This window comes from Centruroides vittatus, unplaced genomic scaffold (genome assembly GCF_030686945.1).
Source record: "Centruroides vittatus isolate TY-2023 unplaced genomic scaffold, ASM3068694v2 contig_3120, whole genome shotgun sequence".
Classification (NCBI taxonomy): Eukaryota; Metazoa; Arthropoda; class Arachnida; order Scorpiones; family Buthidae; genus Centruroides; species Centruroides vittatus.
Window position 1 is genome coordinate 5,097 of NW_027122011.1, and position 72,089 is coordinate 77,185.

The window sequence follows — 72,089 nt, forward strand, 5'->3', positions numbered from 1 at the left end:
TTTCTGCAATAAACGCTCTGTATGTTTTCGCATATCCTCTAAAAGCTTTCTTTCTTAATATAAAATTAAACATTTTCGTCTAAATGTTCGCCCATTGCATCGAAAGCCTTCTTATATAATTTAAAATCCTTAACATTAATATTGTATTTGTTAGACGGATAGTTTCCTTTCGTTCTTGTCAGAGAAACATATGCAGTAGACTGAAATTCTGTAACCTCCATTACTTGATTTTCACATATTTTAATTTTAAATGGCCGAATTTTCAAAGTTTTACTATTATGCACGCTTAGATCTAAGTCAAATTTTTGCTTTTTCGACTCCTGTTCTTCGGTAATTTTAGGTTTCGGACCCCTCTTTTTACCGACGCTCTGTTTCACGGTAAAATCAAATTCATTTTCTAAATTTAAAATTACATACTATTTAATAAAAATATTTTTAAAATAATAAAAAATAATAAATTCTTACCAGCATCTGACGACATGTTTTCTTAGTTGTATTGGAGATACTTGTAGTAGACAAGATGTGTCGGACAGTCTCTTGGTCCTAGTATATATAGCAGTTAATCTAACCGGATTGTACCGGTTAGAACTGGAAAGTCGACTGCTGTCTATCAGGAAACTGTGTCGCAGAACTAATTTCGTAAGGCTTTTGTCCTAAAAAAAATCTAATTTAGTAAACCCTTTAGCCCCGGAAAAAGTGAAACTGTGTCGACAAACTAATTTCGTAAGGCTTTTGGCGAATTTTTGTCCTAGAAAAATCTATTTCTGATCGGGAAAAGTGTCGACAAACTAATTTCGTAATTTATTTTTGACCAGGAAACTGCGTCGTGTTAGCATTTTTGATAGGAAAAATAATCTAACCGGGTCATTCATAACCCCTTCAACAAATTTCTGCGACTTAACTGTGTTGTGTTAGCACAGGTTATAACCCTTTAATTTATTTTTGAGCGGGAAACTGCGTCGTGTCGACAGCGAAAATAATCTAACTGTGCCATTCATAACCCCTTCAGCAACCCGTCGACACAGATTATAAACCTCTAATTTATTTTCGACGTCTCTAGAAAGTTTAAGAGAAAGTTTAAGGAAAACGATCTCGGTTGCTAGAAAGTTTTTTATACCCTCGAATTTTGTATAAATACCGCTCGGAACCCAGAAGTTTCCATCAAACTTAAAGCATCTTAGCTAGAAGATGGCTTGTAAGTATATTTTTTATATATATCTACATTTAATTAATATATTTTTTTAAAAAAAGAAATATTTTAGATAATGTAAATTCTGCTATACCTGCAGTCCGCGATGGATCTTGCGATTTTAAATGTGAGTACTAAAATAAAAACAAGGTTTTCTTTATTCTTTATATAATATATATTTATATAAATTAGATTACGACTGGATAGATTCACATCCTGCGTGGATGACTATGCATCCACACCGTTTCTATACGAGGGAGGAGGAGAAATGTAATATAGGAGTAATTATAGATTTTGAGGTATTTACAATCAAGGATATGGGTCTTGCGTTCGATACATTATGTCGTCAGGTTGGGTATGTGGCTTGCAATTGGAACGAATTCGATATAATTAATTTTTATAATGAAAATATTATTTTCGAGTGGTTAAATTTTTCTAATCAAAAAAATGTAAGATTCGGCAACCATTTACACGGTCTTTATTTAGCATACGAAGAAGGGCCTTTTGGTGAGTGGGAGAAAAGTGAAAATGTTTGTCGAATTTTATATGATTTATTTTTAAAATATAAAATTTTTTATTATAAGGGAGGGAAAATTGAAAAAAATTTTTTAGATTTAACGAGTGAAATTTATAACGTGTATATACCATACTTCGATCTAGAAGATTTCGGCGTGCCGAAATCTTCCGACATAAGGGTTCCATGCCCAAACCACCTAAAAAAATACCCTCACAACTGCCCTCCTCCCAAAAAACGGACGAAGGAAACGGTGTGTAGTATTCACAGGATGGGTTATCCGCATGAATGTCGTCGGCCGCAGGATGGTGCCTCACTATTAAACATCTGTACGGACCATACCCGTTTTATCGCCCACTGTCCTCTGTGCGATGTTTTTTCGTATAAGACATACATGTTTAAACACAGTAAATATATTTTATTCTTATATAAAAATCGGTAAATAATATTATATTTATTTTTTAATTTCGGGTTTTTTTATTTACAGATATATGGCAATACCCCCACCTGTAATTTATTTTTGAAAAAATAAAGCAATTTTTTTACACTTTAAATGCTTTTATTATTTTTCATTGAATTACAGCATTGGTTATACGTTACAGTAAGTGGGCGCGCTAAATACAAACGGTGTTTAACAAAGTTTTGTACAAATTCGTCGTTATAGACTTTATCCGTTTTACTTAATTCGTTTAAACATTGGTTTCTATTCATTTTATATAGAAAATACAAACAAAAATAGCCGCAATTCGTCGAATATAAACTCTGATGAACGTTATTATTCCAGCAACAAGTTTTAGAATTGCGTGTTATAAAATTTATTATATTCTGTTTCGATGGCTTAATCCCATAACTATCGTAGTAAAAACAGATTTTTCCGTCAAAGAATACCGATATCCAGTGAGTTCCGGGTTTATTTCTTTCGTCTAAGTTAATTATATACGATTTATACTTAGCGATGCAAACAGGTAAATCATCCGATGCAAAAACTCCTCCAAAAGTTTCTTTTATTTTCGGATCGCTGGATGCGAGCCTCCACAGCGTGATGGTGTTCATTAGTAATCGACAAAAACAGTCCTCGAAGCATCGATTTCTAGAGTATTATTGTATTCGAGTAAACAAATAACGTTTACAGTTTCTAGTAATGCCGTTGCGAACTTAAATTCGATTGAGATGTTTCCTATTTGATTTATACTCTTATGTGATTCGGAGGCGGCTCGATCCTGTGTTAAGTCGAAACTGTAGAGAGTATATCCGTCTTTATACTCTTTGTAAGATATGTTAGTATATTTATGGTGATTAATACATCCTATATCTTCGAATAATGATATAAAATTCCTTCCATAGGCGTCTGCCTCCATAATTCGGAGAATATGGTTGAGGCGGCAACATTTGGTTGTCTTTTAATAAACATATATAATTTAAATTGTAATTTTTAAAATTGAAAGGATTATATTTTACATTTCCATTAAATGCAGTATTAGAAACTAGTCCGATAGTCATTCTGTAAGGCAGCTGGCCGATTACGGCGTTTGAGATATTAGTAGATTGTATTCCGCTACTTAGGGTAAAAACTTTTACATCCGTTCTTCGAAACGGCATTTTTATGATGCCTGTTTGCAGCGCTTTTTCTATTCCAATTTGAACAGACGAACTAACGTCTACTTTATTAATTTTTAAAGACGCGTTTTTTATAATTATTTTATAATTATTGCTGGTAGACATTAGAGCAAAATCGTCTTTAGATCTTTCTAATTTAATTCTTAAATCAACGTTATTAATTAACAATTTAGGTTGATTAGACAAATCGATATGAAGCCTTCCGATTAAATCTATTAATTTACTTTGTTTAGCAATATTAAATCTTTTAGCCAATCCTTCATTATTATCGTCTAACGAGTCCATATATTGCGCAGTATCTTTATAAAATAATGCGCTCGTTAAAAAAGTTTCCTGCGCATCTTTTGAATAAAATAATAATGCTTCTAAAATAGATCGGTAGCAGTAATTAGTCTGCGAAATTATTTGTTTATCATTTAAAAACACGCTGCATTGAGAAAATAAACTATTTAAAAAATAATTAACAGGTGCGACCTTTTCTTCGGCAGAAACGTCCGTTCCGTCGTTTTTAATAATTTTTGCTTGAACGTGGAGATAAATCGAATGCAAGTCGATATAATTTTCGCCAGAACCGGATATGTAAAATTCTATCGGGGCACGGCTATCCGATATTGTTGCTACGGGATGAACAATAACTTCTGTAGTATTGTCGATGGCCAGTTGCGTCGAAACGGTGCTAAATAAGTCGAGCTCGCTTTTGGTGCAGGGGCAGGAATTCGGGTCCATTTTTCTTATTCCGAAAATATATCGTGTACTTTCCGTCTTTTATTCTGCGTCTGCTTCAGTCTCTTCGGTCGCTTTCGTTTTATACCCGATCCGCCTTGCACTTTTTTAACTACATCATCTTTAATTTCAGAGCCAATATCCTTTAGATGCGATTTTGCCGATTCTTTAAATGATTTCCCCGCAATTACGTCCGATCCAACACCCGACGCAAAATTTAATGCTTTGCGCCCCAGATACGATCCGATTCGGCCCAGAATCGGTACTGATTTTCTAAAAAGATCGGCGAAGAATCCATACCCTCGCTGAATTTGAGGCCCCGCAAAATAACCTCGTCCCGTCAAATGTTGCCTCAAATATAAATCGGGAGTCCATAACGTACCTCCTGCTTGATTACAGTAGTAATTTATACAAGCTTTTGGATCGAGCTTCATTTTGCACTTCTTAAAGACAAACTAATGCTAGATATTAAACTAACAGGTATTTATAACTGTTTAAAAGATAAAATTAATATTGTTTTTCCTCCGAAAAAGACTATCTCTTTTCCGCTCGCAGATCTCAGTTCGATTTCGATTGTTTCGATAAAATTTTTCCTAATAGGAAAATACAAAGGTTTGGAATAAACTTTGACTATCTGATCTTCTTTCGTGCCCATAACGGGTATAACTCTTAATAACGGTGCTGTTATATCTCCTACGTGATGAGAAGAAATAATATTCGAGTAAATAAAAATTTCCGAAATTCCTGCCGACATTTCGATGGGATAGCGACTTATATATTCGCCGGGTGGAAATTTTGTAGCCGTAAATCCGAGAAAATCTTTCAATTCATCTCCAAATTCTACAGAAATATTCCACGGAACTTTTAAAATAATTTTATTATTAGGCAGCAATGCCAGTTTTATATACTTAAAAATGCTAAGAAATTTTTCGGGAGACGAGTATAATCCGATAGGAATAAAGATTTTTTCGTCTTTATAAACTTTCTTAATTACTTCTCTCTTTCTATTTTTCTCCACTAAATTAAAATATTCGTTAGAGTAGTCCTGAGTCGACAGTCGAAAATTATGAGTCGAATTACCCCTTAATACAGTATCTTCGTTAGGTAAGTTTAGCATATAAAGTAATTTCGACGAATCCTTTACGGTGATAAATAACTCGTGCTCGTCTTTTATATTTATATCCACAGTTTGATTATTTTTATCGAAAATAAATTCTGCCAAATTAGAATTTGTTAGACTAACTATGTTCGAATTTATTATATCAAACAATTCAGTTTTATCGCCTTTAATAGAAATTAATGGAATCAAATATGATTTATCCGGCAAAGGCTCGTCTTCTTCTTTCACGCTTTCTTCGATCGTCACAATATACTGATTATTATGATTAGATATATTAAACCAGTTTCTCGGAATAATAGCTTCGGCAAGACCGACGGTCCAATTTCCGTGTAAATTAATAGGAGGACTCATTTTCACCGTGAAATGCGACTGCGTATTCCCCGGAAACAGGTCCATACTTGCATTACTTATCAGCGTCACGAAAAAATCTGATTGCATCATTTTGTTACCTTTTGTAATTCTTCGGTATAAAACCTTCCTTCTAGAATCTCGTTATTCGCATCTTTTAATACGTAAGTCGGAGGATGTGATAGAAATCGGTCGTGAATAACAAATATTTCCTTCGTCCAGCCCGGCAGATATCCGCGACTAAATGTTTTACGTATTTTCGAAATTCGAACTAAATCACCAATATTAAATTTAAATTTACTTTTCCTTTTTATACCGTACAGCCTATCAAAAATCGAACCGTAATGCAAAAGACTAACTTCAGATGGAGCCATCCCGATACTTCTATGAAAACTATTATTATATCCTTTTACAATATCGTTTAATTTATCGATATATTGATAAGAATTACGATAAGTAATTAATCTATATATTTTATTTCGTAAAGTTTTATTTAATCTCTCGACCACCGAAGCCTTAGTATCCGAATGGGTCGAATAGTGATTAATTTTATATTTTTTAAACAAATTTTTTACTAATCTATTATAAAATTCGGTTCCCTTATCGGTTTGCATATTTTTAGGAACATTGCGTTTAAAAATAATTTGAAACGCTTCGGCAACAGACTTAGGTTTTTTATCCTTTATTGGCACAACGTAACAATATTTACTAAATACATCAATTACTGTTAATAAATATTTTATACCGTTATTATATCTAGAAAATTGCTTTAACACAATTAAATCGGCTTGCCATAGGTCGTTAGGATAAAAAGCTTTAGTTTTTCTTCGCGAATATTTAACCCTTACAGGTTTATGCAACGAATAAACAGGTTGAGAAGACAGCCATTTTTCGACAGTAGATCTCGGAAATTTAGAAGCTTTAACTAGTTTACTCACTCCTCCAAACGATGCCGAAGATTTGGGGTTATAATATAACCGTCTCAGTAGTTTCTCCATTCCGGACTCTTCTTCCTCTTTTTCGACGACTTTTTCCACTGGTAAAATACTCTCGGAGAAATTGTAGAAAAAATTTCTTCGGGACTTTCGACTTGTATCGGTTGATATCGCGGCTTTTCGCCGATTTCGGGTAGAGTCGACAAACTTTTATTTCCTATCCACTCTCTAGGAAAATTTAATTTTCTTACAGCTTCCCAAAACACGTTAAAACCGATAGGCGCAATAGATGTTTTTCGATTGCGAAACAAATGAGATAACAGATCAATTATGTGGCTTCGTGGTACTGGAGTGCCGCTAACTGTTAATTCACCTTTTGTATTCCATCCGTAGTCGTTTTGTCTCAGTTTATCGATTAAATGAGGAATGTATTTTTGATATAGCTGGGGTACAGATATAGTTATTTGTTTAATAAACGCATCCTCACCGTTATCGGAGGTAGGTGGTTTTTCTTCGGGTAGCTCCGGCGGTTTTTCATCGGGCACAACGGATACTCTGACAGGCTCCTTCGGCTTATGGACGGTTCTCTGATATCTCGAAATCAACTGACTTAATAATTTAACTTTACTATCGTCGGATAAATCGGTACTCTCGAGTAATTCTTCGATATTACTTCCAATTCTTATTTCGGGTTTAATTTGATATCCTGCCAGCAACTCGGGAGGGACCAGAGCCATTTGCTTCGCCATTAGATTCTTTTTCCTATTACTTTACCGATTAATCCTCCTGCCATAGACAATAACGGCGCCAGTAGAAGAGGAAGGAATCCACCCGATTGATTAATCAAAATTTTTTTCTTGATATTTAAAGGAACACGTTTTTCACTTAATTTCCTGATTACTTTTTTATATTTTCGTAATTTATGAACGTCAGCAGGTATATTTCCTCTCAGAAAATTATCGCATATTTCGCACAAAACTTTAACTTGGTCGGAAGTAGCCTCTTTCAATATCGCTCTTCGTTGAGAGGGAGTAGTTTTGGCTAAATGCGCCAACATGTGATAATTTTTCTTTACGTTCTTCATTTTATCGGTAAGTATACCCAATAAATACCTTGTTCGTCCGGAAAACACGAATCCCGCACCGAAAGTTTCTTGTCTGTTTTAGGATGAAAATCCAGCAGCAAATAACCAAAATCCTTTTCTGTCGCTTTTTTATATGCGTCCATAAAAAAATTACATTTTCCTGCGAAAGCTTGACGTCCCAAACAGCTTACTTGACTTTCGTCTCGATTATTTTTAAACAAAATCAAATAATGCGTATTTAAAGTAATATCTCTCATAATTCTATTTTTCGGAAACAGATTTTGCATTATCAGGATCACGCTTACATTATAATGGTGAGACTCTGTTGTGAACAGAAACGCAGTTTTTGAACTGAGTTCGTGCATCAAATCATCGATTACTACTAAATCCCATCCTTGCACAGATTCAGGTAGGCCGTACATAAATGTAATACCTTTTTCATCTCGAAAAAACGGTAAGTATACAGAATAACACCATAAAACTTTCTTTAACTGTTTTTCATAAATTTTACAACGAATAATTTTTCTTACTAACGTAGTCTTTCCACATTGCGACGGTCCGGCGATTATGCAGTTACTCGGGTGCTTAAAATACATGTCAATCGATTTTACTGACTTTAGCAAATTTATAATGTTTCAATCCGCAATTTATCTCTCTAAATATTAATATATTCTTTTTATTCTTTTCAACGTAAACTTCTCTCATAACATCCGAACAATCTTCGAACGAATAATATAATTTATTACTAACGTCGTTAATTCTTCCGTCTTCATCAACAATTACAAAACCGAACTTTCCATCTTCCTTCCATATATCTCCGTTAACTTTAAAATAACGCAAAACAACGGGAAAATTATCGGGAATATCGAGTGAAAAATTATTTACCGCAGCTATACAGCCGTCCAGAGACTTGTACAACCGAGGAGAAACAGAATAATTTCTGTCGCTGTCGTAGGTAAAAATAAAGCCGTATGCTTCCATGTTCGATCCTGGCATTAAAATAAATTCTAACGTATGTTAAAAATTTATATATGTCGACAATCAACCAATCACATTTTATAGTAAGTATGTCAAAAGGTATTTGTTATTAGAACGCGCGCAGAAATTTTATCGAACGGTAAGTTACTCTGCGATCTAAAAATTATATCGACGTCGAATGGTAGTTACTCCGAAAAATTATTATCAACTAACTTATAAATGTATTTACTCAAAAATTTTGTGATTCGTGCCACTCATACATGTTATCGTACGAGAAAATTTTGTGATTCGTGCCACTCATACATGTTATCGTACGAGATTTAAAATTTTTGTGATTAGTGCCACTCATACATGTTATCCTATGGAAATTTTGTGATTAGTGCCACTCATTTGACTACTACTCATTCTTTGTTTAATAATTTCAGGTAACTTTACTACATTAATTGCCGAATTTAAGTTTACACGACGTCTTACTGGAAACCTAATGAATGTCTACATCCCTAGTACATTAGTGGTCATGCTGTCATGGCTCTCATTTTGGATCGACGTACATGCAGCACCTGCACGCATCACTTTGGGTGTGACTTCAATCCTGACTTTAGTCACTCATTTGGTGCAGTCCAGAAGCTTCGTGCCTCCAGTGGATTATTTGAAGGCTCTGGATGTCTGGTTTATATTTTGCATCGTTCTGATATTTTTATCTTTAGTGGAATATGCTTTAGCATATAATTTCGTCATAAGAAAGCGAACGGTATGTTCACAATTAACTGCTTTTTAACATTTTAAAAATATATTTCTGTTATTTTATTTTATACGGAGTAGAAATCACTGCTCATAAATGTATTTAGCATAAAATCTAAAATATTAGACTTAAAAATAATTAATTATTCGGTGACAGATGCACTCCTTGTGTGCATTACAGTGTTATTCCACTGTCGTGCATACAAAGAGTGCATCTATCACCTAATAATTATTTACATACAGACAAAACATTTACAGTGCACAACTTCTTGAAAAGTACATTTTATTAACTAATATTTTTGCAAATTTTATGATTAGTAAAATATTTTTGAAGACATTGTCTGTCTTTTAACAGCAGGATATATTAAAAATGCCGATTATAGTAACATTTCATAGTAGATTGGCATTCTCGATATATGGAAATAGCAATTAATCGCAAATATATTTGCTTTTAAGGCAATTTTGAAAATAGAAACATCACAATTTGATAAATAATTATTTTCTACACTATAATTTAAATTTTATTAAATTAATGAGCAAAAGTTGCGCCAATGTTGGATGGTTTTGATCCTATTGAATGCCCTCCGACATTCAATAAGATCAACAATAGCTTTTAAAATAATTTTGTACACATTTTTACTTTAAAAAAATCGCTTTATTTGCAGTAAAATGCTAGCACAAAAAGTGTATCCATTAACTATTTTATCTGATTTAAAAGTGATAAAGGTTTAGTATAAACAGTAAAGTTGTTTGCTTTACTACTCATTCATGATGTTGGCTACTGATTTTAAAACGGTATAAATCGTTTTTTAAAATAGATGATATTTTATAACAAAATATTTGTATAATCTGTATATATATATATATATATATATATATTATTTATTTATTTTTTTGTGTTAGGCGAAAGAAACTCGTGTTCGTGCATTCCGTCCAGATTCCAAAGAGAAAGAATCTCGATTAGTCAAAGTGTGGATATCGTACTTGAAAGACAAAACTTCTACTCTAATTGAAGCGAAGGATTTAAATGTTTACGATAAAGTGTCAAGATACTTGTTTCCCTTTGTGTTTGTTAATTTTGCAAGCTTTTATTGTGTACATTATCTATCGAATAGAGATGTATAACATGAAAGAACTACAAGAAAGGTGAATGGTTGATTACTAAGATTTTTAAAGCTCTCTACAACGATATTTATCAGTTCAAATATAAAAATTTGGTATGGTGGCATTTTAGGTCACGAGGAAGATATTTTCGTAATAGTTCCAAAACCCATCACTACGGCCCTTTTGACGCTGCAAGTAACAGACATTTCATTTGATAAGACATTACAAGACACTTTATACATGACCATGGCGATGCAGGAAATAGTTCTGTGTAGTTCCTAATTTGAATATGTAAAGCACGAGCCGGCTGTTGACTAATGTGTTTACTGGTCCTATGTGACGTTTTTCACATGCAGTGTGATGGTGCCTTCCTAAGCTGCCAAATTTGCAACATATCCTGAGTGTCTCCACAAATGAAATTATCTTCTCGTTACTTGCAATGCTGTAAGTACCATAACCTAAATTTTAGTACTAATTTTTATTATGAAAATATCTTCCGCATGTCTTCAAATGTCACCATGCCAAACTTGTATTGCTAGTCATTTATACAATATTTATCAGCAAAAAAAAAACTACAAATACTTGTCTTCACTTAAAATTTAGTGTTGACTGAGACTAAAAAATATAGAAATTAAAACAAAATTATTCAGATAAGAAATCTGAGTACAAAATATACTTATTAACTGATGCTAACATTTATAACCTAATTATTATTAAATTGAAGATCCGCCCAACGTCAAATTCTTACAATTTTCAATGGATTTTGGTGGTACTTAAGATATTCTTATAAGGAATCTGCCTCGTTCAATTTATCAACATTGAAAAATTTGCTTGAAATAGGAATTATTCTTATGTATTCACTTAGTGCTAACATGACTCAACCCATTACATGTACAGTACAGTCTATTACTATGTATATACTAGATATACATAAATAAAACTTCTTTATTACAGTGATAAAAGCTATTTTTTAATAATAAGTGGCTAGGAAATCAACTGTTTAAAAATAAATTCAATTTTTCTGAAAATATCAATAAGTAACAAAATTATCAATAAAAATAATTAGAAATGGAAGGATATCATAAAGATGAAATATTATAATTTATATTTCAATTCAATTCACCTGAAAGGTCTCAATGGTTTGGTTTGCAGGAGTTTGTTGAGATTTGCCTTAAATAATGATTTTGTAATTCCCAACTATTTAACATTCGAATGACTAAATAGTTTTGATTGCTGAATAATAGGACAAAAATTGAGTATTATTAAAGAAGTAAAATGAATAATCATCTTCAAAGTTATGTAATCTCAGAACCTGAACCTGATAAAATAATAATAAAATAATACGAAATAAAAATGCAATTAAAATGTGTATTATGTATATAAGTTTGTCAACATTTATCTTATTTTGTAACGGTGAAAGATTCAAAATAATTTTGTAATTAAATTTTATAAATAAATATTTTTTATGAAAAGCCTACTTTTTGTATTTATATATGAAAAATTAACGAGCAATTATTTATTTTGACATTGTCACAATGTTGGGCTGCAATTTTTCATCACAATGCTCTCAATTTTAATATTGTCTCAAGCTATTTTTTCACAATGCTCTCAATTTTAGCAGTTTCTTGCCCCCGTACATCATACTTTTTCTATTAACAATGGAACAACATAGGTCATCTATCTAACTTCTTTTATGAGAAAATATTTGAATTTAAATAACGTGAATTCCGGTCTAACCAGAAAGTTCATATATAGTGAATCAGTGCTCATGCCCCTAAGCTTTTCAGATCTGGTCTCGCATTTGTACTATCTAACAACATTCCCTAGATTAAGGAAAAACAGACAGAGACAACAGTGGGAATTTATAGATCTATAATTTTTTTCAAATTGCAGCCCGATAATCGTTTTCCAAATTTTTCAAAATAATCTTTAATCTGTGTAACTTCCATACCAAGTAGTCACATTGAATTGCTCTGCTGGGTGCTCTATCTGGGCCAGATCAAATGACACCAGCCTAAATAATCTAAATAAGAGTTATAGAGATACAAATGCTCTATAAAAACCTATAACAAACACAAAATGATTCAGTATTTCTATAATCTTTTGTGGCAAAATTACAATATGAATTTGTGATTTTAATTTTAATATAAATATAACTTCTTATAAAACTCGACATTCCCCCAGCTGTTAGGATTTATATAACAAAACGAAAGTAGGACAATCGGTAAAAAAAGTGACCGCCCAAGAGGTTTACATTTTAGCACTTACGGGACCTTGAAACATCAAAAAATGCAAAAAATCAGCGACTTTTTCAGTACATATGGATGTTAGTGGGTGGGGAGATACGATTTTGTTCACCCTCGTTGAAGCTTAATAACTTCTGTATTTTTTGTTGAAAATTTCTGAAATTTTGCAGGGAGGTTCATGTATTAGGCTCATTCAAACTATTAAATTTTGGTGGTAAGATCTAGGAGGTGGGGAGACTGAGAGGATCATGTCTCATATTTCGAGTGGAGACAGACTTAACGAAGAATTTACACGTTATTAATATTTACAATTTTTTAAAATAAAACTCATCCCTACCCTGAGAATTAACCTTTCTGCCATTTTATAATTAATTAATTATATAAAAACATTTGAAACAAATCGTAAAAATAAAAAATTATTAAAAGCAATGGAGTCAGAATTTTTCAATCTTCATGTAATTGTACTATCAAAGAGTACACGAAAATTTAAATTTTCTTTCTTTTCTGACTCATAGAGGGCTAAAAAATAATTTAACTCTAAACCATTTGTTAAAAAATGAAATAGAATTTTAAAAGGTTAAAAAGTCAAACAAGTTTTTTCGTAGAAAGAAAATACTTTTTTTTATTACATGATATTTATCCCTAAATACATTTCGCCAGTTTTTCCGGCCTCCTCAGCAGGGCTTGAGGCCAGAAAAAGTATTTATTCCGGCCTCAAACTTCTTTCCAGTTCAAACTTTTATACCCAACAATGTTTACATTGTTGGGTATAAAAGTTGTAAACACGAGATAGGAGATGGTAATGGAAATTTGTCATTGTTGGTAATTTTTGAATTATATTTTGTATTTGCAAGCCCTGCTGAGGAGGCCGGAAAAACTGGCAAAATGCATTTAGGGATAAATATCATGTAATAAAAAAAAGTATTTTCTCTCTACGAAAAAACTTGTTTGACTTTTTAACCTTTAAAAATTCTATTTCATTTTTTAACAAATGGTTTAGAGTTAAATTATTTTTTAGCCCTCTATGAGTCAGAAAAGAAAGAAAATTTAAATTTTCGTGTACTCTTTGATAGTACAATTAAGTAAGATTTAAAACAAAATATCATAAAAGATGGTGCAACACACAATTTTAATTTTCTTGTCAGAAAAGTTACGCAACACGTTGCTGATGTTTTACTTAATCCTGTATATTCTTTGCAATACACAATAACTCACTCATACTTTTATAAAGAGTATTGTATAACACTGAATATTACTGTAAAATACAGGTACATGTATAGTGAATGCACGTTGTTGAGCAGAAGGGTTTATTCAAGTGCTCTCTCAGTATGAAACGCAGGTGCACCAGGAGCGAAGTTTTTAAGACTCTCTCTCTCATACATGCGCTAGTACTGGCAGACAATATGAAGTTGTAAGCCATGCTTCCACTGCTATCGTAACGTGTTTTACGAAGTTCTACTCTAAATTGCAATAGAACTTCATTCTTTTTTTTATTTTTTTCCTATACATACAATGATTCATTTCTGTTTTGGTACGTTTGAAAACTGCTAATTTCGTTAGTGCTTCGTGCTTTACAAATAAGAAAGGAAGTTTCGTGTTTTGTATCATGTGGGAAAGTTACCTTATACTTTTGATGACTCAAATACACACAAAACTTCTGTTGCATATTTTTGATCTGTTAGGAACTAATTTTTGCATGGATTCAGCAAAAACAGTATGAAGATTATACAAAATTTATCACGTCGGCAATTTGGTATGAATAATCAGATAGTCACGGTGAAATTTAATTGTTAAGTTACGAGATCGAAATCATTGCGTATTTCAGATATCATAAGGGGGTTCAGAGATTTTATGTGGTTTCTAAGCTGTTATCTGCAGAACCCTAGCATTTGTAGACCATGGGTAAGTAGGCATTGGAAAAGATTCACAAACAATTAAAACTGTTTCGATGTTCACATTTTAATGGCTTAATCTAAAATATACATTTTTCAAACTCATACCCACTTGTTATGATTAAACAATCGCTACTGTATATTTACACGAGAGAGAGAGAGAGAAGAAAACAATTTTGTACTTTTAAATTATTTGTACTTTTAAATCATTTGTACTTTTAAATTATTCTACAACAAAATTTTAAGTAATGTTATAAAAGAAAGTTTAAAAATAAAAAGTCTAGCAACTAGTTGCTTAACTTTCCCGGCAACATTTTGTGGCACCATCTTGATTCTTTACATGAGATTAAAAGAGTGGACAATGTATTGGGCGTACCTGTACTCTGATGCTGTGTTGTATACTACTGTGCAGTGTAGCACAACCGTATCCACAGAAATAAATATGTTTACGAAATGGTAGTAAAAGCTAATTGATATTTTTCTTCTATTTATATTATAAAAGATGTAGTCAGTACGCAGGGTCGTTTTTCTTCTTACTAAGTTCTACAGACATTTACTGCCATTTATCGAATGAAAATAAATATTTATTTTGATCATCATCTGCCTGAAGGATCCAAACAAACTCCATTTAGAGCTCTAAACAGTACATTCAGTTAGGAATGCGCGATTTTTCTGTTCTATTGGCCACGTAAAGGAGGATAAATGTCACTCACTACTTCCCCTTCCTCGAAACCCGATAAACATAACCAAATTTAAAATTCAACACATGTTTGTGTGTATATGCACTATAGTAATGTTAAACAAGAAGGGGCTCCACACTACCTATTATCCTTGTACGAAAAACTACTAATAAAAGCGTTTTAACGTTTTAAAAATAAAAATTATTTAATTATATAAGAAACCATTTCAGAAGACCTAGAATAATACTGTATATGAAGAATTTAGAATTCAATAGAATCAACCTGTATGTTATAGTAGATAGCACTATTTGGAAGAAGACACAGGGGCCTACATTATATACTATACATAATCACGTATGGCCTATCTGTAGATAATATACAAATACTATTAGATCTGATGTTTACAAACTAAATCCAGCAAACTAAAATCTGATAGGCTGCGTGCCTATCAGCTACTTATGAATTTACAAATTAAATTATGTATATATACTTTCTTCATTGTAAACATCAACATGTTCTAAATACACGTCACGCTTCCATAAATTATTTTTTTTATTTTTTCAAAATATATAAATCGAATTTCAATTCGAATTAATGGATACAATAATTATAATCAAAAATTTTTAAAATACAACGAGCAATTATTTTATTGTACATCGTCACAATGTCGGGCTGCAATTTTTATCATATTTTTTAAATTTATTTAATTTAAAATATATGTTTTCCACCTCAAATTAGTAGTGGCTTGCTCCTGTATATCATACGTTTCCTTTAGCAATAGAGTCGTGCCGGTCATCTAAGTATTTTCGGGGAAAAACTTTGAATTGAAATAACGTGACTTCTGGATTGTGCCGGAAGTTCGTATAAATTTAATCGCGACCCGCTACTCTTACGATTTCCATACTTAGTCTCAACTTTCACGTACCGAACATCCTTCTCAAGATTAATGGAAGGACAGTGCGACAAACAGAGGAACAACAATGGCAGTTTAAAGATTTACAATTTTTTCAAATTGCATGTAATTAAATGTAGGCTAACTCTATACACAATGTATTGATAATTATGAAATTTCATCTATTGTCCTTATTTTAATTAAGTGAGAGTCATAAAATTAAATTTAAAAAACAACAAATTGGATAGCTTTCGGGTTTCTCATTTCAATTGCGTGTTTATAACAATCAATATGCAGCATGTTTTCTACTAACTATACTTTATCGAATAAACACACAGCAAGGTTACTATCCTTGTGCTTGTTTTCATCATGGCATACACAATGATACTGCTTCCTTTCGTCAGCGTTGTTCTCCTCTTCATCACATGCTTGTGGTAAGTAAGTTATTCTTTACTAGTGTTATTTACAATAAATAGTACAATTTCTACAATTTATTTTATAAAGTAAGAACACAGAGGAATATGAATTAGTAGTACAATTTTTACTCTAAATAAGCGACTAAATAGCACGATAACTCTTCCTAAAAAGCGGTTGTGTACAATGATGATACTCTGTTATAATTCGGTTGATCTATTGTTTGCTGATTTTCTAAGCTAATGTTTTCCCATATATACAGGTATAAATTACTTTTTGCCTGTAATTAAATAAAATATTATTTTAATTAATTTATTTATCTAATTACTTTGTATTTTTACACGCATTATTGATTTTTAGATCGTTCATTTTACGGAATGAAAAGTTTGTTTAATTTTTCTTTATCCCCTTTCTTTTAATTGACAAATTGGTTAGAAAAAACACTTAACTGAATAAATTGTTACTTCTGATTGTTTCCTCTTGTTTTCGCTTCCTGAAAGTTATGAATTATTCTTCCTCATTACAAATAACTTATATCAATATTGATATTTAATGCCTGTTAATCCAGCAAGCATATGTAAATTAGTAGCCTATATCCTAAGTTATTAGTAATATTAATATTAATTTCATCATTATTCCATCAAAATATGTTCGTTAAGGTCAAAAAATTATTTCTAAAATGCTATAAACTGATTTCAATTTTATTAATTTAGCATTAGTATACATTATTCTGCAAAGAGATAAAAAATCAATGGGATCGATATTATATCCACAAATCTTTTTAATTTAAAACTCTAAAAATTAAAATAGTCAATTTAATTGCTGATAACAATTTATTGATCAAATTAAAATAAAATTTTATTAGTAAATTTGCTATATGATACATTATTCGAAATTATTAATTGTTGATCCTTTCTTTTAAAGTGGAACAGAAGATATTGAAATTATTCCCAAAGACTACAATCCTGACCTTCCACCAATGATTAATAGTAAGTTCAATAAATGAACATTTATTTATCGTGGCATTGTCACTAAGGTGGGCTGCAATTTTTCGTCACAATGCCCTCAATTTTAGTAGTGTCTTGCCCCTGTACATCATACTTTTCCTGTTAACAATGGAGTCATGCCGGCCATCTATGTAACACCGTTTAGGAGAAATTTTTAAAATTTAAATATAGTTAATCGGGGCATCCTATCCATGAGTTTTCGCATCTGGTCTCGACATTCATTTAACTCTGTCCTCGAGATTAAGAACAGACACACAGACAGACAGACGACAATGGGAATTTATAGGTCTACAATTTTTGAAAATTGCAGCCCAACGAAGGTCAACGTATAATTGAACCAATAAATTTTGTTTATCTTTTAAGGACGAGTAAATATAATACAATACTTAAACGTAGGTCATAATTGTCTTAATATAGTTTATATACATATGCTGTGTATTATGAATTTAATTAGTTTGTAAAAATTTAGATTAAAAATTAATTTGAAATATATTTATTTCATATTTTAAAAATGTTATTTTTCGATATTAAAATATATTTTATTTAATATACTGTATTTCTTATATTAACCATGGTATCAGCGTTATAGCTTATTGTGACTACTCAGTATTACGAATACATCCATTATATTAACAAATCGTTCATGCAGGGTGGCACGAAATCCCGTCATCCTATAGAAAATTAATCGTATGTTCCAGTTGTTGTTTCATTCAGGTAAAAGATCCTGAAATATTGCTGATTCAATTAATTACACTATTGAATGACCGTGTAATTGTTATTGTTGGATTTATGAAAGGGATACAATAGGGAAAACAACGGAAGGGGTGGTTTTCTTTTTATTTATTTATGGAGGAGACTTTGGTACAAATCTCTGCTGGAAGTATACACACACCTCTTCCATCGTTTACCTTGTTGTTACCCTTTTATAAACACAACAACTAGCGGTTAACCTACACGTTCTACAATTGTACAGTTATTTGAATCAGCCATTTTTATTTTTTATCTAAAACAAATAACAAATAGAATATACGATTAATTTTCTGTACGATTGACAGGAGTTTGTTTCATCATTTACACACACAAATATTTTTATTAATTCCGCAGATCAATTCCAGAGGGTCCACAAAACGTCCAAGTGTCTAGTAATTTGTACTTATTTATTCTTTGAATAAGTCTTTATAGAACATTATTTGCTTCGCAGTCAGCATGTGTACAGGTCATGTCTCTCTTAACGTGCGTTCAATCTGCACCACTTAATTCGTGTCTATACGGATGCGTGTTTGAATCGTTTATACCACGGGTCGGTAACCTGTCGCTTCGAAGCTGTATCCAAATATATGATAATGTTTATACAGCTTCCAACGTCTCTCGCTCTTTCTATTCACAATGTCTCACTGATATAATAGGTAAATATTCCATAAATTTTTAAATCTTAACGACATGTTTTTCACGGGATATCCCCACTTTTTAGGCTACAAATAAACAATGTAGTACAATACGTTTTTTATGTATGACGCCGAAAAATGGATTGGATACAAGTTTTGTATCCAGGAGTAAAAATTTTGAGAAGGTAAATTATCCAGGTGGCAACTGAAATTGAAGCTGGGAACATACAGTATAGGATGCAGTTTAGTATCGATGAAAAGTGGAGATCCACGAGATAAACTCAGAGAAAACGGAGATTACGTAGACATACATCATACATAATTTTCTACAGCTTACCTCAAAGCTCTTCATGTTGGAGGAAGATGTTGGTTTTTCACAATGCTTATAGTTTTAATGCATTAAGCACGTCAAGAACCCAAATTGTATTGGAAGATCGTCAAATTATCTGGAATCAGAGGGACAAAGATCTGCGTGACAATGTTTTCATAAAAATTTAAAATGTTTTTACACTGTATTAATTTGAAACGGTATAAGAAACTATAAAAGTTAATTAAGAACCAGCTAGAATTGATCGAACAACACAGCTAAATACAGTATCTATTTATTACCAAATATCAAACTTAGCCTTTTTAAACACTTTTTATCGCTGAGAAATGTTTATTAAACGAAACACTAGCGAGGTTGAGGCCGAAGTTTTAAACGCGAAAACGTGTACGTCGGACGTTCGGCGCCGCTTTCCTGTAAGCCTAGAAGTTTGACAATGGCGTTTGGAATGTCGAACATGATTCCACTGACTTTCCAAACGCCATTGTCAGACTTCTAGGCTTACAGGAAAGCGGCGCCGAACGTCCGACGTACACGTTTTCGCGTTTAAAACTTCGGCCTCAACCTCGCTACTAACGTTTTCAACCTAATAGAGTTACACCTGAAGATGACCTACAAAAAATTTAGGTTGAAAACTTTAGTGTTTCGTTTAATAAACATTTCTCAGCGATAGAAGGCGTGTGATGTTTCATTAAGTATCTATTTATATTCTATAATTGAAAAAAAATCTGGCAACGGGTTGCGTAACTTTCCCGGCAAGAACATTTAAAATTGCAACCATTAGTTGGAGCTCATTGAAAGAGTTTTCTAATTTGTTGCACGATAATTTGTTTTCAAGTAAAAGCCAATTACCTGTGTTTACTTACCTTACTTTCTTTTCTACTATTTAATTAAATTCAAGTAATTACTTTACATTTACTTTACTGGACAAAAATATTTATATATAATTTTTCCCCTTTGTATATCGGCTGTATAAAATCAGCTATTTCCGTGACAGAGTGATTATTTTCGAACCGTTACACCCCATCAGATTACCCTGAACGTACAGAACTCGGGCACAATGTAAACAAAGCTACGTGCAAACGAAGAACTATGTTATTGATGATGGAAGTTAATAGTAATTACTCATATTTTTGCCAGGAAAATATAATTACACCAAGAAATATAAAATACACAAAAGAATTAGAACGCTTAGTATATAAATAACTTCGTTGGCCAATCAAATATTACCTACTTTTCGACCCATAATCACACAAAACAATTTTAGCCAATCTCAAAACAGATTATACAATTGTTGGGTAAGTTTTGTTTGTTTTATTTGTCAGTAAAGAGGTTATGCATGCAACCTCCAACAGATGGCGTTTATTAACACCCTCGCGTGCTTTTTCGCTTTATTAAATTAATGCTTCTTCTTGCAGAAAAAGCACTAATTTTCTACGTAGAAAAAGCACTAATTCTAGAAATTTCCAGGCCTGTGTGTTTATGAATTATACAGTGAAAACAATTAATAAATATAACATTATAATGTTAATAAAATAAAAATTATTACAAAATACTGTATTAATTATAATTATTAAATTTAGCAAGAGATAGCGCCTAACACCTGCCTCTATTGACAAATTACTCAGTATTTAATTAATAATAGTAGCTCAAACATAGCGCAATATAAACCGGCTATCGTTTGGCTTTATTTTTATAAAATTTTTAATAAACAAAATATTAAATTGTGATATTTTTATAAGCTTAAACTTTTCAAAAATATAAAAAAAATTTTCCAGATTCACCAGCATCTGTTTACGTTTCGTGCCAAATACTGGGAGTCGATAAAATAAATGAAGCGACTATGGCAAGTTTTATATTAAATTTTATATTATTGATTATAACTTAAAATATGTTATAAAATTTAAAATATATCATTATTTACTCTAATTTTTAAACAAAATATCTTACAATTGCATGTGAAGCAACAAGCACAGTAATGTGTCAAATTTTATAAATTTTTTTTTTTCAGAATTAATATATAAAGTTTAGTACAGTAAAAACTGCTTAGGCGACCACCTGCATTCGACGGGCACCTGTCAAAACGGGCAAAAATTTCTGGCACGGAATAGTTTATACATAGAGTCTTCGTTTAAGTTACCTGTATTAAAACGACCACTTGTATAACGCGACCGCGAGCATCGATTTTTGGCCCGAAACAACATACAACAACTGTAATAACGGACCACTTCCACGAATATATCTGGTCTAAACTCTTGTTCGAACCCACTTCGGACACTTCTCCCACCCTTGAAATTAAGTGCAGGTGTTAATGAATTAGTCTAGCAACAAAGGAAATTCATTTCAGTTTGTTCGAAATTGTCCGAAAAACGAAAGAAATGCAAAGTGCTGTCATTAGAAGATCGGGTTAAAGTTATCAGAAAAAGTGAAAATGGTTTATCATAACGGAAATTAGCCGCGAAGTTTAACTGTGGGAAAACGAAATTTATTTTACCGTAGACCTATAGTATTTTCCTTAGGGGTATAAAATATTGTATATGATACAATTAATCGGCTGGTCACATCGTTTGATAAAATTTATCTTATTTTTTTTTTGAAGCTCATATACAGTATAGTAGACCCCCTTATAACACGGGTTCATATAACACGGATTCGTATAACACGGCGAAAAAATTGCGATCGTATTCGTATAAGACGGTAAAAGAAACTCGCATAACACGGTAAAACGTCATCGCCGACTCCTGTCGCGACAGGATTGGTCGAATCTGGTCCAATAGCGGATATTGTACAAACCGTTGAGTTTAAACGAGCACTGGACCTACTAAAAAACATTTATTACTCAACGGCCATAAAAATTATATTTTTATTAATGATGTCTCCAACGTTAAGTTATTTTTCTGCGAAAAATTCGCTGATCAGGAAACACGCGTCCGCCGTTCGATGAGCCGCTCCCGACGAAAACAAGCGTAAGCAATGGCGTTGTCGAACGGTGCACACTCGGTGAGTAAACCTACAATTTTTCGTTTATAGCATAGTTTATATGGATTATTTCCAAAAAATTATACGAGATTTGGAAATGTTGAGTCAAATTAGTGTAGAATCGATTAATTTTAGTTAAGAAAACCTTACAAACAGCCGTAGCCCCTAAACTGCACACGTGCCGGGCTGTGATTGGCTCATGTATTTAAGTGACTCGTACAACACGGATTGATATAACACGGAACGTATCTACCGTGTTATAGGAGGTCTACTGTACTGTACATGTGTAATAAATAGTTTCTGTATCAACCTACCTTATTTCCGCGATATTTTTATAAAAACAATATTCAAGTAATTTTCGCAGGCAAACAATAAACGCATTAACACAAAATCAGTTTTATAGGCCTTTCGATTCCGCGATTGTCATCGATGTCATGAAATCGTATTAGGAGAAGAAATAATAAAATCGTTTTATTATTAATTAATAATTTTTATTGTACTTAAGAAAATATTAAATATTTAAAAATACAGTATTTTTAAAGTTGAAATAAGATTAAACTAACGAAAACTAAAACCGAAGTGGTGGAGAGATACCACGCGCTTTTATATCGATGACTTAATACACGTAACTGAGGAGCAAACGAAGAGAACCAACTTGAATTAATTATCTCGAAAAAAAGAAAGTGTGCATTTTAATCAAGAAAATGCAATTCTGTATTAATCTTTAAAATACTGGTATTAAATCTGTCTTATAAAATCACGACGACTTTTGTTAATCGAGTTATCCGATAAGAATAAAATAGTCCCAACGTAGCTTTATCGTTGAAAAAATTCTCTTATTTTTGCTCACCTCGAGTTTTGCTTAGTAGATATGGATAAAAGCCATATCTGTGCGTAAAATACGTGCGGAAATACGGTATTATCGTACCACCTGTCTAAAGGACCACTTTTTGAAGGAACCGTGAGTAGTCGCCATAAACAGGTTTTACTGTATATTACTTTTTCTTTGATAATTTTGAGTTTTATATAACTTATAAATTGAGATGATATGGAAGGTTATAAAAATTTGCTTACAATAATTCATTTTTAAAATTATTTTTAGGATTTTCACCTGATTTTGGCAATAGTGGCTGTTTGGAAGGATGGGAGACTGAACTTAAAGCACTTAGTTTCCCAATATCCTGTAGTCTTTCCTACTGAAAAAACAAGTAAAATTTGGCTACCAAAATTTGGATATCCTAATACCAAAACCATGGAAAAATTCTATGATTCTGCAGATATATTTAATATAAAAATTCTTCCAGACGAATCGCTGTTTGCAAGTATCAGGTATTTAAATAATTGAAGATTTATATGAAAATTTGATATTTTTACAATAATTGCTCTCGTCGAATTTACTCGATTTTGATGCAGTAAAATATATTTTCAGAATAAATTTTTTAGTGGACTGTCCAATGGAATTGCATGATTACCCGATAGACATTCAAATTTGTCAATTTTTAATTTCATCGGGTAAGTTATTCATTATTACTTCCGAACGATCAAAAACATAAATTATTGAATAATTAAATATCGAGTACAATACTTCTGAATCTATTAAAAGTCGTAATTATTCGAATTTATTCGTACTGCATTTATTCTAATAGCTATAAATTAAAAAAATTAAAATATTGCTTTTTTTCGGATTGTAATGCAGTTAATTTATACGAGCGACGTTTTGCGCCTAAAAATCACTTTGTAACACGTGGTAAAGCAATGGTGTCGCACGTGGCAGATCGCTTTGTAATTGGTAATTAGGTAACGGAACACGTGGAAAATCACTTTGAAACACGTGGTTTCCAGGTGTTGCACTGTTTTTTCCCTGTCAATCCAATCTAACGCGAATTACAGTAGAGCATCGATTATCCGACTCAATTAGAGATTGGGGTTGGTCGGATAACTGAAAAGTCGGATAACCGAAAAGTATGAAAAAATACATTATTAGTATAGTGTATTAGGTCTGGTTTAAATACTAGCCTCCCTTTCATGGTCGAGCCAGTGCTGCCAGCTAAAACATGCAAAAATTTAACAAAAATAATATTAAAGTAGCCAAGACATAACCAAATATTGTAGCGCCACATCACTAGCGGACATTTGAATTTGCCGACTAGAACGCGGTCGGTTAATCGGGGGTCGGATAATCGATGCTCTACTGTATTAGAACAATAGGAGGATGCTTCTGTGTAGTTATTTCGTCATCTAAACACAAATAAATATAATTTAAAAATGGCAGAAAGTTACTTTTTATAAAATTCATGTCGTTTTTACATCTAAAAATGCACATTATTCATTATTTTATTCTTGATTTCAAAACAAACGGATTTCCATAATTTTCAATATATTTCAATTCATATTTTAGCTGTAGACAGAGATAAAGATGTCATTCTGAGTTGGATGGGAGAATCAAATAGTCCTTACAAAAATCTAGGCAAAAGCATACACATCCGAAATATGAATTTATTAACATACGAGATGAATGAAGTTAAAGCTAAAAAGGTTACGGATGTATGGATTACTGGTAAGCATGCAGTACTTATTTTTTTGGAAAAATATTGTATATCATCAATACTTTGTATTATGTAACATATATCCAAATTATTTGTTAATTTTGTGGGCATTAAGGAAACTTTTTCAATAAAAACCGTAGGTTCGCGACAGAGCCGTAACTAGCCATTCCTGTGTCCTGTGCAAGAATTTAAATTTAGGCTCCTTAATTTATTTGGTTTGGGAAAATAAAACAACTACATTACAATAGATTTTTAATAAGATTTATTTTAATTGAACTTTTCTGGCTTTCATTTCAGCAAATTCATTAATTACATTAATTTAGCAATTTAAAAAAAATCCCCGGGTAAATTTACTTTTGTTACAAAATTTTATTTTTACAGATTTTTAGCTCTGCACACTGTAGAAAAATCTAAAAGTACGGTTTTGTATATCTTAATAACAACATTCGTTGCCAGAGAAAAATTTATAAATTTGAGAATTTCTATACAGAAAAATTTGTAAATTATAAACATAAATTTAAATTTCTCAAAAAATAAATAAAAATATTTCAAAAGTCGCTACTTTTGGCTGATTTGTCTGCGGTTGCCGCAACGTCACTACGTCCTTCTAAAAGTCGCACTGGTGAGCAGACATCTAGGGTCTAAGTAAGGCAAAATGTAATCGCCAAACCGCGCTGTAGAAAGGCGGAAAATTTTAAGATTTAAGAATATAATTTCTTGTGAACAGCAATTTGGGCTCTCTTCCAAGTGGGCCCTGTGCGGGTGCACCTGCCTAGTTACGGCTCTGGTTTGCGACAAAGCCCACAATGGAGGTGGCTGGATTTCATATAAATTCTCCCAAGACAAATTAAAAATATAGAACAGTTAACAATAAAATTTATTTAGTTTTTAAAAAATAATATTAAATTTTACGAAATACTATATTTCATCTTAACTTTTATGCACTTTTTTCGAATAAAGCAGAAATTATTAGCCTGAGCTGGAAGAGTCTGTCAGATGAAAGAGAAGAAATGACATTTGATTAATGTAAGTAATAAAATTTGTAAAAAATATAAAATCGTAAAATTATGTATAATAAAGATGGTATAAAAAAACGTTTTAGAAATATAAGAAACAAAACAGCTGAAAGACATCAAATCCATCATGTTTCGTTCCATCCCTTTCATCTGACATAGATCCTTCCTGGTCAGGCTGACTCACGTATACTCTTTTGCTGCGCGGACTATAGTAACACTTATCAGCCTACTGACAATACATCTACTGAAGAATTAGCAATCTTCAGCTTAAAATTTAGATGAATAACGCCGAATTTAATGCTTTACTTCTGTTCTGGAAAGCAATAAAAACGAACCTACACTCTACAATAGAATGGTGCTTGAGTTCAAAGTCACACGTGATACGAGTAGTCTCTTATTTTGATAACTGTAAAATAATTATGTAAAAATTCGGGGTATACTACCATCACGAATATTAACTGTACACATCCGATGTTGCGAGGTTAATATATATTTATTTTTAGAATATTTTAACTGAAGATTTTCTTTGCTAAACTCGTGATTACATGTGTTTCAGGAAATGTCACTATATTAATTGCCGAATTTAAGTTTATGCGACGTTTGACCGGTAACCTGATGAATGTCTACATCCCGAGTACACTAGTGGTCATGCTGTCATGGCTCTCATTTTGGATCGATGTCCACGCAACACCCGCACGCGTCACTTTGGGTGTGACTTCAATCCTGACTTTAGTCACTCATTTGGTCCAGTCTAGAAATTTTGTACCTCCAGTGGATTATTTAAAGGCTCTGGATATTTGGTTTATATTCTGCATCGTTCTGATATTTTTATCCTTACTGGAATTTTCATTAGCTTATAATTTTGTTATAAAGAAGCAAAAGGTATGTCAAATTAACTATTTTCACCTTTTAAAAACATTTCTGCTGTATTTTTATCTATACGTTTCCGTGAGCATTTAGAGAAATGGTCTTAAATCCTACTTTGCGCTACCCCCTTGAATGCCATCGTTGCACCCGTTCTCCACTTTCTGCTTAATCTGCGATCGTTCAGTGGAAGAGAAGACATGAATGCCAGCCATAAATAAGAGGCTACCAGTACCTTGTGTTTTGTCAGTTATTTACTAACTAGGAGAGAGCTTGTTCGGAATGTTGTCATAATGGAGATCCAAGAGATGAGATCATTCTCATCTTACTCACGGATGCAACTAACAATGCCAATGTAGGAATCCATGTTAACAGGTCTACCGTTAGAAACATATTCGTAATACAACAAGCCTCACACAAAAAAAGTGCTACGATGATCGCACGAAATAAAATATTGCAAAACGGGCTGCAAAAATTGAATGACTGCAGTTGATGCTTATTTCGAAGCTGGACTTTTATAAATACTTCAATGGATGCAGTAGAGTGGCCAAACCAAAGTCCAGTATCCACTCGGTCACTGGTGCGCCTTAGTGGAAATGAAGCAGGACCATAAGAACTAGAATTGCGAGTAAAAGATCTCAATAGCATCTTTGAGTAATTTAACTATTATTAATTCGTTAAGTCTTTCATATTGTTCTTAGACTTGGCAAAATACGTCAGCCGTTTCTTTAGAGGACTTTCAGTTTAATAAATTTTGAATTTTTAATAAGTTCTTTGAAATAATTTAAAAAAATATTTTATATGAATTATTTTCATAACACTAGGAAATAGAAATAATAAATTAAATAATCTATATCTTTTCTATTCTCTTTTAGGTGAAAGAAACTCCAAATAGTGAATTGCATCCAAATTTAGATGGTGAATTAGAACCAAATTTAACTTCAAATTGTGAACCTCATCCAAATTCAGAAGAGAAAGAACCTTCACTGCTGAAAACATGGTTATCTTACTTTAAAAACAAAATTCATACACTAATCGAAGCGAAAGATTTAAATATTTACGATAAAATCTCAAGATATATATTCCCCTTCGTGTTTATTAATTTTGCTAGCTTTTATTGGATATATTATCTGACGAACAGAGATTTATAATAGGGAAAAAAACAAGATAATTATTAATAACTGAATTTTTACGACTTTCTAATTGAAAAATATCGCTGCACATATTACAATAATTCATTTAAAACCAGATAAACAAAATGTGTTTGTGAAACTAATATTATAGTGAACACTACTTTTAACATTTTAAATAATCCTGGTGTTTAATGCTGTTGTAGTAGTTCGGGAACTGCTTCAAGAATTGTATGATTTTTTCACTTTAAAAATAATTTTACTTATTTACAGGAAATTAGAAGAGCTACTCGGTGTGGACCGAGAGGAAAAGAAACAAAAGAGAGGTTGCAGCTGACGTTTTCATCGCGCAAACGTGTACGTCAGACGTTCACGTCACCTTCCTGTAAACCGAGAAGGTTGATAATGGCGTTTGGAACGTCAGTAGGGAATCATGATCGACGTTCCAAACGCCATTGTCGAACTTCTAGGCTTACAGGAAGGCGGCCCTGAACGTCCGACGTACTGTACATGAAAACGTTGGCCACAACCTCTCTAAAAATAAACATTATATTTTTAAGCATGTTAAAAATTTGGGTCTTGCTTGCTCTTGTAACTCTGATACAGCCTTCGGAGCCACTAAGCAGTTTTTCTTTTCTAAACTTTTGTTGCGGACAGACATTCATTCAAATATATAAATACTGTGTAATGTAAATTCAAATCGTTAGCCAAACGTAAGTCGAAACTGCCTGATATTTAGCATCGACCTTGAAATACAAAACTTCAGGAATCAAATGTATCTAAATACAGCAAAACCTGTACAAAACGAAAACCTGCCTAAACGGGATAAATATTAGGTACTATGAGATTCCGGTTTACGCAGATTTTATAGTATTCGGTTTCTAATTATTAATCTTTACTCGTTTAGATAAAACTTCGGATATTTTATTAAATAAAAATTTATTTTAAATTAATATAAGTAAACGTAATTTAGGCTGTGAACAGAGAGATTGCTTAACTTTCCCCGGCAACATTTAAAACTGCGTGTGTGGCGCTATCTATTATGATATTTTATTAAAAAGCTTAATTTTGAGGCTGGGGATGAGTTTTATTAAAAAAATTTGCAAGTGATAATAACGAGTTACGACACACGACCGTCTCTATCTACAAAAAATATTAAAGTATTTAATACAGGTTATGTTTACTTACGTATCATAAAACAGAACAGTTATCTAATACTGATGTCCCCAATATCAGTACATATTGTTCCATCAGAAACAGTATACGTAGCATATATAATTAGAATACGGGCATATACAGTATATTATTTATCTTTTCAGCTGTAAATATCTCATTTTAATTGAATTCTAAACAGCAAACATATTGAACGGGACACTTTAAATGGCAGGTAAAAGTTACGACAAAACGTGAATGTCGATTAATTATTAATTCACCAAAAAACGAGGTGGGCAGAAGAACGACAAAGAAAAATGAAATTTGTTACGAACGGAAGAGTGGCAAAGGTCAATTTAGGCAGAGTTCGAATACCAATTTACGAAGACGGTTTGCTAGCCACTTTAAGAGGTGGGAAATGTGTTTTATGTTCTTGTATTTATACAGCGCCGGATAAAGGGGCGGGCAAGCCGAGCGACTGCCCGGGGCGCCAAATTTTGAGAGGCGCCGATATAAAAATAAAATAATTTTTGACATTCATTACTTTTTTAAATTTTATAAATTAAAATTGATCATTTTTCATGAGACATCGATTTTTTAGCAAGCAATAAATTGGTTTTTCTTTAATAATACCAGATAAAGGTCACAACGCTAATTATTTTATTATTGTCAACAGATATAAATAATATTACAATTATTCAAAGAAAACTATTTGTATAGTCAGAATTCATAATAACTCAAAAAAAAGATTAATAGACAAAAACAAAAATTTACTAATTAAAATCATGAAACCTAAGAATTTTTATGGCTTTTATCACACAACATTGATGCAGACAAATGCTTTTTAATCTCTAAAAAGTTTATTTTTATTTATTTTGAAAAGATAATTTGTAATCAGTATCACGTATCACAACAATCTACTTAAAAAATGGACGAGATCAAATTTATAAATTACAAATATCAACAAAATTATGAATAGTCAAAGTGAGTGATGCTGGCGCCTGTCATACGCCTTAATGGTTAAATAACTTTGTCTTTCTGTAAACTTTGCATTAACAACACTTGCCGTGCTCTAAATAAATAAATTTTTTACACAGTTCTTTATTGTGTAAATTTGATTTTTTGCCTTTTTTTACTTTTTTTTAATTTGCAGTAAATTTGTATATTCTTGTATGAAAGGGCGCCAAATTTTGTTTTGCCCGGGGCGCTCAAAACCCTAGAACCGGCCCTGTATTTATAATATCATTTATGATCTATGAGACTGATAAAAATCGATATTGGGATTTGTCTGCTTTTTAGTTATCGATTAGGTGTAATTTTTCGAACATTTTTGCTTTTTTCAATAAGACCCTCATTTGGAGTGTCCTCTATTTAAAGATAAATATAATAGATGTCCTATTTGAAGGGTCTATGAGTTGTAAAGATGTCCGTTAATGGAAGTTTCGCCGTAATACGATTTCTTGTTTACAGATCTGACATAACTTTGGAATTATAAAAGTTCGTAGCCAGAAAAGATTTCCAGAATCATTTTTACAGTGAGAAAATATAAACTTTTAAATCGCCTTATATTTTATTTCATTCAAAATTCCACATTATAATTTTACGAATTAGAGCATTCCGTTCTAAACATTTTTCTTTTTGTATTGAGAAATCATTCATTTATAAGTAAGGTGTTTATCTAAACATTTAACTTATTTTCATTTTTAACTAATAGTAATTACGAATAAAGCATTCGTAATTTGTAATTATGACCGGAAAATACCACAAAACAGGTTCCGGCTATTGGCGATGTTCGCCGCAGCGGCATAATTTAGAACTAATGCTCGCTCAGGATCTACACTCGTTTATAAATCCATATGAATATATGCATAATATCTGGGAGTCATAGGTCATATGTCATATCTCATGTGTGTAAGACCTCTCGTGGGTAAGACTTTAAAACTTTCATTAAAATTTGTTCTCTTTATTGGCATTTACAATGTTTTAAAAATTTATGTTTAACCTCAAATTTAAGCCTTTTAAATTATTAATTACTACAAGATAAGAACTTTCACTCAATGAAAAACGATTTATATAATTAAATGTGATTTGTATTGGTTTATTTGGTACCGCAACGCGACACATAGACGATCTGCCGAGATAAAACGCCTCCGAAGGTCTTTTAGAGAAAGCTGGCTCCTATTTAGGTGTTACAAACGTGAATAAAATCCGGAAAACTCCACATGGTCAGCCCGTTGGCCCTAAACTAACAGGCTAGCCCCGTGACACCAAGATTTTTACAGTAGGATCGGACTTAATGACGATCATTAAGTCCAACCCTGTAAGTCGCTAAAACCATTAGACGTTAACAGTTGTCGTGGTTTTAGCGACTTACAGGGAACAGTTCTACCCTCACCTAAACTGTCTGGTCACGTGGGGTTTTCCGGTTTTTTTTACTATCTAACACCTAAACATAATGGAACATTTAGTAATATTCCACAACCCTTAGGAGCAGTGGCGTAGCGAACATAACTGGCGCCTGGGAACGACACTTTATTGGCGCCCCTTCCAAAAACACACATAGTTTGTCTTGGAAACCATTTGGGCCCCTCTGCGAGTGGCGCCCAGTGCATGATAGACCCCCCTTGCACCTCCTCGCTACGCCAGTGCTTAGGAGCATTTTTCTTAATTTGTATGACAGTCTAGGGGAATTTGTGTGTTGCTAATTGACCCCAAGGCAGAAAGTTTTAAAACCAGAACAAATATCTCCATTTAATACATCCCTGGGGCCGTATTCTGAACACCGTCTCTGGTCTCTCACAAGCCGGTCGCTGATTGGCTAATCATTTGGATTAGCCAAACAGCCACCGGCTTGTGAGAGACGATGACCAGAATACGGCCCTGATATTGATCAATCATCCAAAAGTAGCATATTACTGGTAACATTTTCTACTTTTTCAATATGTGCGACCTTTCAGACTTGGCTAATCACATTCAAATTTCGCTCTTTGTAAACTCTTTGTAACGATGTACGAACACGTCCGAAAAATGTTCCTAATGTTTGTAGCGCCATCTATTAGTTCAGAATGCGTTTAATTAAAACACAAGTGTCGCTGGTGTTTCAAGTGTTCCTTTGTTCGTTTGTGATTGCCTCAAAACTGGCTAGCGATTGCGCGAATAGTGGATGCTGCGAAGTGTGCCTACAATATAATGGGAAAAATGTTGCTGCTTCTTTCAAGGTTTTGCAAATTAGATACAATAAACAACTTAATTTAATTCTTTGAATTTGTGTTAAGACTATTGCTCCTCAGGGTTATAGTGTGGATCCAATCCTGCTTCCAATTTCCCATAGAAAGTCTTTCCGGAAGGAACTCCTCGTTGGCAAATCGTTTATATGCTGTGTTGCCTTGTCCAATCGATATCTGTTTGTGTATATAGAATCTAGGTCTTAAAACAGATGTCGCCACTTGTTCATATATTTTCTAGTTTCCCTATTATTTCTATAAAATGGCAACGTATCTAGAGAAGGACTAAGGTTGTCTGGTTCCCTCCCCCTGTATGCACAAGTAAATAAATTTCTAAAAACAGAAAAAAGGATACATCGTTTTTAAATTTAAAGACCTGTATAAAGATTAGGCGTAAAGAGAACTTGGAAAATTCCACGTGTCCAACTCATTGGTGATTGCCCAATTTTTTTTTTTTTTTAATCCAATTTCAGGCTTATTAAACCTGTGCCCTTTGTCAAAAATTTTTGAAATTTTGTAAGAATGTTTCTGTATTAAGGGATCGATGCTATTATTTTGGTGGTTAAAAGTCGAGAGTGGGGAGATAAAAGGGGGTAGAGTATGTCATATCTCGAGGAAGGTCAGACTTAATGACGATTATACTCGCTATTTGCACTTGCAATTTTTTTAATCAAACCCATCCCTCCTCTCAAATTTTCCTCATTTTTTAAATAATTAATATAAAAGTTTTTAAAATCTCTGAACAGATGGAGCTACACACAATTTTAATATTTTTGCCAGGAAAGTTACGTAACTCTCTGCTAGATTTTTTAAACTTATATATTAATTTGATAGAATTACTTAGTATTTAGAACAAGGAGACCTCAAAACCAGGTTGCGCTTGGGCCCAAGTGCTTGATCTGCCACCCCCCTGAGAGACATCTCATTGGCATTTCGCCCATACGTTGCATTGCCAGATCCCATTACACCAAACCAAACCTTATTTTGTGCCGTTCCTAAATACGCCATTTTCAGAAACATCAAATTTCCAATAAATTATTGCCACATTTTTACGTGATTTAACCGCAAATATTAAACTGCATCAGTTTGATTTTTGTACTCATGTTGCGTGTTTAACAATCAATATGCCAGACGTTACTGTTATGGGTGATTTTAATTTAAGTCATCCTAATCGATGCTTCTATAAAAGATATTTAGCAGTTCAAATGCAACCAAGACTGTTATATCTCAGAACATGCGGAAGACATTAAAATTAGCATCAAGACTTCACTACTGCAAGCTGCGTTATTACTCAGGTTGCGGGGACATTTAACGTGTGGTTTATGGAAAACCATATTTGTTGTTTACAGCGCCAAAAGCGGCACAGCGGTGAGTTTTAGTATTATCTTTTTAAAATCCATTTCAAATTTAATTTATGAAAATATTTTCCATATTATAAAAAAGTTAACGAGCAATTATTTATTGTGACATCGTCACAATGCCGGACTGCAATTTTTAATCACATTGTTAATTTATTTAATTTAAAATATGCGCTCTTCACCACAAATTAGTAGTGGCCTGCCCCTGTACATCACACTTTTCCTTCAATAATAGAGTCGTACCGGTTATTATCTAATACCTTTCGGGGAAAATTTTAAATTGAAATCTGGGTTTCCTGCCTAAACTAAAATCATAGTTAATCTGGGTTTCCTGCCCCTAATATTTCCATATTCTCAGCTTTTATCTATCTAACTCCGCTCTCCAGATTAAGGAAAGACGGACGGACGGGCAGACTGACGATAGTGAAAATTTATAAGTCTACAATTTTACAAAATTTACAGCCCAATTATTACTTTAAATAAAATCAAAATTGCACGTACTCGTTAAAGCTATAGTGTAAGTGAGATTGGAGTCTTCCTGGAAGTATATAGAAAGATCCCAGAAGTACACAGAATCCAATGATATAGATTATAGAAAAGTAATAACATTTTATTAATTCTTAATATTAAATTTAATGACGGCACTAAATATATTATTATTCCTTACCATACACATTGATTTTTGTTTTTTTTTAAATATAATATTGGCGTAACGCACAGAACATCTCGATTAATATTTACTTAATAGAACAGTTTTATTTTTAATGCACAAACTTCATAGAAACGTATGTACCTCTGAACATGTTTTACGTCAAAGTTACATAAGGATAAATTGATGAAAAATCGATACAACAGTTTTAACAAAACAACATGTGGAAAAAGTCTCATGTTACTTTCGAAACAACTTTGACACAACGTGAGAATCACGTGTTCATGTTTCGAAATTTCAACAAACGTTTGCATATCGATGAGGCATCAAAGCTCGTATCTTCTACATCATGAAGTGTAAACATGTTTTGTGACATCATTAACAGTAATTAATCAGAAGTATCAGAAATTCTTTATAATGTACAGCAGTTTATTCCCCTGCTTTATGTTTTAAATCTTTGTTCATCCCCTAATAAATTTATTCATTACTGTCTATTATATGTAAACGTAACGTTTATGGTACAGCATGCAGACTACGTTACTGCACATAACACAGCTGTTTGTTCACAATCATATTAAACAAAAATATTTCGTTTGCAATTGTTGTGTGTGTATTTATATTAAATACCCAATAAATAATAAAGTATATACAGACATATCTCTCTACAGTATATTATTAACGTGATAACTCAACTGATCAATATACAATTGTCTGCTTCAATTAGTAATAGCATTTAAAATCGCTGTGTTCGAAACAGCATACGGAGTTTCGAAAAATGTTATCAAATTTTCTTATTATTGTTAAATTATTAGTATCAGTTAATAAATTTGTTGCGTTTATGTTATTAGGATTAAACTGTAATAATTTTTACATTGTATTCTTCTGAGGGGACTTGGTCATGTACTGTACAGATTAAACACAATACCCGGATACTATAGATTAAATAACCCTCCAGATCTTTATGTTTTTTGACTCAAGACTCCTTGAAACGTCGAGAAATTCAAAAAATCGGGTTTTTTTTCTGTATGTATGTGTGAGAGGCACGATTTTGTTCACCCTATTAGAAGCTTAATAACTCATGCGCTTTTTGTCGAAAATTTTTGAAATTTTGCAGGGAGGTATGTTTATTAGAAAGATTGATGTTATAAAATATTGGTGAGTAAAGGTCCAAAGAGTGGGGGAGATGAAGGGATCGTGTTTATCTCCAGTAGGGTCATACTTAGTGACGATTTTACCTGTTATTAACATTTACAAATTTTGTATAAAACCCATCTCTACACTCAAACTTAAGCTTTTTGTCGTTTATACTAGTTAAAAATATAAAATACGATATACATATGGCGCCACCAAATGTTGCCGGGAACGTTGAGCAATTCGTTGTTGGATTTTTTCTTCGTTCTAAAAGTAAACTTTTTGCATGAATTAAAATTCAGTATCTATATTTTTTGATATAATTATTTCACTTTTTGTGAATAAACGCAATCTGTAAACAAAAATAACATTCGGTTCGCTTTATACGCCAACAAAACGACCCATTAAGGATAGGAAAAGAGGGGTGAGAAAGCTGGTGATTGTTTTTACAAAATATGTATTCAGTTATGCAGTTGTACGTTTGTCGATACTGATCAATAGTGACGAGAACTTACTAAATGCGTGAGAGACAAATCGAAGCGTGTTTAATTTAATAATCACTGTTCAACAATTTTTCATTTTATTAAATAATAAAAGCAACATACTAATAATTGGATTTTTAAAAAACCTAAAATTTTCTGCTTTTCTTCAAGGTACTCTTATTGATATAGGCTTTATTACTAAATTAAGAGAATCGACAGCAGTTGGTCCGGACTTAATACCAGTTAGTTTTTTAAAACGATTACCCATGAAGGCAATAGAAGCCTTAGCGTTAAATTTTAATTACATTTATGATCAAGTTCTTTTACCAAACTTGTGGCACTCTGTCTATTTTCGTATGCTATTCAAAGGGGGGGGATAGTTCTGATTCAAGGAATTACAGACCTATCGCCATATTGTCAACGTTGAGAAAGATATTCACATCGGTTCTTGTGAGTAGGTTTGAACAATGGACTAAGGCAAATGCGTTGGTTTCAAATTCGCAATTTTCTTTTGTAAAGAAGAGCAAGACAGAAGTGGTCATATTCATATTGCTTTCGACTATACAAATTCACCTTGCAAAAAAAGACGTAAAGTATATGCCGCATTTTTAGACCTAGAAAAAGCATTCGATTTTATTTCAATAGCTAAATTATGTGAGAAATTGGAAGAACATGGAGCTGACTTAACATTTATAAAAGTAATAGGATCTTTGTTTGGAAAGTACTCAATCACAATTAAATGCGGCATAAATGTTTATTCCCCGTTTGATATATGTGGTGGTTTATTACAAGGTGATCCGCTTTTACCCTACCTGTTTAAATTTATGATTCACGCTATTGATAACCAATTTAAGAAAGAGGAGGATGGGATTCTTGTAGACAATATGATAGTACAGTACATTCGATACAATATGCTGATGATGTGGTATTGATCTCTCCGACTAAAATTGGTCTCCAAAGAAAATTAAATCAAATCCAGGGATACTTTTCACAGATGGGGTTGAGGATTAACCCGAATAAGAGATTTTTATTTTTCGAAGGGGAGGTAAACTGGCGAGACAAGATCACGACTATTACCTGCTAAACTAGAGGTTGAAAATAGTTGAGGAAATATCATACTTGGGAGTTACTATTACCTCGACTTTGACATTTGGAAAACACATCAAAAGGGTGAAAATTAAGGCTAGAAGAATAATAAACAATTTAATCAGCTTATTAGTAAAAATGAAAACCAAGTCTATTCCAATGCAATTCCAACTCTTCTCAACATTGGTTTTTAATTCGATTTGCTATGCTCTTCCATTATGGGGACTGGACTGGCTACCCTATTTTGAAAAAATCCAATTGTTATTTATTAGGAAAATTTACGGGTTGGATAGGGTAGTCCCGGATATGTGATTCGCCATGACACTAATAGGATGCTATTAGAACCCTATTTGGTAGTAAGGACGTTGAAATTCTTTAAGAGACTGAAAAATAGTGAGAATACACAGATTAGTACCATACTATCAGTTCTAAAAAGTTTAGCTGAGAATAAAAAGAATTATCAAAATAATTGGTACAACAAATTTAGACTTAAATTGGCAAGTTATGGATTGTCACTTTTATTGTTCTGCAGTACAGATACAGATTGGAACTTTGGATTTTCACTCTTGGTAGAAAATATGTATAATAATTCAATTGATCATGAGACGAAGAGGTTACAGGAATCAAAATTTCACCCTTGGTATATAGCTTAAATAATTTGAGTTTCCCTCCTGCGGATAATTATATTAACTTTAATATACAATTTATGTATATTATTATATTAATTGCTTTATTAATGGAAATGCATTTCGGGTCTTTATGAACCCTCTTCATATTTTTGAATAAAACAAATAAATAGATGTACAATTATATTTAAAATCTTTTTTCCAAAAATATTGAAATTAAAAGCTCTTAAAATCATTATAAAATTGTACAAATTACACTATGTGAGATCAACATGAATTGATAAAAATACAACACAATGTATAATAACCAGTTGAGTGGCTTGATGGGATCTCCAGTGGGCTGTACCTGTCATGAAGTGGTTGCTAGATCTCACTAGCAGTTATAAAATGCACTTAAACGATGGTCTATTCATTTATTTTAATAATTTCTAAATATTTAAATAATTTCCTTTTAATAATACATTTTTATATCTTTTTTGAATATTTGTTATCAAGTGAGATCTCGCAACCTTCTCCATTACAATGTATGGCCACAGCTAAATATTTTATAGCACATAAATGTTCTGTTAGGTAAAGCTGGAAGAGCCCTAAAAATCAGACTATGTATTGATAATATTTATTACGCTAAAACCTTGGCTACAGGCCGTGGCCTGTACGAAGTTTTAATCGTACAATTCGTCGCGTGTGGCAAAAAGGAGAATGAACACATGAAAAACCTCATTACCGGCCAAAGAGTTTCTCATTATTTCTCATACTAAATTCATAGTAATTTTACACAGGGTTATACAGAATTGTATTATATAAATACAGTAGACATATCTGTCGGTCTGTCAAAGACAGAACTCCTACACTTTCCTCTGTTTTATACCAAGCCAAGAAGGTTAAAACTATAATTAAGCTTACATTAATTTATTCATAATTTAATTAATGTAAGAGATAAAAAAAAGAAATAGTTTTGAAAGCAACATGATATGGAGCAGTTTGTATTTAACATTGCGTGTTTATAATAATCAATACATCAAACATTAGTATGCTACTGCTCATTGAATTTCAAGTTATAAAACGGAACTGCTGTCTTGGAACTAGCATCGAATAGGCATTAGTATTATAGCATTAGAATAGGTATTACTGCTTTCGTTCTTTCATCCTGACATTTGGAGTAATGTTTATTTATGTTAATAGTTTTGTTTCTCTGTTAATTACGTGCTTATGGTAAGCTATATATTCATTTTAAATTTTATTTACATAAAACTTAAACGTATAACTTACATTTAGAAACTAAAACAATAACGAATTAAACAATAATATTGCTTATAATTCATAAATTTTAAAGTAAATAGAAAGTATATGTATATATTAGTGACATCAGACATCACCACAATGCCGGGCTGCATGTTTTAATCAATGATCTCCACCTCAAATTAGTAGTATTTTGGTCCTATACGTCATATTTTTCGTGTTGACCAAGAAGTGATCTAACTAACTCCGTTTGTGGGATCCGGTCCAGACCGAAAGTTCATATATAATCAATCGGGGCCTCAAGCCCCACAGCTTTCTATAACTGGTGTCGAATGTCACATATCTAAATCCGTTCTCCAGATTAAGGATAGACATCCGGACGCCAGTGCGAAATTATAGGTGTGCAATTTGAAAATCGCAGTATAAAATATTGTTAATTAGGAAAACATAACCTAAAATTGGCATATTACTTTGCATATAAGAGATGCACTTATTTCTGAGCATGATCTAATCTTAGTATAAGAACATACTCGTATGCAAATAAATAGGGCAAATTGGCACTATATTCCCCAGTACTACTACCACCACCACCAAACACTCACTAATTTTATAATAATCTTTATATTATTGGAAACATTTTTTAAGATTTTTATTTTAATAATGGTTACTACAGACATTTCGCATAACAGTACTGCACAGCCGTTCAAAGCCAAAACAAACTGGCATAACATAAGAGCGTGAACATATATTTCAGATATGCTCTTATAAACGAAGCGGGTCATGCATTTCAAAAACATGAAAGCAATCGATTTTCTCGTATAATAGAATGCATACACTTAATGTGAAAACTTCCTTCTTGGACTGCAATTTTTATAATTTCCGGCTTATAAATTCTTACTGGGGTCAGTCCGATTGTCTGTTCTTCTTTAATCTCTAGAGAACAGAGTTAGTTAGATGACCAGTACGACTATTATTGACAGAAAAGTATGATGTACAGGGGCAAGCCACTACTAATTTGAGGTGGAGAGCAAATGAAAAAATCATAACTATCCTTGCCCAACCGGTAGGGAGAATGGCCACATTTTTATTTTTAAGTCAATTTTTTTCAATTTTCCAGTTATTCAATTGTTTCATCTTACGTGAAACACTTTCTACAATATTATATATTTCCGACGTTTCTATGTAATTACTTATCAATTTTTCATTATGATTGTAAATAATTCATAAAAATAAAGGAGCCAGTGCGTTAATCGATACTTATCAAATTATCATCCTATAGTAAACAATTAGATTATATATATATTAATATGAACGATAAAAATATTATTATTTATTAAAATATTTTAAGGAAAAAATTCATTGGTTGATGTTAGAACATTCTCCTAAATAATTCACGTCAACAATTACATTTATAAATTTAGTATTTGGTAGTTAATTGGGCAGCAATTTAAAACAATTATAAGCCTATAAATACGTGAAAATCGAGCCCGGATACAGAAGGCTTAGAGAAGGGAAACTCGACTAACTATTACGAACTTCCGTTCTGAACCAGAAGTCGCGCGATTTCAATTCAAATTTTTTATCTTATTATACACAACGATATATTTGGTATAAAATTCACTCTCACGATAAAATGAGATCAATAATATGTCATTACACCCTCCCAGATATGCAGTATTCACGTGATCTCACATTTCCTGTGATAAAAGTAATGAGAAAAATAAAGTCATCGTAGAAAAAGAGTAATCACACTTTCAGATTCAGAGTCGAAAAGTTATATTTACTTTTTAATTAATATAGGATTAGAACTGCAGCCTTGCATTGTGATAATGTCACAATAAGAGTTTTCTCTCTCTTTTTAAGTGCAAAAGAAGATACCGAAATTATTCCTGCAGATTACAGCCCTGACGTTCCACCAATGGTTGGCAGTGAGTTAAATCAAGAATTTCATGTCTAGACATTAGAAATTAATTAAAAAATATATATAATTAATGTAAATTAACAATAAGTAACTTCATTATTAATTGTAAATTATAATTGAATTAATATATTTAATAAATGTTTGATACTTCATATTATTATAGGAGATTCTATTTATAGTAATCTAAATCGATTTTAATATATTTAAGATAATTTCTATTAATTTTATTAATTGAAACATTTGAAAATTATTAATACATTTATGAAATTTAAAAACTTTTAAACAATTTTATTTTATATCAAATTCTTTTGGAGAATATAGAAATTACCCATGCTGACAGAGACATTACTTGTCTTTATAAAAATTTTAATACTAGGAATAAATTTATAACGTAACAAATCATATATAATAAGATTTTTTTTATCAATGTTATAAAAATATTTTATCTCATAAAAAATAAACAATTATTATTCAATATTAAAATATATATGTATTTTTATCCCTCCCTTCACCAAGGACCTTTCCTTGGAAAGAGTTCATCATCTCATTCCTTGGAAGGTCCAAGAAAAAAGATGAGGAACGACAAATCGGAAATGAATCATCCCCACAAAAATCCTGTCGGGATTCGATCCTTCTGAGCGTAGACTTAATTTTAATTGTTGTAAAGCATTGTCTTAAGTCATTTTTTCCTACAGATGTACAACCTGCATCTGTTTACGTTTCGTGCCAAATACTGGGAATTGATAAAATAAACGAAGCGACTATGGTAAGTCAAATGTTATTAAAACGAAAGGTTTTCTTGTTCCATTTTTGTGAAAATGTAACAAAATCATGCGTTTCAAGTCGTGTAAAGCATGCCGATTCAAGAAGAGAGAATCGCTTTTTTGGATAAATTAACTTACACGAAAGTACCATCAAATCTTCCTGTTCCATAGCCTTAGAGACATGGTGACACATTGCTTGGTGGATTGCTTAGCGTTCATCCTCCTCCTGCACGTTGCAGTTTCTATACCTTGCACCGTTTCGTCCGGTATGTTGGGTTTCCCGAACCTTTGAATTTAAAAACAAACAGTCTGATATTGACTCTGATAGGGCAGACTTCTTGAGTTTTTGGGTGAAGTTTGTACTTCCGTGTACGTTAATCTACTAAAAAATGTGCAAACAACATCGATTCTTTATTCGTGGATGGTCATGTTTCACACAACTTGCATACAAATGATTTTTTTAACCACCTCTTTATAAAAAATGGATGGAGACATTATAATCACTGCAAAATTATATAAAAATCGTTAATAAATGTTAAAGTTTTATAATATCATTGGGCTTCAATTTGAAAAAACTGTAGACCTAAAAAGTCCCACTGTAGTTCTTCTGTCTGTCTTCCCTTAATTTCGAGAACAGTATAGTATGATACCGTTCTCGAACCTATATAGATGAAATTCAATTCCAGATATGAAAATATTAATGACAATAAGCCCAAATTAAATTTTGATGCAACCGGAAGTCACGTTCTTCCAATTGAAATCTGAAAGGAGATAGATGACCGGTACGACTCAATAGCTAACGGAAAAATATGATGTATAAGTGCAAGACACTAGATTACTAATTTGAGGTAGAGAACATATATTTTAAATTAAATAAATTAGTTTATTTACAAAATAATAATTATGGAATAATGTATGAAATTTCTAATGAAATTTCACAAGTGGTTACTATACTTGTCCTATCTATGTACTGTACCACTTAGTTCTGCCAACTTAATCCCTACTTTATCCAACAAAATTGCTTTCTCACATTCTGATAAACAAAAAAGTTAAAACAACAAGAATTTATTTATTTTTTCAAGCAAATATTATTTCATGTATTTGTTTGAGCTCTTTAGGAAATGCTACACGCAACTACATTTTGCACAGAACTAAAACATTTTGGTCGTGAGCAAAATATACAAGTGTACTTATAATATTCGTAATTGAAGTTTAGACTATTTACAAAAATGATAATATTTTTAGTCTATCTTAATCCTTTTACATCACCACAGAAGTAACAGTTAACATAGTTTTTTTTTAAGACAATACTTCTTAAAAACAAAGGTAAAAAGGTACTGTTACTTCTGTGATGATGTAAAAGGATTAACAGTACCTTTTTACCTTTGTTTTTAAGAAGTATTGTCTTAAAAAAACCATGTTAACTGTTACTTCTGTGGTGATGTAAAAGGATTAAGATAGACTAAAAATATTATCATTTTTGTAAATAGTCTAAACTTCAATTACGGAGATAATATATCCTGAGTATTCAATTATTATAAGTACAATTTTTCGTGAATATCACACAGGCAAAACATTTCAACTTTCCTTAATTAATCTAACGCCATAGCTGTTTTGATTTTAATATAATTTTATAAAGTATAACCTATTCCAAAACATGTATTTCACACATATCCATTTTTAACCGTGGATAAAATTACCTTGTTTTATATTTTAACTCTGGACTGGAAGTAACGTGATTGTTTTTAAAATTAAAATGGTGATTAAGGGTCGATTTACACACAACAGTGACCGTTTGGTGCATAAACATTGATAAATATCACACATAGCCAATCTGTTGTTGATCAACAGATCAATCTATTGAGTTTCATCTATGACACGTGATCTGTATTCTGTCAATCATACAAGTGTCGTACATGAAATTCTGATTGGCTATGTGTGATATTTATCGATGCTTATTGCACTGTGCCGGCACGTCGCTGATGTGTGTAAATCGATCCTAAAAATTGCAGGCTGTCACTGTAACGATGTGACAATATAAATTCGGTCTTTACAGATTGAACTTTATATTTCTGATTTCAACATTCTATGATGTGAGAAAGAGCTTATTTTATAAACCAAACAGTTTATATTCGTTAATATCTTCAACTGGAAAAACTAATAGAATATATGCAGTTTTGGATTATCAAGTTTACTTATCCTGTACTCACGTTCTATTTTCTAATTAAATATTTAATTTTTCATTTTTGTTTGCACGATATATAACTGCTATATCGAAAAACAAGACCAATAAAGAAAGCTTTTTCGTGTTTTCCTATTAGAAACAATATCCATAAAAGTTTTATTTTTTTCTTCAATATGCACTGTATATATATAGCTTATATACTACACCTTATAAATACACGCATTACTCATCTACGTATGTATATATATAAATGATTAGAATATTGTATATATTTTGAATATTTTACATATACACAGTACAGTACATGAAATAAGGCAACGCAACACAAGGAAATAAGGATGCCTCCAGGAGGAACTTCCTATGTTAAATTGACCCTTGTTTAAATATTCAATAAGTGATGAAATCTAAAATCGTGTAATCCAATTAGTCTATTGGTAGGGGTCAACATTTCAAAATCTTCGTCATCACGTTTCTCCATGTTATTTTTAAAATATTTAATTAACTCAACCTTCTATCATTTTGTAATTTAATTAAAAATTTATAACCGCGTTATTTTTATTCTTATAAAATAGAAAAGGGGCATTATATACATCCTGTATTAATACTTATTTAACTCAATTCTGTTCTATTAATAGGAATAATTAGATATATAAATAGAAATTGTGGGAAATACATGCCTAATGCATGTTGTAAATATCATTATACTTTCTTTGGTAATTTTCAAGCTTTTAAATTTCTCACTTTACGATGAGAAATGTTGCTTAAAGTAATTAAAATATTTATAACTTTTTCAGGATTTCCGTCTGATTTTGTTAATTGCTGCAGCGTGGAAGGATCCGAGATTAAATTTAAAGAACTTTGTTTCCGAATATCCGGTGATGTTTCCTAATAAATTAATGAAAAATCTCTGGAAACCAAACTTTGGATATCCTAATACCAAAATGATTGAAAAATTTTACGATTCTTCGAGAATTACTTCTGTAAAAGTTCTTCCGGACGAATCTCTGCTTGGTGGTCTCAGGTATTTAAAAAGTAGCGATTTATAGAAAGTGTGAATTAAGTATTGTACGGCATATAAGACGCATCCCCAGTTTAGACTTAACATATTTAGGAAAAATCATTTAGTATATTTAAGTTGTCCTTCGCCTTTGATATTCAACCACAATTTCTTACTCTCCCGGCTGTTATTTATACGTAACAAGGAAAAGTATTAGAATCGTGTCAAATTTGATCTTCCGAGTTGTTTGCATATCTCCACGTTTTGATACCTCCTGAAGCCAAAAACGTCAAAAGATTCCGTGGATATGTATGTGCGTGTATGTTGACATTTGTTCTGCTCAATATCTCGGGATGGGGTTAAGATTAAGAAACAAAATTTCGCATAGTAGCTCGTATATGAGGGGCATTGATACCCTTAAAGTTTGGTGGTTAAAGGTCAAGGGGTGAGGAGATAGAATGAGGTCATATGTCATATCTCGAGAGAAGGACTTAATTAATGAGGATTTTATTCGTTACTATCATTTGCAATTTTCTTATACAAAACTCATCTCTGCCATCAAAGTTAAGCGTTTTGCCATTTTACAATGATTAAAAATATGGAAAATTTTTATAACAAAATATCATAACAGATAGTGCTATGCACAATTTATTAATTATGGTTAATAATATAAAAATAATTTTTTAAATAAAATATCTTAACAGCAGGGTAAATTAAATAATTTGTTACTAGATTTCTTATTCAAGAGTTGGAAGGATACAGGTTATTTGTACGCTACCGAAGGCCATATGCGATATTCACTTAATCTATGGGAAAGGGCGACATAACCTACTGTATAACACGCATAACAATTCATTCAGCCTTTTTTAGGGTAAAAGTTGCGTCATATATGCGGTAACATACAGTATTTAACAATTTTAATTATAAAATATAGTATTAAACTATATTTTCATTTTCAGAATGAATTTTTTAGTTGACTGTCCAATGAAATTGCATGATTATCCTGTTGATGTTCAGATTTGTCAGTTTTTACTTGGTATATGTAAGTCATTCAATATTACCACCGAATAGTTAAAGATATTTACATATTTAAAATTAATTTCACTTTCCCGACTGTTATGTATACATAAGGAGAACAACTATTGAAATCGTGTCAAACTTGACGCTCCGGATGTTTTGTAAATTAACAAACGAAATTTGTCGTTGTAACTTGTGAATAATGAGTAATAACGATATTTAGTTTTGAGGGTAAAGAGTCAAGGGGTGGAGAGATAGAGGGTGGTCAAGTGTCACATGTTGAACGGGGTCAGAGATAAAGTTAATGAAGATTTTACTCATTATTAGTATTTACAACTTTTTATAAAACTCACCTCGTCCAACAAAATTTAACGTTTTGCCATTTTATAATAAAACCTTGTAGTAATTTTAATTATTATAAAATCTCATAAGAGATGGCGCCAGACTCAATTTTATTTTATTATGACTAATTATATAAAAGTTAAAGCCAAACGAACGGAATTAAATCGAGCTACATTATCGCTACCATTGATAATTAAATACCGAGTAATTTTGCGGTTGAGATAAGCGTTACGCCCGATTTAATCCAAATATAGTCATAATTATCGGGCTTTCAGATGTTTATATATGAATATAAAATTTAGCTTTTAAATAAAATCTCATAACAGCCAGGAAAGTTTGCTAAATTTTATATGTAAAAATATTAGCTATTTAAAAAGTAATTAGCTTAACAATGTATTTTGTGAATTACAAAATTCGATAATCGCTTTCGTAAAAACTTTCTCCATAAACATAACGACTTTTTCTATATATTTATACTTTAGCTGGACATTCAGATAAAGGAGCCATACCGAAATGGATGGGAGAAAAAAATAGCCCTTACAAATATCTTGGTAAAAGCATACAAATTAGAAGTATGAATTTATTATCATACGAAATGGATGAAGTTAAAGCTAAGAAAGAGACTCAAAAATGGGTGAGCGGTACGTGTTTCTTTCATATCCTTCTTTAAACAAACTAATCCTGTAAAATAGCTTTGCTATTTGCTAATAATTGTTAATCAATGTCTGACAAGAATCAAAAATGTTCCATTACTATCATGAATCCGTTTACAATTATTTCAGGTAACTTCACTATATTAATTGCCGAATTTAAATTTAAACGACGTCTGACCGGTAACCTGATGAATGTCTACATCCCTAGTACATTAGTGGTCATGCTGTCGTGGCTCTCATTTTGGATCGATGTTCACGCTGCACCCGCACGCGTCACTTTGGGTGTGACTTCAATCCTGACTTTAGTCACTCACTTGGTGCAGTCCAGAAGCTTCGTGCCTCCTGTCGATTATTTGAAGGCTCTGGATATTTGGTTTATATTCTGCATCGTTCTGATATTTTTATCTTTACTGGAATATGCTCTAGCTTACCAATCCGCTATCAAAATGAAAGAGGTACTGTACAACATTTTATTATGCGTAATAAATAATATTTAAAAAGGTTGAAAAAACACAACAGATTCTTTTAAATCTGAGTATTAATGTAACGTAATAAGATAATATTAGTTGTGCCTCTTAAAATATTTGCTGTAAAAAATTATTCTAATTCATAATAGGGAAATTTAGAAAAATAATAATGCTAGTTATACAAAATTTACTAATATAATACTCTTAAAAGTTTCTTATGTAGTACTTTAACGAATTAGAAATGGTAATATTATATTTTTACTTTCTTATGTACCGGTACTTTCATTCTATTAATAATTGTTCCAAATGCGAATATGCGTTTCCAAAATAATACCGTACAGAGACAAAGAGAAAATAAACCACATTACACTAAAGGAAGCAATTAAAGTTAAATATATAGAAGTTAGAAAAATAAAAAGGAAAGTAAAACGATTACATATGAAAGAAGATAATCCCTGTAGGAGAAATATGAGAAAAAAAATAGAAATAAATGTAATAAGAAATGTAAATTAAACAAACATTTAGAATATCCAACATTAAAAGAAATCGTAAAATGGATAAATTAACTAATATTTAACAAGAAAAATATAGAAATACCTAATGTAATCAAATAAATCCTGTATGAAGGATTAGATTTTAATGGGTGTAGCCCAGGGTTGACCAACCTTTTATTCTTTTGGGACAAATTAAAAATTTACGTATATTCAGCGGGCCACAAAACTATCACAAAAGTATATAAATACGTATATGCTTTTAAAAAGTTCAAAATTTGAATATCAAATTTTAACAAATAAACAGTATATAATTACAAAAAATACTATTATTAAATAAAAAAAATTATACTCACACAAAATAAAAATAAATTCAATGCGATTTTTGACATTGTCTTCCTTTTATAATATTGTCAATGTCAGCTTTTATGGTCTACTAGTCTTAATTCTAAGAATGTTAGTTAAATGGGAATCACTCAACCTATTTCTTTCAGAAGTTTTGATGTTTTTCATGCACAAAAAGAATTGTTTACAACAGTAATGGCTACCCCACATGTATAAAAGTTTTCTAGACAAAACAATTTTCTAGCACCAATTACGTCATTTCGACATCAAAGTGTATCCAGTGAAACGAGAAAAATTTTTACGACATACTTTACCAAATTAAATGAAAATGTACCTAAAAAATTTAGGGTGAAGTGGGCCACATAAAAATATTAAGTCTCCCATTGACTAGACCAGGGATGTCAAACCCGCGTATTACATATTAAATACAAACATATTAAATCTAATTTTAATATTATAAGTAATTAGATAAAGAACTGGATTATTTAAAAATAGAAGTTACTAATATAGAAAAACCTTACACTTCAGAAAAAAAAGGGAAAAGAAGGATCAGAGAAAAATATTACCTAAGATATAATAATAAAATTAAACTATTAAATAGTTTCCAAAAAATAATAATTTAAAAATCACAAAAGCTGATAAATCTAAACAAATTACTGTACTCTTGTTACTGAGGTGTTAAATAAACAACTAAAGTTAGTTAATAATCGTATAGGTTAAAGTTTACCCAGGTAACCGCTATAGCGGCACTTCCGGAATCTCGATAAACTGCGATTAAAAATGCAAATTTTTAATTTTCGTGGGTCCGAGGACGCGCGTTCTAACCTAACATAACCTATTCTATTCCCTAATAAATTATCAATAATTTGGTAATTTATTAGAATAGGTTAAGTTAGGTTAGAACGTGCGTCCTCGGACCCACGAAAATTAAAAATTTGCATTTCTAATCGCAAAGTTTATCGAGATTCCGGAAGTGCCGCTATAGCGGTTACCTGGGTACACTTAAACCATAGTATATTTAGAATGTAACCAATAGATCTAACAGAAGTTATAGGAGTAGGATTAAAAAATAGAATTAATTAATATATAACAAAAAAAAAATTGTAATAAATATCCAGATAAGAAGAACACCAAAATTAAACATACAACTAAAAACACATAAATGTGAAAAAAGACCGATCGTTGACTTTGGATTCTCTGTTTTGTATAAGTTAGAAAATGTTTTAAAACAAAGGGTGTACTATAGATTACTTCCTATGGAATTTCAGGACTTTGATTATATATTTGAACTCAGGGGACCGAGACGAGTTCAACGGTACCCTACTTTTGGACCGGAGACGAAAAATAAAAAAGTTATCACACTTTTTAAGTTACCATACTTTTTTAATGCTCTCATGCAGACGGCACCGTAGTTGCTAGTATTGCCATCTTGCGGTAAAGTCTGCAAACCGTGACGTCGGACTACGGACATCTCCCGGAGCGTTAAACACGCGATACGAGAGCGGAGAGAGCGACGCGACTTCCGATCATCGCGCGATCGCCATTTCGGTTAAGCCCTGGTCACACTATGCGATTTCCAGCCGCGCAGGCGACCGCAACTGCAACAAGCGCGAGTCGCGCGCGTCTTCTCGTGGTCACACATTGTTCGTTGACGTTGCAACTCGGAACACCTGACCCTATAATAAACCAATAAAATTACAGCAGCTTGTTTTTATCTACTTTCGTAAGTTTACCGATATTTTTACGTTCTACTTCAGAGTATTTACGGAATTTTAGCTACTTTTCTTATTAAAATAGCAAGCAGTTCCTTTTCTGGAATGAATAAAAGAAAAAAGGCGCTAATTTTGTTAGAGCTGGCGAGAATATACGAAGAGAAAAATAAGAAAAAAACGTTTATGCTGGGTTAAAACTTGACGAAATGAAAATCAACGGGCTAAACAATCATGCTTTCACCAGTTGATGAATGAATTAAGGCTTTCGGATGCCGTAGGTTATAGGGGATATATCCGTATGAATACCAATACTTATTTATAATTTAGGCGAAACGTTTCGTAGTTTGGCATATCAATTTAGAGTGGCCCATAATTCGATATCAGTCATTATCCCAGAAGTTTTGGATGCTATTTATCAATCTTATAAAAGTGAATATTTGAGGGTAAGTGTTGTTTAGAGGAAAGCTTGAATGATTTAATTCATTTATAATCGATATATTTTTTCTTTTATATAAGCATTTATTTTATTCAATTGTATATTATTAAAAGTAATCAAACTTTTTAAAATAAATCTAACAAATAACTTTTATAAATTCAGATTTGATTTATATCAAATATAGCATTTAAACGTACTGAAACTGAGTTAATACAAATGTTATAATCAAGATATGTTGACAAATATATAACACAAAGTATGACGTGGCACAAAGAAGTTTTCTGATTGGATGCGCGTTTGCAACCGTCGCCAGTAGAACAAACTTTTTGTTTCTAGTTGTGGTTGCAGTCGCGCCGGTTTTCGAAGGGGGATTACCAATTAACGGGAACAGCCGTCGCGGTTGCAGTCGCCCGCGCGGCTGGAAGTCGCATAGTGTGACCAGGGCTTAACGACTGACCTCTCGTATGGGAGCCACCATACGCCGCCATGTGCTAAACTAGTGATCGATTCACGGTAGTTCTTGAACAAAGTAAAAAAAGGGGGGAAACGTCTACTAAAGGCAATTTTAACGGCAAGCACGCGACTCCCGTTCGCGATAGCGAGGCCGACTTAGCGGAGAGCGACACGACTCCCTATCATTGCCCGATCGCCGGAAAAAAGTATGATAACTTTTTTTATTTTTCGTCTCCGGTCCAAAAGTAGAGAATCGTTGAACTCGTCTCGGTCCCCTGAGTTCAAATATATAATCAAAGTCCTGAAATTCCATAGGGAGTAATCTATAGTATACCCAAAACAAAAATTAAGAATATATAAAAATTAAATTTTCTATTAAAAATGCAGATGACTTTATAAATGAATTAAAAAGTATACAAATAAACAAACACAACAAAATAGTTAGTTTAATGTAATTGAGATGCATTTCCCATAACGTGGGAATTTATTGAAAACAAAAAGTTTAGATGTGCCAGATCAAATAATATAACTTATAGAGTTTACTTATAAAAATAATTATTTTTTACCAATGACAATCTTTACATAATGGAATCCGCAATTGGTTCAAAATTGAATAATGTACAAAAGATAACTGATTATAAATCAAAAATTCCTTTATATATTAAGAAAAATATATTTAGCGTGGAGTATAATATAATAAAAAATAAAACAAATAAACAGGACAATATAAAAACGGACATAAATGAAATAAAAAATAAATTAGTGTACAATATTTGGTAGGTTTAATATAAAATTACAAAATCAAGTGATTCAATTAAATTAAAAATCAAATTACAAAATCAAAAATCGGAAAATAAAAACTATATAACAAAAATAAATGTTGTATTCTCTATGCCATATATACGCGACAATTCTCAAATTTGCACAAGAGAGACAATAAGGCTAATGAAAGTCAGGTTAAGAGAAAACATATTGTCGATTTGATTAATGTTACCGTAGGTATCAAAGATGGCGGCTCGTCTCCGATCCCAGCAATCAGAAGACATGGAACAGTGGGGACGAATGTTCTAACCTTACCTAACCTATTCTAATAAATTACCATAATTATTAGAATAGGTTAGGTTAGGTTAGAACGTGTGTCCCCACTGTTTTCTTTCTTCTGATTGCTGGGATCGGAGACGAGCCGCCATCTTCGATACCTAGGGTAACATTAACCAAAAATTTACATCGTCAACATAATACTCATAGAAAATTTAAAGAAACAGTTTAAATTACACAACGCGAAATTTTTCCAATAAAAGTCTTACATACCTTGGTTCAATTTTTATGTAGGAAGTTTACTTGCAAGTTTCATTATTACATTTCATACAGTACCAATAATATTGCACATATCATCGGACAGTAGCCAGATACTGCATAACACTCTGCGAATTATCCCACAAACTGCACTTCCACGTTAATTAATTTGCATATACGCGTCTACACATTTACAATTTGCATATTTATTATAATAATTTAATTCAATTATAATTTATTTTAATACATAAATTTTTATTAATATCTAATAATAAACTTAATAACAATTTAAGTGTTAAAATAAATAATTTGATGAGGTTCACTAGCCTCAATAGCGAATTGGCATTTGAAACAATTAGACTAAAATACAGGTACATAAGGAAATAAACTGGATGTGAAAAAGTCCGATGTCTAGTATCAACACTTCACGTTGTCTCAAAATATAATTTAAGAAAGGACACGTTACAATACAGATTAGAATTGAAAATAGATTGCGCTTTAGCCTATTCTGTATATTATCGAAGTAATGAAATGTATTTATTATAAGTGTACCGCGCTAATATAGTTGGTTAAGATCACACTGACCGCTATAGTATAATGCGCTATAAATTCCTTCGTGATATTGTCGGGAGCAATCAATATACAGTACGCTATAATTCATAGCTTATCACTACTATTGACATGGCGAAACGGCTTAACTACACATCTCACCAGTTGTTAATTTTGTCATTAAACGAAAGTACAGTTATTCGATACATGATATTAATGTTACGTTAGTATAAACAATATATGGAAAAGTTTCATCACTTTTTGAAGATTTAGAGAAGTATGACGTAAATTTCCGAAAGTATTTCTGTTAAACAAAAGGGTAACCCTTCATTTCATCTATCAGGACGTCTATAATGGGTACGAAAATCGTGAAAGAAAACGAACGGCATTCTTAAAAACACGTGGAGCGACGTAACCAGTTTCCGGCGGAAATGTAACAGTACAATTAGTAGAGAGATAAGATTTATGTGTGTGCGCGCCACGCAGGCATACGTCTCCAGATGTCATACGTAATCCACCTTTATCTTCCCACCTTAAGTTCCCTATTGTAAACTTTAATATTTCTTAATAGTATCAATAGTTCTTATACACAGAGTTAACATGCCAAATTTCGTTTCTTAATCTTTACTCTAACCTGAGATGCATGCACGCAACGAAGGAAGTTTGCACACAGATATCCAGGGAATATTTCAATTTTTTTTCCATTTTTAACTTTTGAGTTCAGTGCGTCGGAAAACATCGATTTTCCAAAAGACCCGGTAAATCATATTACACAAGATTACGATACTTTCTCCTATTATATTACAGTATAACAGCGTGGAAAATAAAGCTAACCAATGAGGATGCAGTGATAAAAATGGATTTAAGTTCTTTCGTGTAGCATCTGAAGTGCAGGAAAATGTTTAGTTTGACGTCATATCCATGCTACGCAGAGCATTGTGAATTTCGCTGCACGCTAGAGGTTACAAGCAAGATTTTATATCCATCATAACGTTCAATAAATCCAATTACGATACACAAGGAAAGCCACTACAACCCGGAAATTTGAAGAATACGACACAGTATGCCTCCGTCTCTTAAGCTTCTCATATCTCTTCTTGACTTTCAACTATCTAATTCTATTCTTGAGATTAAGTAAAGGCAGAAACACTAACGCTAGTGGGAATTTATAGGTCTGCAAATTTTTAATTGCAGCCCAATAAGTAAAGTTCTTTATCCTAATAAAATCTATAACAATAGTATGAGCTTCAAGTACAGTACGTTCTATTCATCTTCACCGTGCAAAAATTTGTTATAATTGAAGATCTAAAAGTTCAGTATTTGTAAATATGTATAATACTGTATGACATAAATGTATCGATAGCTTTTGCTGCATACATTATAGTAAAATGTTCAGAAATAAAAATTTATATTTCTAATTTACATTCTTATTTATTTTTCAGAAAAAAGAAACTCGAGTTCATTCGATAGATTCCCATCCGAAGAAAAAGAAATCGGGAATGATTCGGGGATTGTTCTCGCATATAAAGGATATAAAGAACACTCTGATTGACTCAGAACACATAAATCCTTACGATAAAGTGTCCAGATATATGTTTCCTTTTGTATTTGTAAATTTTGCAAGCATATATTGGATACATTTCCTGGGTCACAGAATTCTCCACTGAGAAACATACGATTTCTTGTTCGCTCTTAATTCAAGAAGCCTGGGCTGGGCCACGAACCGATGACCTCTATCTCTTTCTATCTTTCCACCACTTCTCTACAAACACCACTGATACATCGTCAGTCCTTTTTCTTAGGTCTTCAGCTATCTTGTCCATCCACTTATTGCTGCGTCTTCTCCTAGATCGTCTCTCCTCTATGTCCTTCTCCAATACCAACTTTGTTATTCTATTGTCTTCTATTCTCTTATGTCCGAGCCATCTCAGACTAATTTGTTCTATCTTCTCCTCCACATTTTTCATTCGTGTTCTTTCCCGTATTTCTTCATTTCTTGTTCTGTTTCTTTTGGTCTTATTCAGCATACCCCTGAAGTATTTTATTTTTGCGCCTGGATTTTTGTGCTGTCTTTTCTTAATTTTGAGAACGGAATTAGACAGATTAAGGACGAGACCAGATATGGAAACGAAAAATTTCAGTGACAGCAATTATAAATTACACAAATATGTAATATATTTGATATTGTAAAATATATAAAATAAAAAATATTTTTAATTGTTTGCTTTCTTGTAATCTTGATCATTTTATTTTAAAACTCTGGGAGTTGCAGGTAGACTTGAAATATATTTTGTGTGAATGATTTTCAAAATAAAGTCCATAAATTTTCTGAAATTTTCATATAGTATAAAAAACTAAACTAAGTATAGATCCCTTCGCTTTTCGCGAGAGTAAGAGTTTACATGAAATAGCGCGTTGTTATTCATACCTGGAATGAAAAGAAAGCCACTCGTAGATGAGATGATCGTTCGATTGTCTTTAGAGTATTTTACACTGAAGAGTTCGGAGCACACCAGGAACAGATCGAAGTGTGGAAGGTTCTATCCGCGACAGGAGTTGAAAATTTCCGGGACCGGAAGACGTGTCGGAGACGAACTAGAGATGATATTTTTCTATCGGAAAAGATAATATTCCGTTATTGACAGATGATATTCCGTTGAGGGCCTGGCCACCACTACCTCGACTGTACGTTAGTTGTTATATAAAAATTATGAAATCGAGACTATAGGTCGGGAGGTTATGAGAAAGTGTCACTTTCTACGCTGAGAACTTAAAAGACGATCTGTTCTCAGGTTAGAAGTTGACAGTTATTCGAGAAAGTTGTACTGTCAAGACGTTATGTTGTGATTTAGTTATGTTGTTAATGAGTTACATAGTGAATTCGAATTCTCACGCTATTATTATTCCATATTAATTACACTATAGATCATAAATCCAGCATTTGTTACGCTACTAATTATTAATTATTTTACACTTACTGATTAATAAAGAGTATTGGTTTCAAAATCTTATAATATAATCAAGATAGGTTGATAATAATAATAAACCCAAAGCCCAACGGTTAGGAATTGAAAGTTGAAATTTGATACACAGTTAAGGTACGTCATAAGAATGTATACAAAGCAAGAATTTTCCAAAATTCAACCCGCGGGAGTGGGAAAGAGGGTTGAGAATTACCCTGAATTCGGATTTTATTGTACTATTTTAGATGCAGTTTTTGCAAGAAATCGAACATGTTTTTAGACCCATCTAAGAATTCTCTAATTAGTCTCGAAAGAAGGGGAACCAAATTTTTGTATCCGGTAAAAACGGATAGAATCGGCTATAATCTAATAACCTTAATCTTCGCTACCGTTACTTTTTGTCCGAGCAAGGCCGAGCTCATCTGCTAGTAAAATACATTTTTAGTTATGATTAATTAATCAGACCGAAAACAATCAAAAACAGACAAAATTCCAATAATTACAATGAAAGGATTACATTAAATTTCAGTTCGTGTCTCTCGTTTATTGTGAAAACTTTTAACTATAGACAGAAGCGACGATGATTATTTAATGTATGTAAATATTATAAAATACATGTATGCAGAACATTCTATACATGTAGATACCACATCAAAATAATGAAACACTTTCCACTCAACTGCATAATTTTCCTTCGGAATGAACAGCAGAATAAAAAGGAATATTCTGAGGTACAACACGCATTCTACTGTGGTAGAAAATAACTATCTGTGCGAAATTTCAATAAAATTTAGGTTTTCAAGCTTAGCTTAAACAAACAAACGATAATCTCAACCTTATTTATATACATAAATAGAATCGTTAACCGAATTAGTAACGTTTTGTAGGTAATTAAACATTTATTATTGTTTTTTTTTTCTTTACACAAGAATATTCGTAATAACAATAATAATAATAATAACTCTCCCATGGTCACCACCTGGTCATGGTGGGAGAGCCCAGTAATTTTACTGATCCATAGGGCAATGCAGGCTGGAGTACAAGCTCCTGGTAGGGACACCCATGCCAGTAAAGTCTATCGGGAGAAATGAAGCTAAGAGTGACCACACACCCACATTCTGTGGAGATACGTACCATGGTAGTAACCAGATCTAAATGTGATACCGGCTCGGACGTCGCCCGGGTTAACAAGGTCCGCGTTCGTGAGTTAGGCAGAGGCTCACGTTCGAAAAATAGGCCACAGTCTCCCTTGGTTACCGGTGGCGAAAGCAGCACCGGCCCAAGCATGGCTACTGCAATGCCCTCAACAGATGTCAGGAACCAACCCAGCCTTGGTGTTTCTGTGGCAATGCATCCACAGACCACAAAGGCTAGAAAACCACGCCAACGGATGAAATGGACAGTAGAAATGAACGAGTTTATCATCCGTACTTATTACACGATCACAAAACTTGAAACAAACATGACAGCGTACAGACAATAACTACACCATAAATTCACACAACAATATCCTCACCTCACTGTCACTGAACAAAGGGTTGTTGATCAAAAAAGAACAATTATACACAACAACCTTATTCCACAAACAATACTTGAACTTATCAAACAACAGGTTGCTGATCAAATACATCAACAGACAGAAACATCTAACATTAATGAAGATCATGTAACCTGTCAGGATAATCCAGCAACAAGCATTGATAATAACACACATACAACAATTACCACTAATGATACTACAGACACTTCCTCATCCATCACTGATAACATAGACATGGATTTAGTTAATACGCTCTCACTTATATTTCAGGAAAACACTCACTAAATATACAGGCACAGATCCCACACAAAGACCACGAATACCAAAAATCAACACGTCGAAGGAAGTAGGAAAAACACTAAATTATGTAAACACTCACTTACTACCACACTACATTCATTCAATTTCTACACTCTCAGACATTCATACATTAGTTTATGCTGGGGCAGTCACAGTAGCGACACAACATGGACTGAAAGTACAATCACAGACAAATACACAGAAAACACAATTCTATCACAAGCCTGCCTGGCAGAGAAGAATAGAAACACAAATAAATGACATTAGATAGCAATTAGGCAGGCTGACACAATACACTAAAAACAACATAACACCCAAATTAAGGAAACAGCTCAAAAACATTTTCAAGAAAATAAAAACACACACAAAACATGAACGTCACAACACACACATTACAGAATACATTGATACACTAAAACAAAAACTTGCTGCCAAAGCACGTAGACTCAAACGATACAAAACATGTACACTACGAAAACAACAAAATAAATTATTTACAAACAATGAAAAACTCTTTTACAGACAAATTAATAACAAAGCAAACACTGATACACAGCACAGTGGCACACCAACAGAAGAAGAACTCACAACATATTGGTCTTCTCTTTGGTCCAGTGCTGTCACGCACAATGCTGATGCAGGCTGGATCGAGGAGGAGAACAGAAACTTGCACAACATACCAACTATGCCCTGTGCTGAAATAAACATACATGATTTCCAATACACTGTTAACAGAGCACACAACTGGAAGACACCTGGTGTAGACAACATTCACAATTTCTGGTACAAAAAGTTTACATCACTGCACCAGGAACTAGCTAAACACCTAACACACATCATCATCAATCCACAAGTCATGCCAAATTTTCTTACTCAGGGCATCACCTACATGAAACCTAAAAACAACAATACCACAGACCCCACACAATACAGACCAATTACATGTCTTCCAACACTCTACAAATTATTGACATCCTGTATTGCAAACAAAATATACAAACATATTGAAGAACACGACATTCTAACGGAACAACAAAAAGGTTGCCGTAGAAATCACAAGGGATGCAAAGAACAGTTACTCATAGATTCAGTCATTCTACGGCAAGCACACAAACAACACAGAAACATACACATGGCATATATAGACTACAGAAAAGCATTCGACAGTGTTCCACACAGTTGGCTGCTACATATTCTACACATGTACAAAATACATCCATCACTCATTACATTCTTTCAAAACACTATGCAGCACTGGAGAACAACACTACATCTCAGGGTTCATAACACTTCCATACAAACAAACCAAATCTTTATTAGGCGAGGAATTTTTCAAGGAGATTCCTTGAGTCCTCTCTGGTTCTGCCTAGCCTTGAATCCATTATCCAACATGTTAAACAACACACAATATGGCTACAATATCAGGCATGAAAAAACAACTCAGTATACACTGTCACATCTCATGTACATGGATGACATAAAACTTTATGCATCCACACAAAAACAACTTCATCCACTCCTACAAATCACACATTCATACACCAAGGACATACAAATGGAATTTGGCCTAGATAAATGCAAAACACTTCACATAGAAAAAGGAATCCTGAAGAAAGAAGATTTTGCGCTTGGAAATGGAGACGTTATTGAATCCATGGAAGAGGGCAAGTTCTACAAGTATTTAGGATTCCAACAGGCCAAACTAACAGAACATACACAAATAAAGCAAAGATTAATTAAAGAATACCAAAGTAGGTTAAATGCTATTCTCAGAACACAGTTAAATGCAAAACACACAGTTAAAGCAATAAACACATATGTCATTCCAGTACTCACATATTCTTTTGGAGTTATACATTGGACTCATACAGAACTTGAGCAACTCCAAAGGAAAACAAGAACAACACTTACTAAGCATAAACAACATCATCCTAAATCCGCCACAGAAAGATTAACCCTTCCACGTAAAGATGGCGGACGTGGCCTGATTGACATAGTTAACCTTCAGTACAAACAAATACAGTCACTGCGAGAGTTTTTCTACAAAAAACAAGAAACATCACAATTACATAAAGCAGTAACTCTAGCAGACTCGAATAACACACCATTAAACTTACACTCACATCATATGGACACAACACAACATATAAAAAGCATAGACACCATTAAGCAATCGTGGGCTCGAAAGGCACTCCATGGCAGGCATCCTTACGATCTGGCCCAGGATTTTGTTGACAATACTGCGTCAAACAGCTGGTTAGCTCAGGGATGCCTCTTTGGGGAGACGGAAGGATTCATGATTGCCATACAGGATCAAGTCATAAAGACTAAAAACTGCAGAAAACACATACTCAAAGATGCAACACTCACAAATGACACATGCAGAAAATGTCACATCATGCCAGAAACTATACAACACATCACCTCTGGTTGCAAGCTCTTGGCACAGACAGATTATTTACACAGACATAATCAAGTAGCAAATATAATACACCAAGAGCTTGCAAAGAAACACAAATTAGTAGACATTCACGAACCGTACTACAAATACATTCCACAGACAGTATTGGAAAACAACACGCACAAAATGTACTACGACAGAGCCATAATTACAGATAAAACAATTTACCACAACAGACCAGACATCACACTCATTGACAAACACAATAAAATCACATACATTATAGACATATCCATTCCAAACACTCACAATATACAAAACGCATGCACTGAAAAAATTAGCAAGTACACAGAACTCGTCCAGGAAATAAGGCATCTGTGGAGGATAGATAGGGTGCCTATTGTACCTGTTGTTCTCTCCTCTACAGGTGTGATACCACACAATTGAATAGAAATACATACATCACACTACAGAAGGCCACTACATTGAATACATGTCATATTGTGAGAAAATTCCTGAATACAGACACACATACTGATACACTTCTTTAATTTCTGTTTTGGTTACTATGCCTTTACTTTGGTCCTGCATAGTACACAGCCACCGGTGTTAACCGAGTATATCTCACTTAACCCAACATAATAATAATAATAATAATAATATAACAACAATATATTTGAATATAGAATTTGTTGAAAATTACTTTTAAATAATTAACTTTGGTAAAATTATGATAGTAATTATATATGCGTGTAATCATTTCCTAATTGTATTTCTATATATAGCTTTTTCAGATGAAAATAATTCTTATTTACGTAGCGATACCAATGCTGTGTTTCCGCTGTTTTCAATTTACTTTACGCAGAGCTAAAACACATTGAAGACATTGCCACTAGCCATGGATACAAAAGTAGCCTTATCGGCAATTTAGCTCGTAAGTGTTGTAATATAAACACAGCGCATCACACCTCCGCAGGTCGAAGTGATCCTAACTCGAGCCCCGACCAGCACACGATTGTACTATACAACAAAGACCTCCATTCCTTGTACAGGGAAATAGCGCTAAGGAAGGGCACCAAGTTAGCGTACACGAGAACGCCATCTATCTATTCGCTTCTCAGAAACGCCAAGGACAAACCGAGCATTTTAAGGGCACCGGGCGTTTATAGTATCCCGTTAAGAGACCACAGATTCCAAAGGAACCTAGTATATATTGGTTCTACCAAGAGATCCCTCCAAAAAAGGGTTTCTGAACATAAGAATGACGTTGCCAAAAAAAGGCACACCACCGCCCTGTCGACGTATGCCACGGACCCCGATGTAAAAGCGGACTTCGATAACGCCATTCTCATTAAGAAGTCGTTCAAAACGGACCACATTAGGGCATTGGAGACCCTGGAGATTTACAGAGCTACCAAATCGGGGAAATGCATTAATTACAAAGACAGCAACGTTTTATCGTACGCGTGGCGATACATCTCGGAGGTCAATCCACGATGGTAGACATGGTTTTATTTCCTGCATTGATATTTTGCGACGTTACGTTAGTAGACTCAGGTCTATTATATCAATCTTATGTTTTGCATCGTCATCGCACGCTGGAGATGTTCGATTTTTGAACTTCAAAAGAGTTCTATTCTCATGACATTCCATTAACGAACCTGAAGAAGATCTCGATGGAGATTCGAAAACGTTAGTTTTTTCTGTTAATTTTCGTCGTTTGTACCGGAAATTTAAAGGTTGAAGTTGCTGGATTAGACTTCAATTTACTTATTTTTTCTAAAAAGTAGTTTTGTTGAATAAAAATGAAAATTTTTTATGTAACATTTACATTCGCAGGGCAAAGAATAACAACAATTTACTTATTCAATTGTTATCACCTAAATAATGTTTGTTTACGTAAATGACTAGTTCAGTAATTTTTATGTCCCAATTAAAACTGAAGTTTCTAAATTATAGACTAAACCGAAAACCGCATTTTGCATAATATAATACTAATAATAAACGCAATAACGTAAGAACCGGTTGAACCAGTATTGCATTATTTAGATGCAAAAAATTACATCGTCCATGTCATATATTAACTTAGTACGTCATCCGCCTTACATGAATGAAACACGCGTTGTTACTTACAGTTAAATTGGCCCAAATGTTTTAAAAATTCAATTTATATTTACGGTGTTTAGTATTTGTATAAGGAAACAGCCACAATTTAAATGCAATAATCAAAGCTCGAAAGTAATTGTTATGATCGAAACCATGTAGTCACGAAAATTCCTTGGAGATGAAAAAATATTCTCGTATCGCAGGAAAACATGGTTTAAATGGTTTTAATGGGATCCGGTAGCACAACACGTGGCGATCTACCAAAAAAACCCTCCATGGAAAATTCATCAGTAAGAAACTAGCCCTATTAAAGTTAGATACGTGACGAGATTCCAGAAAAGTTCACGTGGACAACCCGTTGATGAAGCTCCAACCCACAACTACCTACCTAAAGTTCAGATGTTTAACTGATAGGGCTTAGTACTGTACTATACTGATTAAACACAATACATCGATACTACAAATGAAATTCAGATTTAATGATTTCACTTTCAATTCATATTCTAATGTCAAATCTTTGCAGGAATAAATACAGTAGAGCAACGTTTATCCGAATCAATTAGGGACTGTGGTTGCTCGGATAACCGATTATGTACGAAAAAATATAACCTATCCAATGTTGAAACTTTTCTCCGTTGCGTGTCGCTACACGTTTAACTTTCGTCGATGTTAAGCCTGACGTAAATTTTTAAAATAATAATCGTGGCTATTGTATCGTTAAAAATCATTTCTTTATTTTGTACAAACAAAATAAATATATTAAAAAATATATTTTGGAAGTTAATCTAGTATCAAAAACGTTCGATTTAGCACGACACACTCCGACTGGAACACTTTCGGTTAACCGACGTTTTGGTTGATCGGCTTTCGGATAAACAACGCTCTACTGTATTTCTGTTATTTCTTCGTTATCTTATATATAAAATTCTCCTGTCACAATGTTAGTTACCGTACTCCTCCGAAACGGCTTTACCGATTTTTACCAAATTTGATATGCATATTCAGTAGGTCTGAGAATCGGCTACTATCTATTTTTCATACCCCTACACCATCTCCCCCCTTTCAAAAATATATTTATATATAAATTAAGGCTTTTATGTCCAACAGATGGCGCTACCTTCCGACGAACTAAGTTTGCTTTTCTGTCAGGCATTATGCTTTTCTGTGAGAATGGACTGAAGCAGATCATTTTCTATCTATCTATATAAATAATATATAACGTTCGTTTGTTCTTTTCTATGTTGTTTATATTAGTTTTAGTTTACGTTGTTTAGCATCGCGCGTGAGTTCTTTTGTATTTTATTTAAATTTGAAATTGGTTATTCGGAACAGTATTCGAATGTTGTTAGCCTGACGATGGCCATGGAATGGGCCGAAAACGTTTGTTTATGATTAAAGTTAAAGGTTCTCAGCATCAAGGTGTTGTTGTCTTACAGTGTAATAGAGTCTGAGTGAGGTTAGGAGAATAACTATTAATTATTCCTATTTTATTAAAATTATTACTTAATATAAATATTAATATAAATAAAATATAACGTTCGTTTGTTCCTACCGATTCCTTTGAAATTTTGACACAACGTTGCATTCGAATACGCACGTGTTTTTATATAATATACATGTCGAAATTCCCCCCAGTGGGGGGAGATGGACGGGATTAAGGCTTACCGTGAAGAACTCGGCTTCTATTATACTATTTTACATGCGTTTTTTGCGTTTTTAATTGCGTTTTAATAGGTTACGTCAACAGAATATACACTAAAAAGGGATTTTTCGATATTCCCCAGCGGGAAAAGTGACGGGATTAAGGCTTACTGTGAAGAACTCGGCTTTTATTATACTATTTTAGATGCGTTTTTGATTGCGTTTTAATAGGGTACGTCAAGAGAATATACACTAAGAAGGAATTTTTTGAAATTTCCCCCACGGGGGAAGTGTTACACATTTATAATAGATACATTTTGAGCCACAACAACGCGTGGCCGGGTCAGCTAGTTTAATATAAAATCACTCTATTCTTGTGAATAAAGACAATTTGTACATGAAAGCAACATTTACTTCAATTTACGCGTAAACGGATTGAACGAGTTAGAGCTTTTTTTTACAAAGGGGGATTAAAAATCAGTAAATTTAGTGCTTGGAAGTCAGATATAGACTTAAGAGAAAAAGAGAAAATTCCAGCTATTTAGATAACATATTCAACATATTTACAAGCACATAATAACTTAGATATGAAGTTGACAAATAAAATAGGTAAATGTAGAATGGCAAAAGTTCAGACAGTATTATTAGATATTGATAGTGATCACATGCAATGGCGTAACTAGCCTTTTATGCGCCCGGTGCGAGCATCTGTAACTACGCCCCAAAACTTGGTCCAGATCATTTCTGCACCCTCCTAGGGTCTACGCCCTGTGCCTGGGCACCGCCCTAGTTACGGCACTGATGACATGGAGGCTAAAAGAAAGACAGGTTAGTGATATTTTAAACTTATATAAACAACGAACACGTGTAGTCGGCATCAATAAATCTTTATTCGTATTCTACTTTTGATAGTGCAAAATATTATATAAAATATCAAAATATGTAGAACCAATGTGAGTGTCATAAGAAATGTAATTTCTCATGTCAAAAATAAAAAAAAACTATTTCATCTCAAATACTATTTCTCACCTTATTAAACCAAGTAAAATTGTATAGCACACTTTATGTGGTGTTAAAGTTAATAAATTATTATAAAAACAGTTTGTCTTTATCTGGATTAAATTTATATGGCTATTTAAATGTATCAGAAGATAAGCTATGGTTCTCGTAATTATATTGTCATACATATATAATAAAATGAAACAGTAAAATGCAAATTTATTTACTTAATTTACCATTAACTATTTATTAAACAGATATATTATACAAGAACATTATGTACAAAACTTTCATTTACAATATGTAGCAACATAACAGTTTTTAATATTATAAAAAAGCTTCTTGTCCTGAAAATTGTTGTAACTAATATCTCAAATACTATAGTAGAGATAACGAAGACTTATCACAATGCTACTGGTAACATTACAATGATAGAAGTGTCATTTTTATGTTACCAGTACCAATGTGATAAGTCTTCGTTCTTTCTACTATAGTATTTGAAATATTAGTTTTAACAGTTTTAAACAGATCTCTATTTAAAGCCTAGATAAATTAAATCGAAAATATAACTATTTTCATCCTTATCTGTAATTTAATATCATCATATTATTAATTTTTATGAACCAAATACACTTTTTCTTTCTTTATACATGATATAAAACTAAAAAATGCAATTACGAATAAGATTTTTTGATAAAACTGTAGATAAAAGTTATAAAAATGCTTGAAAATGGGAAAAATACTTACTAACCAAATAGATAAACAAACTTCAAGCCATAGAGCGACTATCCCGCCAGATATCGGGACTCTGAGAAATTAATATTACTGGAGAGCATAGCGCAAGGACCAGTATATCTATCGACTCTGAGTCAGATATATCCAGACGTACCATCCACGAAAGATTGATGAAAATTTTTTGACCCGTCCGTATTCGATCCCGGGTACCCCAGAGCGGAAGACTGCCACCTTCACCGCTCGACCATCCGGCCGTCAAACGATTTAGGGTAGAAGGAGAGGAGTGAGCGAGCTGGCAATAGGTTTTACAGACAAAATACGTATTCAGTTATGCAATTGTGCGTCTGTCTGGTTAGTAGTGACGAGAAGTAAATTAAATGCGTGAGAACAAATCGAAGCGTGTTTAATTTAATATTCATTGTTCACCACTTTTTCATTTTATAAATAATAAAAACATTATAATAGTTTCGCTAAAACTTTGGCTATAAACTGTGGCTTGTACAAAATTTTAGTCGTAAAATTCATCGCGTGCGGCACAAAGCAAAACTAACATATGAATATCTTGATTACTGGTAAAAGCTATAACCCAATGAGTTTCCATTCCTTAATTTACCTATTTGATTCAAACTTACTCGTGCTTTTTTGAAAGTAGTTTTTAACAAATAAAATATCCAAGTTTGTCTTCAAACTAAGGGGTTAAACCGCATTTTTGGGTAAAGATTAATAATTTTAAATTAATTTTGATTTCAATCAAATAATTTAAAATATTTTTACAATATTAAAACAACGTCTGTCCAAAAAGAAACCACCATTTATTTCCTGCGTTCGTAGACAATTCACACATTCGGCAACTGACCTTTCTTTTTAGGCTGCTTTGTTGCCGGAAGTTAAAAATGTCCGTTTAGAAAACACAAAAAACGTTTCGAAAACAATTAAAATATTTTGTATTGCATTGTAACCATGTAGTAGTTCCTGTATTATCACTTGACGTATTGAGTCACTAATGGATGAAAGTATTGAACTCTCGAATTTCGTCGCGAGATTGCGCCTAACAAACGGGTTGATCACGTGGAGTTTTCCGAGTTTTCTTCACGTGTCAAGCACCTAAATACGAATCAGCTTCCATAGAAAATCCTCGGAGATTGGCAGATTTCCCATCAATCCAACTCACTACATAACCAACTAACTAGCTATAACCAAAATATTTTCAATTACAGCTATAAACAGCATCATGATAACAGTTCTCTGCAAATCATAGAGTACTTTTGATATTAATGATTATAAATATAAACGGAACATTTATTTTACAAAAGTCTTATATGTACTGTGCTATTTACAATACATAAAAACAAGTAACATTAAATAATAAACATTAAAAATTTAATAAAAATATCTAGGAACAAGTTGCGTGATTTTCCGGTTGTTATGAGATTTTATTTAATTTTATTTATTCATTAATCATAATGAATAAAGAAATACTGAGTATGCAACAATCTGTTACGACATTTTCTTATAAAACCTTCCTATATATTTATTCTAAAATGGCAAAAAACTGAATTTTGACGGTAGAGATGCATTTTACAAAAACACAGTAAATGCTAACAAGTAAAATCTTCATTAATTCTCATCCAACGCGAGATATGACACGTGACCACCTATGTCTATCTATTTTTATCCGCCAAATTCCAATAGCATGAAAGTCCCTTGATGGTCCCTTATACACAACCTAGAATCCAAGTTTTACTTCATAATCTTCACCTCATTCTGAGATATTAAACGAAATAGACATTAACACACACACAATCATAGTATTTTTTTTTAACGCATGGAACTTTCCAAAATCTCAGAGGGTTAAATTTTACACGATTCCAATAATTCTCCCTTGTGATGTATATGTTACCGCTATAGCTCGAAAGCCGTTAAGGTGTACATTACCTAGATAATCTCCAGTTTAACTAGGGTGATCCGTTAACGCGCGGAATCAAGAGTTTTCTGCATTTTACCTAGGTAATCTGCACACTAACGGCTTCCGTATCGTTAAAGTTCAAAAGTTTGTTTCTCTCATTTCCTTTCCCTACTCCTTCCCTCTCTCCCTCCACTTTTAATTTGGTTTCGCCAGCGTATTGTCGTCGCCGGTTGTTTTTATTTCTCATAATTTGCGTCGGCTGCCAGTGCGTAGCATAGTGTGAAAATTCGAACCCGACGGAACCAAAACGCTAATAATAAAATATTTTATTGTTTGGTTCCCACGGAGAAAACATGAATCATGAGGAACAACATTCGAATAATGCTGGTTGGTGAAACGAGAAACGTAACAGAGACGATAAAAGGGCGACGTGAGAGGAAAAGGGGGTCGGTTACATAGTGTCGGTCCGATCGACTCCAGGTCGGTTACGTAGTGTCCATTAGACAGTGTGTGTGCGCGTCCCGACGACGAACGAAAGGATACCCGAGGATATCTTAACCCTGTGACAAGACCGATTCGGACCACGAGGTATGACTCCTCAAATTTGTGTAAACTCTCCCTCCGCGTATCCGAACCGCAGGCGACGGTAGCTCGCCCCTATTGTAACTGTAGCTTTAGTCTTAATAAATTGTTGTTGTTGTTTTTAGACGTTGTTAATGTCCTTTATTCGAGTATCGCCGCCGCTCTACCGTCGGACCCATCCTCTTCCGCACTCTCACTCGCGTAACGCGTGACGCGTAACAAGACCGAGCCGCCATCTTGACGTGGGCAGGTCTCACTGACCTGTTAGCCGAGAAAAGGCGGTGCGACTCCGTCCACCTCCCAGCGCAAGCACAATAGCTAATTCTCTTTTCAAATTCGTTTCTGCTTGTTAGCGCGTGAATTTGTGCCGTGATTTTTTTAAAGTAGATAAATTTAACTTCTAGTATGCAAGCAAGCACAAAATTGGTGAGTAAAGTGAAGAAAAGTTTCTTCGCAAACCTCTTTAGCGAAGATTCAAAATATAATAGCGTTTTAATGACAAAACGAAAGTATGATTCCATAATTGAAGATGTAAAGCCAATAAAAGTTTCCAAGAAGAAAGAACCATCTCGAGATTATCGAATAATTTAAAGGTATGATGTGTTGACTGTATACAAGGCTGTGAAAAACTCATTCAGCTGTTGTCAGATGCGCGAGAAAGTATGAAAAAGTTTGTCCATGTCGAAGAATTGTTTGACATACTGTATTCGACTCATTTGTCAATTGGCCACAGTGGAAGAGAAAGAATGAACAAGCAATTAAAAACATTTTTAAAAAAACATAACCCAGGCCCAAATGCAAATGTTTTTGGATTTATGCGAACCTTGTCAACAAAAACAAAAAAGTGCGAAAAAAGGGCATGTTGTAAAGCCGATTCATTGCATTGCCTATTTCATTGCATTTCTATAGCAGATGTCAGGTGGATCTTATCGATTACCAATCTCAACCAGATGAAAAGTTTGTTTCTTCTCGTATACCAATACCACTTAACAAAATTTGTTGTATTAAAGCCGCTCACATCAAAATGAGCGGATGAAGTATTCTATAACTTGCTTGATATTTTTCTCCTTTTTGGTGCTCCAAGTATTTTGCATTCTGATAACGGACGTGAATTTTGTAATAAAATCTTAGAATGTGTAACACAGCTGTGGCCATAAATCAAAATGGTTAATGGCAAACCTAGACGCAGCCAAGGTCAAGGAAGTGTAGAACGAGCGAATCAAAACATTGAAAACATGCTAACTACTTGGATGACTGATAACCAAACTAACAAGTGAAGTGAAGGCGTACGATTTGTACAATTCTTGAAGAATCGTGCCTATCAGTCTGCAATTAAAAGAAGTCCACACGAAGTCATGTCCCGCAAAAGTGGGATTGTCTTCTATTATACCACAGAATGTATTACATTCGATAAATACTGAAGAAAACCTTAAAAAATTAGAAGATTCACAAGTGGCTGTGATTATCAGATCACAGTCAAATCATACTCAAGAGGACATTCCGTTATCCTCTGCTTCTACAGAATCATCTATAGAATTACAAGAATTTATCGATAGTAAACTTAAACTGCCTTCTACACCGTTGATTGAGGATACAGTTATGAAGAATATTCAGTTACCCTGCACCTCCAAAGAATCACCTCTACATGTTGAAGTTGTCATCATTGCTGAAGAAGTCAACTTCAGCAGAATCGCCATCACAGTTTCGTACAGAGCCTGTAAAGAGGATTATACAAGACATGGTCTGTATTGTTTGCCCAAAAGCAGCATCAAGTGCTCACAAGTGTAAATCGTGTGATATGTTTGTTCACGTAGTTTGTGGTGAAATAGATTCTAAAGAGGAAGGGTATGGTAAGAATGTATTGTGCAACATCTGTATAAAGAATATGGATCAGAAAATACAACGTGATGAAGCCAAGAAATGTTTAGAAATGCAAGCAAAGAAAACGTTAGCAGTTTCCAATGCAAAGCACCCAAATGTCGATGAAGGTGTCACTGAGAGAATTAAAGTAGCCGAAGAAGACAGAGCAAAAATTGATGCACGCTCAATTTTAGCTGTGGTTCTTAGTACAGTACATCAGAGGATGACTTTTATAAACTTGGTACTAAAACGGGTATTTTAAAACAATTGTAGGCAAAATCTGAATTCAGTGTTTGTAAACAGATTTTTAACGAAAGAAGATGTCCTGTTGTAGAATTATCTTTACGTCAAACAGCAATAAAACAATTCCTGGTACTGGGCAGAGTTTCAGAAAATGTGACTGCAAATCTAAATGTACCACAAATAGGTGTGCTTGTCACAAAAACCGATTGCTATGTAATTCAAAGTGTCACCAATCTTTAGATTGCACTAATAAGTAGGCTCAATTTTATCATATGTTTTGCAAATTCATTTCCTAATTGTAATAATATTTTAAACCGTTTGATTTTTTGTACTACTGTTTTTTAATTAATTGATGATTGATTCTATCGACTAATTTGTGGATTGCTTGATTATATTAACTTGATTCTTTAGACATCGAAAATTAAATAAATAACATCATAAATAACATTATGTTAATTTAAGCGTACAGAACATTGCAGTTGTTTCAGCAAAAATCTTATTTTCACTTTATCGAGTGCCTAGTAGGTAATGTGCAGATTACCTAGATCATCTGCACATTACCTAGGTAATTTGAGAAATGGAACAATTTTCGAAATTTTAACGGATCACCCTAGTTAATCTGGAGATTAGCTTGGTAATGTGTATGTTATGGACAAAGTGATTAATCGGGCATTATGAATAATGCCCGGTCATTATAAATAATGACCAAAAAGGGTAGGCAGCGTAATAAATATTGATTCATTTATCAAATTGACCGGTCATTATGAACACTGCTACCACCTAGTCGGGCAAAGTGATAATAATAAGTTGAGGAATGATCATCCGACATACGCTAGCTAATCGGCACTCAGTTGCGCGTGAGTATTGCGTTTAGTGCCAAATTTGGCAGCAGTCGTGACTGTTTGTGCTCTCGACGGATTTCTCCCGGAGGGAAGCCGCCGGCAGGCCGCCGATTGTTTAACGTCACTAGTTATTTATTCGCGGTAGTTCTTGAACACACGTATCAATAACTAGTGTGTATCAATATCTAGTAACGTAAACAATCGGCGGCCTGCCGGTGGCTTCCCTCCGGGAGAAATCCGTCAAGAGCACAAACAGTCACGACTGCTGCCAAATTTGGCACGAAACGCAATACTCACGCGCAACTGAGTGCCGATTAGCTAGCGTATGTCGGATGATCATTCCTCAAATTATTATTATCACTTTGCCCGACTAGGTGGTAGCACTGTTCATAATGACCGGTCAATTTGATAAATAAATCAATATTTATTACGCTGCCCACCCTTTTTGGTCATTATTTATAATGCCCGATTAATCACTTTGTCTACAACATATACATTAACGGCTTTCGAGCTTTAGCTGTAACATATACATAACTGCTGGGGAAATAGAAACGAGCAGCTATTTATTGTCAAGTCATCACAATTCCAGATTACAATTTTTAATCATTTTTAATTTACAAAAAATCACTTGAATTTCAGTCGACTGGATTTTAGTGGCATCTTGCCGCTTTATATCGTATTTCTCCTGATGACAATCGAGTCACGACGGTCATCTATCCAACTCTGCTTACGAAAAAAATTTTAATTGAAACTACATGACTTCTGTTCAAGAACAGAACTTAATATATAGTTAATCGGGTCACCCTGTACCTGAGACTTCCTTATCTGTTCTGGAGTTTGATACGTCTAATTCCGTTCTTGAGATTAATAAAAGAGAAAAAAAAAATACTGTAAAACACTGGAAATATATCAGTGGCGTGCCGTCATTGGAAGCGATGGAAGCGCCGATTCCACCTTCCAATGACCTTCCCTTGTATTTTATAAAATATAAATTTTCATATTTTAACATACTTCGCATTAATTAATTAAAATTAATATTTTATTATAACTGCATTATGTATCTTGTAAGGAACTGAATCCGAGCGTTATTTTTATTTTATTATTATTTTTTCGTTTTATTATATTTTGTTTGGGGTTTATGTTTATTTAGGACAAAGGTTTCCCACCACTCTGTTATTAGTAACGAAAAAAGAAGATAAACCAACTCACGAAGGAACGAGCGCCGTAGGAAAAAAAAATCTCGCGCACTTGCGCTGCCCAGCGGAAATAAACAGTCCGCAGAGAAAAAAATGGAGGGGGAATCCCCACACTCACTAGTAAAGAAATACTTACTAAACCGTCATAACATCCCAGAAAATTGTGCTAAATACTTTGTAAACGGTTTATAAGCTTTTGTAGGAAAATTAAAGCTGCCAGAAAGAAACTTAATGTTAGAAAACTAAGTATGTAAATAAGGGGAGTAACCCAGCTGAATTGTGACGTCACCTCACAGCATAAAACCAGTACGCTAACCGAAGAAGGACGAGGTGATTCGTGGTCGAAGTCCAGATTGAGAATTAGGCGATCCAAGGTGTTAAAGAGGAATTTGATTTGGCGATAACGAAAGGATTGAGGAAATAGGTTCCCAGTATAGTGAGGTGTCGGATAGACGTTTAGTTCGTAAGAGA

The 72,089-nt window shown here is 33.0% G+C and overlaps 2 protein-coding genes and 1 long non-coding RNA gene across 3 annotated transcripts; 2 read left to right on the plus strand and 1 right to left on the minus strand.

The window, feature by feature from the left end:
• Positions 1 to 1,181: 1,181 nt before the first annotated feature.
• On the plus strand, positions 1,182 to 1,433 carry LOC136973234 (uncharacterized). Its single transcript, XR_010880463.1, has 3 exons — positions 1,182 to 1,195; positions 1,263 to 1,316; positions 1,382 to 1,433. It is a non-coding gene; the product is annotated as an uncharacterized lncRNA (long non-coding RNA).
• A 1,566-nt stretch (positions 1,434 to 2,999) lies between these two features.
• On the minus strand, positions 3,000 to 4,046 carry LOC136973232 (uncharacterized protein F54H12.2-like). The gene has a single exon (XM_067267939.1). The coding sequence runs from the start codon at positions 4,044 to 4,046 to the stop codon at positions 3,000 to 3,002; it is 1,047 nt and encodes a 348-aa protein (XP_067124040.1).
• A 25,152-nt stretch (positions 4,047 to 29,198) lies between these two features.
• LOC136973233 (glycine receptor subunit alpha-2-like) lies at positions 29,199 to 46,572 on the plus strand. The gene is made up of 5 exons (XM_067267940.1): positions 29,199 to 29,292; positions 41,293 to 41,363; positions 44,341 to 44,567; positions 45,503 to 45,585; positions 46,385 to 46,572. The coding sequence occupies exons 1-5, from the start codon at positions 29,199 to 29,201 to the stop codon at positions 46,570 to 46,572; spliced, it is 663 nt and encodes a 220-aa protein (XP_067124041.1).
• Positions 46,573 to 72,089: the final 25,517 nt, after the last annotated feature.

Coding starts and splice junctions, on each gene's coding strand:
- LOC136973233 (XM_067267940.1), top strand. CDS start 29,199: ATGAAATTTGTTACGAACGGAAGAGTGGCAAAGGTCAATTTAGGCAGA. Junction 29,293..41,292: donor TTTGCTAGCCACTTTAAGAG/GTGGGAAATGTG, acceptor TTTTTCCTACAG/ATGTACAACCTGCATCTGTT. Junction 41,364..44,340: donor AAATAAACGAAGCGACTATG/GTAAGTCAAATG, acceptor TAACTTTTTCAG/GATTTCCGTCTGATTTTGTT.
- LOC136973232 (XM_067267939.1), bottom strand. CDS start 4,046: ATGGACCCGAATTCCTGCCCCTGCACCAAAAGCGAGCTCGACTTATTT.